At 41.9% G+C, this 72089-nt stretch overlaps 2 protein-coding genes and 1 long non-coding RNA gene across 4 annotated transcripts; 1 reads left to right on the forward strand and 2 right to left on the reverse strand.

Moving 5' to 3' along the window:
• Positions 1–10584: 10584 nt before the first annotated feature.
• Positions 10585–14711, reverse strand: gdf5 (growth differentiation factor 5). Its single transcript, XM_088937516.1, has 2 exons — positions 14579–14711; positions 10585–11447 (listed from the first exon to the last, which is right to left on the reverse strand). Exons 1-2 carry the CDS (start codon positions 14682–14684, stop codon positions 10585–10587), a joined length of 969 nt encoding a protein of 322 aa, XP_088793642.1. The 5' UTR covers positions 14685–14711.
• Positions 14712–37432: 22721 nt separating this feature from the next.
• On the forward strand, positions 37433–51257 carry sdc4 (syndecan 4). 2 transcript variants are annotated; one of them, XM_088937610.1, is made up of 5 exons: positions 37433–37665; positions 46989–47169; positions 47285–47319; positions 47584–47776; positions 48524–51257. In XM_088937610.1, exons 1-5 carry the CDS (start codon positions 37609–37611, stop codon positions 48673–48675), a joined length of 618 nt encoding a protein of 205 aa, XP_088793736.1. In that variant the 5' UTR covers positions 37433–37608; the 3' UTR covers positions 48676–51257. The 2 variants fall into 2 exon arrangements, with proteins under 2 accessions (XP_088793736.1, XP_088793737.1); XM_088937611.1 differs by having other exon boundaries at positions 37454–37665; positions 46992–47169.
• Positions 51258–59557: 8300 nt separating this feature from the next.
• Positions 59558–65849, reverse strand: LOC148817760 (uncharacterized). The gene is made up of 3 exons (XR_016094502.1): positions 65833–65849; positions 61856–62004; positions 59558–59605 (listed from the first exon to the last, which is right to left on the reverse strand). It is a non-coding gene; the product is annotated as an uncharacterized LOC148817760 (long non-coding RNA).
• Between the last annotated feature and the right edge of the window lie 6240 nt (positions 65850–72089).

Here is a 72089-nt window from a genome sequence, read left to right on the forward strand (position 1 = left end):
AGGTAACCTGATTAAAATGTAAAAAAATAAATAAGATATTTTTGGATTAATAACAAAATCATCCAACACTTGGGCAGCATGGTGGAGCAGTGGTTAGCATTACTGCCTTGTGGTGCTGGGGCCCTGGGTTCAATTCCTGGCCTGGGGTGCTGTCTGTGTGGACTTTGTATATATTCTCCCTGAGTGCACATGTGTTCCAGGTGCTCCAGTTTCCTGGTAGGTTAGTGGGCTTCTGGGAAAATGGGTCCTGGTGTGAGACTGTGCATGTCTGTATTGTGTGTGCCCTGCTATGGACTGGTGTCCCACCCAGGGTGTACCCTGCCTAGTGCCTCTTGCTTGCTGAAATAGGCTCTGGCTCCCCCATGACCCTGAATTGGAAGAAGTGGTTAAAAAATGGATTGCTCTCTATTTGATACAACACTAAACATCCTTGCATGAGTAAGTCTGTGAACCATTCAAAAAATGGAGGCACCACCTTGAGCACCAATGACTTCAGCAAACATATTTTCTGTAACTGTTAATCCTTCTCTTTGGATCAGTGTTTAAGAATTTTGGGCCCATTTTTCCTTACAGACCTGTTTCAAGTCAGTAACTTTTGCAGATTTCCTAGCATGAACAGTTTGCTTCGGGTCCTACCATAACATTTCAAGTCAGACTTACCTGATCAATCCAAGCCTTTCTGCTGTAGATCTGCTTACGATCATTGTCTTGCTGCAGAACCCACTTTCAGTCAGCCCCCCCGATGATCTTGGCAGGATGACAAGTCCAGGGTAGAGTCTCAAGATCTTGAATATTTTCCATTTGCAGACTGTATGTCCTACAGTGGATGGATAGAGACTTAAATCTTTAGAAATCATTATGTTACCCTCTCTAGACTGAAGAGCATCTGCCATATTTACACCACTTTGTAGGGTTCCTTAAATACAGTATATAGGTTGTATGTCCTATATAATGGCCAGAAACAAACCTTCCCTGCCCAAACTAATTCCTGGTTCACTTGTAATCAAATTATTTAACCACCTGATTACAATTAGCATCTTAACTGAGTCTATGTCAACTAAGGGCTCACTTATTATTTCACAAAAACTGGTTCTTAATGATTTGATTTCTACTACTCCACACACAATTGAATCTCGAAAAACATTGAATAGATAAACATAAGCCCTTTACGTTATTTAAAAAAAAATCCAGTTTTAAAAAGACAAGGATATCATGGTAAAGACTTTTAATTCCCATAATTATATTGGGGGTTTCCAAACTAGGAACTGGCCAGGAGCTGGAGTATGGCTCTTATGTCCCAACACGGGTGTAAAGCCCAGCACCTCCGATCAGCACAAAGGATTAATAAACTTAACTCCCTGCCCTGTCATTAGCCTGATAATGAATGCATTCAGTAAAGTGTGGAAAAGCAGCCTGCTGTTCGTCAGCTCAGAGGGTGGCAGTCATCACCTTACGGCAGGCCAGCTCCACTGTTCCCTGAAAGAAGGCCCTCTTTCACCCTCTCTTCATTGGCCACCTTCATTAAATACCTACTATCATCATGAGTCCCACTTCTCCAAAAGTGAAACAATAGTATCAATTATGTTGCCAAGACCTGAAGTCTTTTGTATTTCTGTCCCTTTCCCCTCTCCGCTCCCTCTCTCTGTTCTCTGCTCTCTCGGAGTACATTTTTATTGTGCTGGTGCCCCATCTGTCTTCTATTTGCAGAGCTGAGAAGCCCAGCATGGAGTGCTGGCCTTTGCCCACACAAGTCCTGTGTGGAAAGTCACAGCAGCCCTTAGCTGAGAGATGGGGACCATGGAGCTGTGACAAAGAAATAAGGGGGGGGACAAGTCCGAGACAGACTCGTCTCTCTAACTGCAGATATAGAGCAGAGGGTTGTCCATACCTCTGCATGGCCTATAAACATGAGCTTCTAGTTAACAGAATCCTTCTGAATATGTAAAACTTCAACATGTTTTGGAAACAACAACAAAAAATAATTTTACTTTAGTGACTGCTTTCCTGGATTTTTTAAAGGTCCATGCAATTTATATAACTGAGTACTAGAAGTCATGATTAAGCTACAGTAGGTGAAGCCCTACTTTTTCTTCAATGCCGCACAATTACATTTCCGTCTTTGCTGCAGTGCCTTGCTGATGTTTTATAAATTAATAATAATGAATACTTGAGGGAAAGGCTCCAATTCCCAAATTTACCTCAGCACTATCTAGCCAAGAGGATAGAGCCAAAGATATGAAACTGCTGGTATCTGAAATCCTTCCTTCTTCTTTTTGTTTACTGTTGTTAAATAATGTTGCTTCCATAGCGTGCTCTAATCCTTCAACTGCTTTGCACCACTGGCAGATGATGAATGATCACGGAAACAGACAAAGTGCTATCAGGCAGAATGCAGGGCCTGACAGAGTTTGGAGGGGTGCCACCACACCTGCAGTGGTGGGTAAATCATTTACTGGAAAGTGGGCAAATTAGTGAGCTTTTAAAATGCCATTATAAAAGTAGATAGATGAACAGAGCAGGAATGAAGAGGGTGTGTATTTTTAACGGTTTAACTTCTTAAACTCTACAACAGATATTTGTAAGGGCAGGTATGCAATAACACTGTTACGGTCAGTAAGCACTGTAGCCAGGATACGCATTTAAAGAAAGTGAAGAATTGTATGCCAGTTTGAGAATGATGTTATAGTGAGACTCAGGTGCTGGTTCAAGCTTGAGGTACTTACCTGGAAACGTAACTCGGAGTTTCTATACATAGCATTATTGCTTTAATTAACCACCACAACAACCAACAAGACATCCTTTATTCCTTATATACAGTACCTGTATATATCCTGTTTCTAAGTTCCAGGAACAGACAGAGACAATTTGAAAGCCTTTAGTAATGCAATGCAATTTATAAATACAAGGCAACGATGATATGCAAGGAGCCCTCTATATTATATTATTTTAATAATCACTTGCTGCATTACAAAAGTAACTTCCAGCACTTCTTAATGCTATCAGTAATGATGCTAACAGATTTACCATATCACTGCTTTATGAAAATATTTTCTTTTTTTAATTCTTCGATTCATAAAGGCCACCTCTGACTGAAGCCGTGCAAAAGGAAATGGTTTCAGAAAGAGCACATATTTTCTTACTTCACAAAGCTGTATTTGCCTAGCACCTTGCAGAGAGAAAAACTGTGTTTTCTTAATGACTAGTAATGGGTGAGAATGTCAGTGTGATCATGTGACCTGAGGCCCCTCGATGTGCAAAGTTTACTCTAAATGCCAGATGCAGCAGCTCTTAGAAAGTAATACAACTGAATTTGAGAGAGTAGGAACTGGGAACAAAGACTGCTTCTTGTCTGGGAGCCCTCGGGACCACAGTTCAAACTCAGACCCAGATTGCCAGATAAAAACACTTACATTGGGATACTTACCCTCTTCTTTTTAATATCCCTTTTAAAGCTCTCTTTCAATGTTGACATTCCCACTCGGTGGGCTCAAGGGTGGATGGCAATCTATTCATTTGTTTTGTCCCTCTGTGAACCACTGGGCAGTCTTACTGAGCTGGTGCTCATGCTAACAGGTCACATAATTTATATAATTTATCAAGCAGTATAAAACTACTCCATCAAGATGAACACCACACACACCAAAGAACACCCAGTCAGGACCTCTCAAGTGCCTTACTGCCTGAAGAGATCATGGTAATTGTATGTACTTGCATGATTGTCGCCGAGATCTATCACAATTCAGGACAGACACTTAAATGCTTGCTTTTCGAGTGTTTTGATCAGTTAGAAAAAAGAATTAATAAACACTTTGCGCTAACATGTTCCTCTTCTGAGTAGGGCTCCAGCTCAGGTATCAAACTAAATGACCAGAATGGCCTCTTTTCTTCTGTTCTTTCAATCTTCTCAGCACATTCAGGCTCGACAGAAGCCATGAGACATCAATAACACGGTAGCCTGTCATGAAAGACGCAATTTATTTTGGTTGCTACAAAGTATCCTCAACATATATGAAGAACATCCGGCAGCATATCTTTCCCTGGAATAGCACAGACGCAGAGACCATGTAGCACAACACGGAAGACACAAGACAGATTGCTTTAATATTGCTGCACTAATATTTATGCACTGTTTCCTGTTGGAAGGACAGTGGAAAAACAGCTACTGCACCTGCTCCTGATTTGTTAGTCTTTCTCATATTCATTGCATTCTTGAGATACATTGAGCCAGTGGGCCAGCAAGGTCAGGGAGTATTTACTCATGAGATGCTGCTTGCCCACCTCTGTGCTCTGAGCAGCCTGAGGTAGTGTCAAATGCTCAGCTCAGCTGCCGAAGTGCTACTGGAATGAATAAAGACAAAATACTGTATGTATACAGTTTGTACCTGGATATTTATTTAAAAATCATGTCCTGCGATCTAGATTATTGGTTATTTTATACTTGTTATTGATAGTAAAAATGTGATGGTACAGACTCAGAAGTTTCAGAACTGGGATAAAAATTATATTGACATTTCATGTTTTCATAGTTCATATGTGGCCAAGGGTTGAAAGAGCGTACTGATAAAGTGATCGGATTATAGTGCTTCTCTGTCTATCAGTCACTCACTTTCAATGAAAGTCTTCATATTCTTCTTCAGAGTCTTCTTATTTCCAAACAAGAGCATGATTACACTACCACTGCTGTTTGCATGGACCTCAATGCCACCCAATGGTACGTGAACATTCTGAGTACCACTGTTATTTTATTACGGCTAAAAAAGCAGCTGATGAAGTTTTAAAATTCTCTGTAAACCACCAACTATGGGCTCCTCCCTGCCGCTGCCTCCTCAGACTAAACAAAATCACATTGTCCGGACAACGTGCACAATGGCTTTTTCAGCTCCAACCTTCAGTGCAACAGCAAGGAGTGCAGAAATGCAGAAGTGCCTGTAGAAAAACACAAGCTTGGAATCTTATTTATCCAGGCACAGGACACATATCCCCCTCCTTTGTGCAGAGGACTGCGGAGAAAGAGAGGAACTGTTAACATCTGAACTAATGGACTGGAGTGTTTAGATTTCTAAACCTTTCACTTTTTAATAACACTCCTAAATCCCCAGTCACACTTCAACCTGTACACCAATCTTCTAGCTTGCACAAATTTACAAAGATCACATCGTTTGAAGTAACATTTGCTACAGGTTTAAACGTGCCTTAAATCCTCTGTTGGTACTTTGCTCGACCTCAAAGCAAGATCTTATAATTGGCTGTGAGCACACAATTAGCTGAGTGTATGTCCCAGAGACATACTGATGTTTTCTTTTTTCTTCAATAAATATTGCTGATTTCTTTTTCTTCTCTTTGGTTACTTTGGTCTGGCCAGCATTCAAGTGCAGATTTCCCAAGGTGAAAAGACCAATTCATTAGGGCACAGCATAAATCCATACAGCAAATTCATCCCCAGGCATTACAGTTGTTCTAGGCCTCCGTTGAAAACAATGTTGAATTTGTTGGGATTTATCGATCATGTTTTTTCTTAAGCCTTCCCATCTTCCCACATGGCAGCTGAAGGAAGGGAGAGGTCTTTGAAGACTCAAACCAATGTTGTGATTTTAATCAGGAGACGAATGGTCAACTCAAGTTCACAGAGGACACCGAACTTTTATTCCAGTGCAAAATGTGTTTCCCCTTTTCTAACTCTAAATGGATCCTGATATTTTTCCAGTAGAATATCAGGCAACCTGTCCATGATTAGACAGATCCTGGTGAGGATCGCAATGTGGTGAATAAAGTGGACCTGCAGCCTGGACAGGATTAGAAGAAACAAGGACACCCAGCAAAAGCACCAGGAACCAGAAAAGAATATGCAGATTTCACACTACAGATGACCCAGCATGGAATCACACCCAGTGATTCCAGTTAACCCCCAATGCCAAACCATTGATAAATAAATGAATAAAGTACAATTGCTGAGTAAATTACATTTACAAAGTCTCTTGGCCATATTTTGTAGCAGAAAAAAGTAAAATATTTCAGTTTTATTCCATGCCACCTCTTGCTGTTTTTTATATGTATAGTACAGGTAAAGTCTGCATTGGATTTATTGTGGTTATGTTAGAGGTGCCGGGGGAATATTACAGTTGAGATTGTAATTCTCTGCAGAAACACAAATGTTGTAATAGAACTCTCGTAATGAAAAGTATTGAAATTTTATACTTCCCTGAAATAAAATGCAAAGGGGGACACTATTTCAAACCAATGTGCAAGAAGGAGCAGATGCAGCTCTCCTTTCTGAGCAGTGCTGGTTGGTTATTGCTGGTGATACCATGTGTTTTTGCAAAGCCAGCTAGGTTTATGCTCAGGCAAGTACTTGTCAAAATACCACTGTAATTGCTGAACTATAGGTTACACAGCACACATGCGTATTTTATGCAGGAAATGACATAATTGTGTACATGGAGTTTAGGCAGCCGTTCAACTACTAACGGGCAAGCATTGTTTAAAATGGCATAAAGCTCTGTTTACCCACTCGGCTTAAGTTTCATACTTCAGCCAAATGCAATAAAATGTAACAAAACATACCTGTATTCTATTTAAACCCCAATGCAAGCTCCAGTACAGTTCATTTGAGAGTTGAAGCAGCGCCAGTAAGTCCCAAAGGATGCGGTCCTGCCTGCAGAAAACAAATATCAACAGCTGTTTCACTGCAACAACTACAGAGAGCATGACTGTGCACGAGGAAGCCAAATAGACACTAGAGCTACACAGAACATACTGTCCACACTAGGACTCTACTGCAACATCAGCAACATCCATCTCTGGTCTGTGCTCTGTGACAGTGAGCATGCTGTAGCATGATGATGCCCATAAATCTTTCTTAGCAGATCTTACTATCTTCAATATTTATATATTTCAAATAAAAGAAAAAAAGTATTGCATGAAATAGTCTGTTTTCAGCCTATTACACATAGTAGCACTTTAGGCCGTGATCTGAGTCCTGGGCAGGAGCTGAACCCTGAAGAGCTGTTCTGCTCAGCAGAGCTGCAGACACAAACAGCATCTCTTGCCACATCGGACCAGGCCACTGACATACAGCAATACCGTAAGCAATGCACAAGCAGAAGAATGTGCAACTAAATACCGCTCCAGGGAGGACCACACAGCTTAAACTGAAATGTGAGTCCATTCATAGAGAAATGGTCACGATTGAATAGAGGTGAGGACAAGACTGATGCTCTGCGTTTCGGCAAATGAGACTTATAGAAGATAAGAGGATACGAAACAAGAAAAGGGAGAATACTGTATTTGAAGAAGAAAAGTTTCAAAGTTTCCAAAATGTTTGTTATAAAATCTGCAGCACCTACATGGTTATGATATGATGAACTCTGTGATAAATCTGTTGTTCTGTGAGGATGCTTAACAGAAAGAGGCAGTGAAATTATGAAATTAGCCGTCCTGGAAAGGATGCTCTTCAATAAGGAAACATCAGTCTAACATGTGAAGCCAGAGTGAGCGCTAACTCAGAGAAAAGCTAGTGTGTTTTTCTGGATACCAAATCTTTATCTTACATCCCACAGCTGTTTATGTTTACAGTTTGGAAGCACAATACTTTCAAGCATATGGTATTCTGTGAAGTGTCTGAATCTTAATTTTAAAGATTTCTAAACAATTCTAAACAATTAAAAAAATCGTCTTGAAAAAATATGAATCTCTTCTTTGCCAGAAAGAACAAAGGCAGTTCATAAAAATAAATGTGTTGAATTAATTGTCAAAAACTTGTGTGCGGGGGGTGTGTGATAGTCTTTATACTATCAGTGCTGATTATGTAGGTGTCATGCTCACTGCCAGATAGCGATTATATTTAATAGATTTTTTCCAAGCTTTGGCCTGTCCAATGATAAAATTCCTACATCTGTCAAGGAAATTCTAGCCTGAATTTACAGAATGTTAAACATCGGTCATGGAAATAAAGCCAGATCTGATAATAAACCCGACAAGGAGGCTAAACTGCAGGAACCACAGCACAGACTGCAGGCAGGAGGTGTGCTTTCAGGACAGTGGCTGCACATCACTGTGCCCCAGAGAGAAGGCAGCTCTCCCTCCAACAGCCATGCCGTCCAGCAGCACTGTGACATTGTCAAGCTGCAATTAGCAGTAAATTAGGTTACTCTTAAAGGCTCTTTGAATGGGATCATGCATATGTTTCTGATTACATCTGGAAATACAAGACTTTACTTTCATACCACTTGATCCTGTAGCATTTGATTTGCTCTGACACTCTGCCACAATCCAGGGCAGCTAACAGTGACACTGGAACATAATCCTGTAAACAATTCATGTTTCTGCTTAAGCTGCAGACCTTTCTGTGATCACGAAAACAACCTTATACAGTCCAGAGAGTATAATCCGATTAAACTTTTTTTTTTCCATCGGGAATGCACAAATTCAATTCCAATTCTTAAATCGGTTCAAACTGCAAAGTACACAGAAAATTAAATATTTTAGATAGTCTCACTGTCCAGTGCTCTAGGTTTGGGTTTGGAGTTTTACTACAACTTATTAATAAAGTAACCTTGAGGTATCGTAACATAAATTAACACTTAATACATGTATTTTTATGCCCTCCATCGAATTTACTCCCCCTGAATTCTTTACACTTTTTTTTCAAAATGTTCTCAGATTTGATACTAAGACATCATCAATCAGATTCCTTAAATAGTTAACCCTTGCCTATTAACCTATTACCATATCACATATATTAAGCCTAAGACATTACATTATTTCCTAGCCCTAATTCTAATTCAACTCTGGGTTAAAATGATTAGATTTGCCATTATAATAAATAATTGACTTATCTTTTCATTTTATATGGCTATTATCTTTCTTTAAAAGTTCCCAGGATCCACTGAAGAGCAGTTCCCTATTCTGATTAATTAGTTTGTATTAATTATCTGAGCAGGGAAACTGGATCGCTAACTTGCTCATAGTCTTCTTGAACTAGGTTCAGTCTCCCGGCTGCAAAAGAGCTGGATGAGCCAGGCTAAAGTTTATTATGTTCTTATAGCTTTCTGTTTCCCAGGGAATCCAATGTCCTAAGTCTTCACAACCTCTGGGACCAGCACGCACCCAGTGTCCATAGGGCACTGAACAGGGAAGGCAATACAAGCACTTTAGCAGAATAAAGCACATCTCACCCAACAGGCACAGATGTCAAATGTGGATGTCTTGTCCTTCTCAACCACAAAGCTGTGAGAGAAATGTTCTCCATATCAATATACTGTTAAAAATATCTGTTAGGCTGGTGGTGAGAATTTCTGGTATGGAGAAAGAGATGGGGAAGGCACATTCACAACTCAGGCATCTTTTGCACTATGACTAAAGACATTCTTATACTAAACTCAGTATTATTCTCATACGTAAGTGGGTTTCATGCAATTTACTAGAGTAACTGTAAAGTAAAGAAGATGTAAAAATGCAATAACTTATCAACACTTGCATTTGTTGTATTTAGAATTTACTGGAAAACATGTCTTTTAGTGAATCAACCTGTGTCGTTGTAAATTTAAAAAAAAACACAAACTCTTCCAAAATGCAGCCAACAGCTTAAATAATATGCTTATTGAACTGTCAAAAAAAACACTTGGATTTAGGGCATACTAGTACACAATTATTAAACTCACATAAGGGAAATTCATTAACAACTACTGCAATATTTTTATTCTTTCCTTGTTGTGTAACATTGTAAAAAAGAAAAAAGAAACCAGCTGACAATTTTGAGAAAGGGAGACAATATTTAACAGCAGCTCAGAGAAAACAAACAAGACAGATTGGTGATGACCTACAAGACAGCAGGAGGCTACACACTGTGTGAGAAGACCAGGAGATCTTCCATAGGAACAGTTTCATCCATATTTGCATTGCAAGCATGTCACCGGTGAGCTGATCACATTGTAAATTTTACAAGGACAACACTTTTTATTAAAATGATGGTCTGTAATCTGTATTAAAATATCACTTCATTTAATTCAAACAAGTATAAATATATAAACATTGAATTCTGAAGTTTACATCTTCAAATATATATTGTATTAACAATGTTCTACAATACTGTTATCTACTGTTTTCAACATAAGGACTGAGGGCAGATTTGCAGGATTGTAACTGCAAAAGCATGTGTGGTTGCAACAGCCAATGGTTATTCCTGTTAGGGTATTAAGATTCTTAATTTGATCAGTTCAAAAGAGTATCAGAAAGTCCTTGTCTGCACAGGAATAGGAGGAGGCTAACACGGCTGATTCAGAAAAGAATACAAAGTTACTCAGCCACTTCTTGGTCTGGGAAATATGAAACATTCCAGTTACTTTGCTTATCCTGATGGGCCAGAGAAACACATTCAAAAGGAAACATTCTGAAACACTTTGGGTTACATTTTGACTTTGGTATGCCCTCATTTTTATGGAATTATTTAACTTCCTGAAAGCTATCCAAGGCGCTCAAGGCACATGGTGTGGTGCCCTGACGACAGCAACAAGCCAGCAATCGCTTCTCTCAGTCTGTCTGAGTCCTGGGTGAAAGGGAGCATGTTCCCTGACAGGGCTGGCGTTGCTACCTGCAGCCACACGTCTCCACAACCATGTCCTCGTACTGTTTGTAGACCACGTTGTTGGCAGAGTCAATGTAGAGGATGCTGATGGGACTTAGTCGGGTGGGCACACAGCAGGTAGGGGGAGTGGAGTCGGGGTCCATTGAGTTCATGAGTGTCTGGATGATGGCGTGGTTGGTGGGCTCCAGGTGGGAGCGAATGGGGAAGTCACACACCCCGTCACAGTGATAGGCCTCATACTCCAGCGGGGCAATAATCCAGTCATCCCAGCCCATCTCCTTGAAGTTGACATGAAGGGGCTTCCTGTTGCAGCGCGGCTTGGGGTTCTTCGTCGGCTTCTTGGCGCGTGAGGTGGGGGCTCTTCTCATCCTCCTCTGGGTGACCAGGTACTCGTACACTGTCTTGTTGTCATGGCCGGACCTAGCTTTGATCTCATTGTAAAACAGGTCTCGTCTCTTGGTCCTGCTGAAGACCAGGAAGAAAGCTTTCTCCTTGGCCTGCCTGCCAAGCCGGCTGAACCCCAGGCTCCTCAAGTCCACCGGCCGACCCCTGTCAGAGGCCTCCAGCTCGAAGCAGAGCTGGACCACGTTCTTGAAGTTCCGGAACAGTTTCCAGATATCAAACACCTCCCACTTGGGCACATCACGGTCCTCAATGCTGCGAGAGTGGAGAAGAGATGCCTTCTGTTTGCCAGTCTGACAGGTGAAGATCTTGAGAGTGAACAGCCCCCCTGTTGATCGAGCCTTCCTTGGGTCAGACGGCCTCTTCCGAAGAATGCGCAGCTCAGCTCCCAGCACGCCCTCCTTCTCCAGGGAGCTGATGTTAAAGTAGTACTTTTGTCTCCTCAACAGAGGGAGGCGGTCATCTGCAAGAGGCAAAGAGATTAACGTGTAAGAAACGTAGGACATTTAATCAATGGGGATACACTAAAACTCAGTACTAGTAGTCATTTGCTTCTATGGCTCTTTTTCCTCTTTATGACCAGCAAAGAGGAAAGTCTGCCAGACTGCAATCTTGACAAGGAAAAGCACAACTACTTTTTTAACTTAAACTCAAAGAGATAAAAAAATGAAGTTAAGAAATTACTTTTCAAACTGGTCAAACAATTAAAACCGATGACATCATGATAAAGCAATGGCCAGTAATACATTGAAGTATTTGGATTTTTGAGGATCAGACTGGACATTCACCATCTCCTTGTTTTCTCTAGGTTTAAACATTTTGGGTAATCAGCAACATACTGAAATGATAGACTTTTTATGAGCATGTAGCCATGGAGAGTGTACGGAGGAAACTAGGTGAAGTCTGTGTGACTGATAGGCTTACCAGGCAGAGCTAGAAATCATTATAGAATAAGAGAGCATTACAATAAAAACATTATTTTTGACACAAATTGATTGTTTTATGTGTCTGAACTCATACAGCAGAATGGATCTATGTGTACATATTCAGCTCCCTTACGCTCTGTATTTGCTGTTCATCAGTGTTTCTCCAGAATACATTTGGACTTACAGTCTATAACTTGGACAATGCACAGTGATGCAAACATACAGTAAAGCTTAACTTAAGCTGAAGTGAGGAAATAATGTATAGTATTTCAAGGAGTCATATCTCATCATTCATACCACCCAGCAAACAACTGTGAGTTTATTACAAGATTAAATACAACACACTTTATATTTGTTATTGTTTCCAAAAGCACAAGCAAAAAATTACAAATATCATGCCAAAAATCTACCACAAAACATATGCATACATACAAAATACAATACAAATTGATAAATGACTTCATACGTATGCTATCAACACAGAACAAACTTTTTCTTCGTGACATTTAGAACATTTGAGTAGTTTGTCTTTTTCTCAGTTTGAGATTTATGGTCTAACACAATGCAAGATTTAGTCAAAGACTGAAAGGTCAGGCCTAAAATGTACAAAAGACAACTTGTATAAATAAAGCTCAAATTAAAACTACATTAACCGCTAGAAATGTAAACATTTAACGGCTATGAATATTAAACAAACATTGTTTAACATTCTTTTAAATTGTTTTACTTGGTAAAGAAAACAATACATTAAGGAGGCCACCTACCCCAATGCGATATGTTTGTTTAGTTTTCAAAGGCCAGACACTGAGCCAGAAAGGGCCACAGGAGTGACATTGTGTCACCTGGAAGCAGCACCTGGGGGCAGGGGGCTGCTCCAGTGCTGGAGGAGCATTTCTGCCTCAAATAATGAAGAACAAGCACTCGGGATCTCTGGAGGGCTGCGGTGTGTTTGGCAGCTCCAGAATAAAAACGATCACATATATTATATACATATGTGTGCGAGAGAGTGGGGTGCGTGCCAGAAGAGCGGCGATGCTTTGGGGACGGTAAGAAACAACTGTGGAAATCTGAAACAAGTTTCTGTCCGAACCCAACAGTGAATAAGAACCTGAGGTTCACTCATTTTTAATGAAAAGCCATTCGTTGACAAGCATTTCTGTTTTCATTGATACACGGACGTTTGTTTTCCACAAGACACCACCAAAGGTTTGGCAAACTACGTAGCTTTTCATCGCTTGTCAGAGGCTGGGAAAATGTGAGCGCTGTGCAGTTTATTTAATGTATGCTACTGACGGTCGAACATTAAATGGTTCTATCAGAGGGATTAGGTACAAAATGCGGGTTTAACACTGCGATTGAGGGTCTCTAGAGAAGCGTGCTTTCTCAGTTTTGGCCCAAGTTCCCTTCATACCATTCTATACGAAGGGAATTGTAGCGGAACCTTCCTGAGTTGTTTAAATTAAATTGCATGTGGAGGCAATAAATTGACAGTTCTTTGACTTCAGCCAGTTACAGTAAGCAGCACCAATTTACTGTAATACAATTACGAAAAAGAAGGAAAAACATTAGCTCAGGTCCAACAAGATGTTGGCTTGCGTACTGGTTAACCATGCTAGCTGTGTAATTATGCATAATACTGAAACAGGGACGTATAAGGGTGAAGCAATCGCAGTCCAAGAAGCTTCAGTGGCGCTCGACTCCGTGACTCAAAGCTTTTCAGCAGAACCGCTACGAACAGACTTATCACAAGACTACAAACTTTCACATCCGCGGCCAAATTAATGAACGAACAACGTCTTTATCAAAGGCAGAATCTATAATATAAACTAAACGTACTTTCGAATTTTCCGGTGTGCTGTATTTATTGCGGAAATAATGCTGTATTTAATTGAAAAATTGGTCAGCGATACCAATTTTTCAATTAAACACTCGTTCACCCTGTTGAGTCGGTAGTGCGGTGCAGATTTGAACAAGCCGCAGGATCCGACCTGAGAGCCTTCGTCTGTTTCTAGAAAGTAAATGCAATTCAAATCACCTCTGCGAACGGAACCCCAATACAGTCTCTGTCCTGTGGTGGACAATCTCAAGTCAGTGTAAACGGTAAGCCTCCACAGAATAATGAATGTTTTCGTCAAGACTGTTTAATTATTAGTTAAGGACCATCATGTATATTTATATTTCATTGCCCCAAAATTCGTTACCTTTAACTTGTATATTAAAAATCTACAATAAATAACATCATTGATAATGCTGACATTATTGGTATATGGCAATGTGTCTCAATATCAGTCTCCCAGTGTATTAACAGAAGGGACACACATTGATGTAGGGATGATGAAGCTTATTTATAAGCATGAAGGGTTGTCGCAATAATTAAACTGATACTGGATGATGATGCAGATTTCATCGGACAGTTGTTCTTGTGGAATCAAGAAATAGCAAGTCAATATTAAATGTCTTACGTTAGAATTAAAATAAGTCTTAGAAAATACCTGTAAATTCTGTTATACAAAAAAATCCGTTGTTCAAGTTCAACTACAGTATGTTTTTAAAACTGAATGTATCTTAATGTCGTTATATAAGCACAAATACCTGCACAGTTTATTATTAATAGCAGCAGTAGCAGCAGCAGCTGCAGTCACAGTAGTACATGTATACATTGTTTTACCTTGGCCCTTGTCCACGAAGCTGGTGATGGTGTTGGCTATCCCTGCCTCCTGGAGCGCGCTGCTGTTCACCTCGCCCGTGGACAATGTCCAGTACAGGGACAGCATGTAGTCGTGGGGCGTCACCAGGGGGTGCGTGGAGAAGTCCCTGGGGCTCGCAGACTGGCCAGGCAGCGCTTTGGAGCTCCTCTGCGCTAGCGGGGAGCCTTGCTTTCGACTACCGGCTTTGTGCTGTTGCCCAGTTTTCGCAGGAACCGTGACAGTTTTGGGGACTGCCCGTGTTTTGCTCCCCAGCGGTGAGCTGGTGCCAGTGAGCGCGGTTTGCGTCCTTGGAGCCGCAGCTCCAGCCCCGGCCACAGCCGCGGGCACCCAGGAGCGAGCCGCTTCTTTTCTGCCTAAATGAATTGCCCCTCCTGGTACGCCGTGTGCTGTCCCTGCAGTCGCGGCTTTCGCCTTGGACGTGTCGCCCTTTATCAGTGGCTGTCCAGATCTGATGCGAGTGATCCGAGCTCCGTTCGAGGGTGCTCGCGTCCCTGAACCATGACTCCCCACCATCAAATTAGCGGGACCCCTAGACAGAGGGGCTCCTTCCTTCCCACCAGTCCTGCGACCTTCTAGCCTGCTCACAGATGCACTGTGTGCGGTCCCAGTCGGGCTCAAGGCCGCTGGGACGAAATCCAGGTATAGCACAGTCCAGCACCCCAATAAAAGAGGGAGACGTTTCAGTATTTTCATCCTCTGAACTTCCTTTGAATCTCAGCGAGAAAGAAATCTCCGCAGGTTCTTCCAGTCTTAAATAAGAAAACATGAACGAGCTTGCAAAAGCGCAACAGCAGACCCGAATTAAGTTTTCTTTGGACAATCAAGCTTAGCAAACCGTTTTCTCCAGCTCTGCTATTCAGAACCATAGTGATACGAATCGCTTGCTCCTTGTTCTGTTTTCCAAAGAGAGAGCAATCCGGGGAAACGGTTTGCATTGAAAGGAGAAGCTCGACTTCCCTTAAACTCTGTAATTCTGCCCGATATCTTGTAGGAGACTTGTTTAAATCCCAGTTTTTCCAAGAGGGGAGAATGGCGTAATGCTGCCGCTGAAAAAAAAAGTCTTTTTTTTTCTCCAAAGTTTTGAACGTCGTCCAGTGAAAATATTTCACACACAGAAACCTGCAGGTGCTCAGAAATCTTTACAAACCTGAACTCAGGAATTGGAAACGGAATTCCAACAAAAACCAATTTAATTACTCTCTGATGTCATGCTGTCCAAACTAATTTAAGTGCAATATATTTCTTTTAAAATCTTCTTTGCTCTTTCCACAGCTATGAGTCATGCTCTACATGAAAAAAGCCACTAAGACCAATTCTTTGCATTATGTCATTTAAAGAAGCCGTTTACTTAAGTCCATAATATTTCTTTAAACAAAAGGGTTAAGAGGCTAAGACAGAAATGTGCGTTTTAAATTTCTAAACTGTAAATCTTTAGGTTATAAATGGAAAGTGCAGGTACAATAATATATTGCCCTATATGCTGTAACTATGTCCCACTTAGACTATTTAATTTGAAACATTGGGATGAAATACAATTTTAAGATTAGACTTTGTAGCTGCAAATTTTTACATTTTTTATGAGAAGTGAACAGGAAAAAATGCATCTTTTCAGGAAGCCTGATTGCCATCATGTGTTTAAAACACCTTTTTCTCTCAACCTAATTCGCTGGATATTCAGCTTCTATTTGCTCACATTACTGGAAAACAGGGCCCTCAGGATTTTGTGCTCATCTGTCAAAGCAAAAAAAAAACTCAGTCAGCTTGCCAATGCTGTACCTCAGCTGATGCAAGTCAGGGGAAAGTGTGTCAATACCAAATACACTCTGAGCAGTCAAACAATCATCCGGGTGACCTGACTTGACATGGGAGACACCTCCATGTAAAAAGTAGTATGCTTATTATTTTACATGAAAGAGAAAATAATCGAAAGAAAAACCGAGACCAGAAATCCATTCCCTACACACATTAGGACAGACATATGAGGCACGGGGATATCTGATTGGTGCTGGAATACTCTGGTCTGCCTGACATGTCAGGCTCTGAGCTCCGTGATGCCATTTGTACGTTCAGCAGCCCAGGTTCAGAGTCCTGACATTGTCTCTCAATCACTCATTACCCTGCTTAGGTTCTCTCCCAGGGGCAACCACTGCTGCATTGATTTACAGCACTATAAAGTCTCCAGTTTTAAGTCATGTCATAAATATAACAGACTGTGCAGTAGAAAGAATTAATTGACAGAAATCACTGTTGAAAATTGGAGGGTTGTCGTGTTTCCTGTGGTTTGTGTAAAACAACTTATGTTGGCTTTTTGGGGGGGGGGGGGATTTTTTCTGCTTTTATTTAAATGTTCATTGACTTAACTCTGCAGAACTGAAATTAAAATACCTCAAAACAATAAGCTCACTTAGCGCTCAAGAGCTGCTGTAATAGAATTACTAAGCTTGTTGGGAGACGTCAAGCTTGTTTTTCCCAGTAAGGTGACCCCTCTTCTTCCCCAGTTCCTTCCAGTGAAGATCCAGCACTCTTGCTTGTCACCAGTCAGTGCGGCTCATGGCCATGATCTACTGTAGCTATGGTGCAGATTTTTCTTTTAAGAATTTTTTGTTTGTGTGGTTTATCCTACTGAGATTTTTATAGTCTGTCAATTGACTCCTATTCTCTCATCCACATATTTTAACAATTAGAGAACCCTCTTGCCAGCTCTCTAAACTGACTGCAGCCCATTGAACAGGCCAAGCCTTCAGAATTCTCTGTGTGAGAATCAGTCACAAGTGATTATATACCTACAAATTACAGGCAATCAGAAAGCTGTTTCCACTGTAGAAATTTACTAATTAATTGCAGATTGAATGTTTCAGTAGCACTGTGCATAACGATTACGGGGCAAATGCAGGATAAGATTTACAGTTGAAGTGATCACACTTTTTCTTCTATCAAAAAGCCTCTTACCTCAGAGATTCAGAATGCCTGGGGTGACCCCTATTTTATCTCTTGATTTATCCCAGCAGAACAAGATAGTGACAGTCTTTTGAATCAGATTTCAATCAGATTAATAATATATTTTTTTAATCTCATCCCCACTAATGACTGCTTAAAAAATGTAACCAGATACTACAAAAAAAGTGTTTCCTCAAAAAAAGTTAACTTTAAATGTTTTTTTTTATTTTTTAGAATGAAAATGCCAATATGTATGATAAATCACTATCACAAGGTTTCTCTGGATTTTTCAAAAATCTGAATATTACTAATACATTTGGCATTGTCCAGATTTTATGTTTTAATCAGTCATATTCCAGTATTAAGCGTTTTGAGTAATTTCCCCATTAACACATATGAAGTGTTTTGGATCTCCCCCATGTTTCAGTGCAGAACACACCAGGACATCTTGCAATGAGATGGCAGACTACTGGAGTGGGTCTCCTTAATGCCGAATAAAGTGTCACTAGATTAGCCATATTCCATTTAGATACATTGACAAGAAGAATCAAATCACTGATGATCACAGCTGTGCTGGTCTGACTTTGGATGGCTCTTGATATGATCTGATACTTATCTAGGAGCAAATATTTACAGTTCTTTCTCCAGTGTTTGCCTACCATCAACATTGCTACATTGCAGCTTTCGAGAGAATACTTCTGTGACAAATATAAATGTTCTAAATGCTGTGAACATTATAGAAATACTGAGAAAAGTAAATTAATTAATAACCTATAGATGTCAGGAGTGTTCTGTTTCTGGCCACCTCCTATTGCTTGTTTGAAACTGACATAAGATTGCAACACTAGATCCATTCATTCTCTCTCTTCCTTGAAACCTATTCCAGCATTGCATTCTGCATTACTCAATTAACATCATTACAGAAGGTCAGATCTTCCTTCTTTCATTTTTTATTATAAGCATTATTAATAGCAGCAGCATTGTTCATTGCTTTGTTCTAATGCATGGCCCCTATTCCAAGACTATTGTAGCCGTGCACCTCTCTGCTCACTCTCAATTCATGCTCTTTCACTCTTTTCATTGTGCAATTCACTGTGTTTCTAAAACATAGTCTTCAATTTGCAATAGACCATCATACTTTTCACTTTCTCATGGTCCCCTGTACATTCATAATGGTCTAGTTTCACTGAAAACAGTTGGACTGCTACTGTCACTGTAAGTCTGTTTGTAAATCTTAAATAATAGCTCACTCATTAAAGACTTCCTTTGCTTCGAAAAGGCTGCTTTCCTCCCTTTCTCTGACAAACTCCTGCTCTGCAGCTCTGAGACACAAGCTCTCACCTCTACTCCCGACCTCCCTGTGCTAGCGAACATCTCCAGAGGTAATGGGGTCACTGTTCCCATTTTCCAACCATTTCTCACCATCTCCTCTATCATTCTGTGTGAGGTGCACCTTAAAAGTAGATTTTTATGTCATGCGGCCAAGATAGGTTGAATTTTCTCCTCCTGTCTGCTACATGTCTTATATTCCGCTCTTGAAAAGCGTCCCTATTGCAAATTTCAAGTGAATTTAATGTTATACCCACCCTGTAAGCAGTGTAGTATTCTGGTCATCCACCAGGTGTGGAATCTTTGTGAGGCGCAGCCGTTCTCTGTGATGCTGGAGTTCAAGAGTTCCCCTGCGATGGGAGTTCTTCTCTGCTGAAGCAAAGGCCAGAGGGATTGTTGCCCACAGAGCCTGTGACATGCGTTTGGTGCAGGGCAAGATCACATACTTGTGGAACAGCCCAGGTTTTGTCATCTAAGCAGTGAAATTCTTAGTATTGAGGGTCTATAATTAGCTATGTATGGTAGTTAGCTCTTTAGAAAAAATTGCATATTATACACTGTGTCCTGTTCCACAGCTAGCAAGAACATAAGAAAGGACACATTCAAGAGCTGGCCACTGCACCCATCTTACCTATTTGGTTCTGATTTGATAACTAATCTGTCCCAGTACCCCCATCCAAATAATTCTTGAAATACCTTAACAGTTAATTTCAACAAAAAAATTTGATTAGATTGATCTAGACACCCACTACTCTTTGTATAAAGAGAACTTTGGAAATAAATCACATGAGCTTTCATTCTGTTGGCAGAAGAAAGAACCCCCCATCTAGATTTTCATTTATGTTTGATTCACACGGAATGTTTTGTTGAACCCTTGCTTAAGAGTATCAGGAAATTTCATTGCAATGTGCTGAATTTGCTTTGTTTGTTACATTTAACTAGAGTGACCCTCAGACCTGCCAGAACATCAGCTGGGATGGTTCTGATTTCAAGTACTAGAAGATTCCAGTCATTCTTGTATTTTACATCCAAAGGAAACAAAGTAGTGCTGGTAACTGTACTGCTGTGAATTGGGCTCTACAGAAAACACATGAACAATACCTTTAGGTCAGCTATAATCTTCTGAAATTGATTTAAACATGAGCACCAGTAAGTATAGTAGCATTGTGGAGCAGTGGTTAGCTTTGCTACCTTGCAGTGCTGGGGTCTGTGGTTCAATTCCAGACCTGGGTGCTATCTGTGTGGAGTTTCTCCAGGAGCCCCAGTTTCTTTCTGCTATCCAAAGACATACTGGCAGGCTAATTGACTTCTGGGAAAATTAGCCCGAGTGTGTGTGTGTCTGTGTCTGTGTGTGGCCTGTGATGGACTAGCATCCTGTCCAGGGTGTATCCTGCCTTCCACCCATTGCTTGCTGGGGTAGGCTCTGAATTTGATGAAGTAGTTAGGAAATGAATGGATGGATCAGCACTAATGCCTCTTTAGGACAGTTTCTAGAATTTCTCGTCCTATAGCTATCCAATGTATTACACATAGAGAACTACAGTATAGTCTTTCATCTCATATTTACAGTGCAACATTTTGTTTATTTTGAAGTAGGCAACAAGACGATGTTCTGTAGCAGATACTCTTCTGAGCAGTAACATAACAGTAACTTCAGTTCATTTTTGAACTGAAACTAGTCTGCATTCCATTTTTTATGATTAATTATAGTTATTAGAAATAGCATCTAAAAATAAATAATATCTAAATAGCAAAAGTAATATATCTGCGTGCAACAATGGACCTTTTGTTAGTAACATGTAAATGATCATTTACATGTTACTACATATCCAGGTCAATTAGCTGCTACCAAAAGTACTAGATGGCTCAAATGGCCTCCTCGCATTTGAAACCTTTCTTGCGTTTTTACAACATCTTAACTTAAAGCGTTTTCTTATATTTTTCTGTTTATTACTAGGATAGAGGAAACCAACTTCACCATTTAAAATAATGAAAACCTTGGCATGATCAGGCAGAAGAGAATAGTGTTAGCTATTAGGCAGATAGTGTTAACTATCTGCAAATGACAGAGTCCCCTTTGGTTTTTAGAGAAATTATTGGAGTAGCTTCAGCTCTGCAGCTAGCAGACATTAGGCAGCATTAGTAAACTGTGCTCTCATGAGCAGTCCAACCTGGCAGGTGCTCAGGACACAGGTTAGAAAAAACTTTAGTCTGTTCTTTTGCTCTGACATGTTTTTTTAAGTCCTGGTCCCTGGAAACTCTTAGCCTCTTAGTTTCATCAGATTTTATTTGGAAATGTTTTGCAAGACCATGTATCAAGGATTTGAACTTGTATCATGTTGTTTGAGGTGGTTTCTATGAGAAAAGACAGAATTAAATATGAAATTCATCATTCATCAACATTGAAATTAGAAGCTGTAGGTTTCCAGGAGTCCTGAAGAGGACACAGATCTGTCATGGAACTTGTAATCTGCACACTAAGAGGTGGGTCTAATTTTCGGTTTCACCTGGGTCCTTGTTATCTCTGCCTGCTGAAGAAGAAGAAGCTACAAGCAGCCTGCTATAGCTCTGCTGCTCTGGCTCTGGCTTCAGAGGGAGTCTGGAGAAGAAAGAAGTCTCTATATCTGAGCCATGTTGTTCCACCTGAACTGCAGGTGTTTGCTTTGCGTGCCTGTGGCTTTGAGTGGTTAGGCTCCATTCATCTTAAATTCGGGATGGAAATGTTTGTGTTTTTTTTTCAGCAGCTGTGAAAGTCTTAGCATCTTGTCAGAGTTCCTTAGCATTTTCCATCATTTGCTTTTCCTCATTTTTAGGGCCCTTTCTCAGTTATAATAAACTAATGTTTCAAGTCGGCGTGCAATTGCATTAATCCTTCTGAAAAGAATGGAAAAGAGTGAAAAGGCCCACGGTTGCAGTAATTCCAGGAGCAAACATTGAAAGCAGGGTTTAGAGAATGGCACTCTGCATCAGAAGTAGTGAGGAGAAAATCAAAAGTATTTTATAAACTTTACACTCTAATACTCTGTTGGATGGATGATACATATTGGTATTAAACATTACCCCCTAGTCTTCAAAGGGTTTAAGGCAAAGTAAACATGCATCTGACAGCACTAAAAAATCTTGCAATGTGTCTGAAGTTGACAAAATGAACAAACTGTATGTGTGCTATTTAAAAGAACTTGCTAGCCAGTTATGACTCATTTCTTTATTTTACCAGATAAGTCACTTGAGAACAGATTTTCATTTCCTCTGCCAGTCTGGAGATGCTTTTAGGTTACAGTTAGAGTTCGGGTCAGGAAAAGAAAGCCGAAGGACCAAAGAATCAAAGCAGATCCCATCTTGCACTTTTATGTTGTCCGTTCAGATGATCCTATTTATCACAAGGATGTGTCTTTACACCTTCTATAGGGTAAAGGGTAACCTGAGAGAGGGATTTCTGGGCCTTTTCTCTTAGATTCACGTCATTGTGGTTTTCAGGCCTTGGCCTCGTCTGGCAGAGCCGCCCAGACGCCATAACCTCCGAGATGGCAGAGCTGGTCCGCCATCTCCTTCCCACAGCGCCTCCCCGAAGCTGTTTGCAATTCTGCAGTGCCGTTTTCTCTCCTGACGCCATTACTGCTCTCTGCGCATAGGCCCTAAATTACTGAGTGTGGGGACTGTATTTAGTTTATTTTTGTGAGGATACATTTCCTAGCAATCAGTGCCAGGCACAATATTATTCTGGAAATATACAGGTATTAACCGATAGATTTAAGATGATAAAATAAACCAATGTGCTGGCGATTGGCATGGAAGAACAGAAATGGGATTGTGAATGGTCTCTTTAATGAAGTCTATGAATGAAACTCAACCAGTAATAATTACCACCACACCCAATAACTCCAGGTTATTCACACCCATTCATTTGTATTTGTTGTTTTGTTTTGGGTAACCTTTCAAGCAATTTTCTGCATGTCTGTCCAGCAGGAGCTGTGACTTGTGACTTTATACACTGCACACACAGAAACAAAGTTAAAGACAGCAGCTGTTGGTTTAAAATTATCCGTTTTTGTTCAGAAAGGCAATAATTCCTGGAACAGAGAACAGTAAGATATGCAGTGTTTTAGAACAAGAACAGAGGTCTGCTTTTAGCCAAGAAACAGCATTAGCCTTGGCAATTACTCATATAGAATTCCTTAGACAGACAGACAGATAGAAAAAAGGTGGCAGTATTCATTCCTACCTTTCGATGTAATGTGATAGCTCAAAGCTAGTGAGTAATACTGTCTGAAATTCAAATATTCAAAGCATGCAAAATACAAATACACTGACCAGTTCAATCTCTAATTAGTGTAGCATGACCTGGCAGGCAAAAACAGAGTTATGGCATATTAAATTACTAATGATAATTATGCACATGTAGCATTTCCCTGCTTGTGAAAAGATGATGTCATTGTTATTTCCATTCATTTGTGGGGCTTTCATTCTATTCAAATAATCTCGATTATCTCTCACACTCCAGAAAAGACTCCTGCAGAGAATCCTGCAGTAAATAGACATTACACTCTTCATTTTTAAAGTAATAGCAGATTAACCCAACCCTGTCATTACGGCACAGCTTATACCCTTGGCTGTCAATCTTGACAAAACACAGAAGCCGAGATATGACAATGTTAACTGCCTGCAGAGCTGCCTCACAGCTGAACAAATACCAGTGCAATTATCGAATAATTTGGTTTCTTTTTTATCACTATGAGATTAATATATCCCAGGGTCAGCCCTTATTTTTCGGATAAGGTTTCTATGCTTTAAAGTGACAGCAGTGGCTGAAAAAGAGAGTTATGAAAGTGTGAAAGATTCCGCAAATCACCAATGCCGTAACATGAACCTGTCAGTATCGCATCCTACAGGACTGCTTGATTACTCTCAACCTGCGGGATGACCTGCATTCGTCTGGGATATGCTTTTTTTCCTCTCCAGTGTTTGTTTCATTCCCTGCTTTTCTCGCCCTGCTTTACTCTGCCAATTCTGTCTGCATTTTTTTTCAAACACAGGTCTGGATTGAAGAGGCACCTTTGGCTGAGCCCACCGTGTCACCTGAGCAAGTCCCAGCCCTGCCGAAATCCTGAGAGTCTGGTGACAGTAAGTGTTCAAACCATTTAACTGTAGGACTAGAGACTGCAAACTGTTATTTCTTTCAAGTAAAAAACCTGCTCTAGTGGGAGAGACTGTCTATACCATTTAAAGACTGTCACCAAGCTCCCTTATTCTTGTCATCCTGGAAATATGCTTCCACCAACAGATAGACTGTAGACCTTGAAAAGCCTGTAACTTACTGGGTTAAACAAAAAATTCCTACAAATTACCTTCTGTGCTTCATTTACAAGGCAACTCACAGAATGAGTACATGGGATGATTCATGACAATGGAAAAACATTACAAACATTCTTAAACATCTGTCCATATTGTTCTAAATACTTCACATACCTTGTTGATATGACAGGAAAAGACCTTAAATAACTGGGATGAGCTCCTTAAAACTGAAAAATCAGTACCGCATCTCAAGAAAAACAACAAACTTCACAGCCCAGCAATGACATATAGATTTTGAAAAGGAAAACAAAATGGTCTGTTCTGGGTAGTCGAAATTATTTTAAGAAAATCTGGCTGCATATTGAAGACCATCTCAGAAGACAAGGAAATGTAGAAATATGTCGCCATCTAGTGTTAATGTGGGATAAAAAGAGTTGAACTGAACAGCCTTTTCTTGAACTAAAGCAAAAGGGGTCTGGAAGATGCTTTTTAACGCAAGAAACTGTGATATGTCATTTATAAAGGATGTGCTGTTTTTGTCAGTTACCTTTAGAGAGGTGTGGGACTAGGATTTAATTAAAATGAGACTTTGAGAAAAATGGTCCTTTAGTTTACCATATCAGTCAGGTGAGAATATCAGTGTCAGTGAAAAAAAGAAAAGAACAATCAATAAAGTGTAAATAATGGCATCTCACTCCTCACCTCGATCTGCTGGTGCAGAACAGCTGCCGTGTGTCTCCCAGCTGGGGCTGATGAAGTTGCAAAAGACCTTAGATCCCTCCTTTGTGTGAATATCTTTTGATTCATTTTGGATTAAAAAGCACTAAATATATGTAAGGAATGAACATGTATTATAAAGATCACAATGATGATAAATGATAAATCTTGTGGAAAACAGACATCAAGTTCCAAAAACTTCTTTAGAGGCCATTCTATAAAAAACATTTCTAATGTAAAATTGTACAACAGACATTTCAACTAATGGATACACAGAAGGGTTTCATCAGAGTACAGTTACAGCAATCTTGTTTTTGTCAAAACTGAGGTGCAAATCTCACATTACTGATAATAAAGTGAGTTCAATTTAGTATAAGATGGTATCATTGGCATAGTGTTGGTGGATCTGAACAGCTTTGTTAATATAGATGGAGAGAACAGCAGGAACCGGGAACCAACTTTGTGCAAATGTCAGATTGGTTACGTAATTCTGAAACCGTGTGAGGGAGTTCATTTCAAGTACCAATCCAATTGTTTCTGAACAACCCAGTGATCCATCAAATAGATTTATCTATAAAGATAACTGCACAAGTATGATTTTTATCAAGAGTCACAATTATAGCATTTTGAACTTTTAAAAACATCTCAGATGATGTCTAAAAAAAAGTTTTATTGTCAAAGATTCTTTTCCTTGCTCTTAGAAAGGGAAGGATATGAATGTAAAGCACCAAAAGGCTGACATATCACCCCTTTGAAATGAGACAGAACAAGGGCACACTTCTAGCCTACAGGGAATTTAGCCGTTTTAGCTCAGAGGTTGCATACTGTAGGTGGGTCAGTGGAGAGGAAAATGAATGAGCATGTTCAATTCCTTCGTAACCAGTGGACTTATTACTGGATAGAAGCAAGAAGCCTCTGCTATAAAGTACTGGGTTTATAAATGCCTTCAGGCTCAAGTTTTCAGTTTAATCCACTCTTGTTCCTTTTCCGAAACAACATCTGAAGTTCTGCCATGTTCCATCTCCGGGCTGGCAGAGTTCTTTCGGGCTCTGTGTGGAAACAGTGTTGTAAGTCACAAGCATGAAGAGACAGGAGAGCCCACCTGAGGAGTCACCGCCCTCAGCCTGCATTGGGATGAGAGCCTGGGTGGGAGATAGGGGCCAGAGGCTGTTTTTGTTATGTTTCACTTTGCCAGTAAAAGCTCAGGAGATATTTACTTGGATTTACAGGCACCTTGATCCCTGTTATCATTGATCCTGGAAGCAGGTGGTCTAGAAAAGTAAATAAGAAAGTAGGTCATAAAAACAACAGAAAGAGAAAAGCAAGTAATTTCTGTAAAGACAGATTTTCGTTTGTGTTCTCATTAAAAGACGTGTCTAAATACGTGCTGGTTTAGCAGTTCCATATAGGCCCGAGGTCTGAAAATGACAATTATCAAAGCCTGGCTCCTAAACGAGGCTTTGAGTGTCAATTCTCAGAAAGAAGGCTTGGCAGACAAAGCTGTTGACTGTGCTACAGCAACCAATCAGGGAAATGGAGGCTGAGTGATACTTGTAACAACATAGGAGTTAGACAATCCTGCAAAACGTTTGCTGTGTCGGTGAGGGCACAGGGGAATTCTGCACAGATCAGTAAAACTCCTATGAAAACAGAAGAATCCCTCTATTTCTGCATGTTCATAGAAAAATAAAGTAAACACATTTTGGCATAATTTTGATGAATTGATCGTTCTTGACTGACATGATTTGACTTGTGAGTACAAGTGTTTTGACTGTTGAAAGGGCACCAAATTACTTCAGTAGTGAAAGAGCTGATTGGGCACAGGTGAAGAGATGTTTTTGTCTGTTGCATGTCAAGCCATACCTATCCAAAGAATAGCCCCCTTTGTGCCACCAATATGTTGGAAACTGCATAAAGACAGTGCACATGTCCCTCACCTTCTGAGATACTGACAGCCTACAGTGATTTAACTGGCAAGACAATACAACCAGACACAGTCCATCAGCGACATAGCGGTGTTGTCTAAGTGCAGTAGTGTGACCAGGAGTGTCCAGTCCTCTTTCAGTGACTGATGGTAACCCGGCTGCGCAGTTTTACACTGGTCATGTCAGAGGACCTCACTTGTTGTCCTTTTTGCAGGATCAACCTAACAGATGAAATTCCAGCAGGACAATACGTGTCCAGCTTTCTGCTGAGACAAGAATGGGACAGCTATGTTGTGGATACCCTACACACCAGACCTGAGCCCCGTTGAATATTACTGGGATGAGATGGAATGAATTGTGTCATCTAGGACTCAGAGACTAGTAAACATTTACAGGCTCTACAAGAGAAACAGGGCTGAATCTCACAAGACTATGCCTGCAACCTGCTACCATAAAACGTGTACACGGGAGACTCATGCTCAGATGTACAGTAGACATAAGCAAGACTGACCTGTGACTAGCACAGCAGATGCCTTGAACAGCTGCACTGATAACAAATGTTAATCAGCACAATTGCTTTCCATCATGTCTGTTCACTAAAATCAGGTCACCTGCTGCAGAAAAGATTTTCATCTTCCTGATAATAGCTTTTTTGCATTTATAAGAGATATGCTTCGTTTTATGTTTTGCATACAATAACGACTGAACAGCAGAAACAATGATGGCATAACTACTCTACATCACTAGAGGGAGCTCTATCACAAGGGGTAAGCTTTTTGAACAGGAAATCAATTCTCCATGTCTTGAAAATTTAAATTACAAAAATGTTATTACAAACTTCTATAGAACACCAGATAAATACAATTATTTGTGGATATAAATTTTGATTAGGTCTTCATTTAATCACAGCACTATAGGAGACATCTCAATTACTGCCCTAAAGTCCCAGACTAAGCTGGAAGCTAAATCTTTAAGACAGTAAACAGTAATTTCTGTAGCACTTTTCATCCCAAAGGATTCCAAAGGGTTTGCTTTACAGGAGGGGATCAGCTTCATCTACCACTGAATTGCAGAGTGATACACAGAGGCCATTCTGCACCAGCAGCACTGCTGCACAGCAGATCAAAGAGAGACATTAAATCAGTTGTTTCACCAATTTAGTTAAGAGAAAAGTTTAAGAAGGTAACACTGTGCAAGCCAAGAGAATAGTTCATCCAGGGCATTGTGGTTAACACCCCTAGGATCTTCAAATAAGTAGTCCAGACCACGGCTTAACATCTCATCCAAACATATTTCATACAGCACAGTGTTCCCTGTCACCACAGTGTGGCATTGGTTATGGACATTCATGTCAAGATATAAGAAAGACACCTACTGATCCATAGACAGAAATATTTAAACACTATATTACTATCTCATGTAATTATATATTACTGTAGCATGTTTCTACAGTTCTACTTAATTAAACAATATTAAGGGTTTTATTCCATTAGTAAAACATGTAGGTGCATTTAAAACTGAGAACTTGGCAACTGGAGGGGCATCTGTACAGAGGGCTGTTGGGGTGTGGAACAAGCTACCCAGCCATGCTGTTGAAGTCGATACCCTGGCTGCTTTCAAAAATGAAAGAGACTGGAAGAGATTCTGGGTTCAATTAGCTCCTTGTATCACCTGCTAGTGTAACTGGTTTGCTAAGAATATCAGAATCTTAATCACGTCCTGATGATGTTAACAGACTATGGCCCCTGAGCAGTGAGGAAGGCAGAGTTATCCACCCAGCACAGCTAGTAAAGGACAACAGGCCCAGACGAGTCATCTAGCACATAATGGTGTCTATTCTTTGGTGGGAGGCGTGTTGCACACTCCCCCGCACTGAATGGCTCCCTTGTACAGGTCTCTTTGAAGATACAGCACAGCAGCCGTCCTGAACAAAGACCTCTCCTCGCACGGTGGGATGCCTGAGGAAAGGCTACACTGATCACATCTGCATGAATCTCTCACTACTATACAATCAGTAGATTTGCGTTGTGAAAGCCTCAGTCTGGCCTGCAAAATGCTTCATGTAGTTGAGCCGAAGCTTAATTACTGAAAACTCCCAGCTCATCCACAGTAGGATCAATGCTGACATAAAGCTTTTGGTTCCTCTTGATTATAAGAACACAAGAACATTACAAACAGAAGGAGGCCATTTTGCCCATCTAGCCCCTGAAGTAGTTAATAGCTAATCCATCCAAGGGTTCATAACCCACGGTTCGCAGATATAATAATAATAATTGCTTACACTATATACACTGAACACTCCACTCAAAGCGCTTTACAGGTAATGGGGATCCCCTCCACCACCACCAATGTGTAGCATCCACCTGGATGATGTGACAGCAGCCATAGTGCACCAGAATGCTCACCACACATCAGCTATCAGTGGGGAGGAGAGCAGAGTAATGAAGCCAGTTCAGAGATGGGGATTATTAGGAGGCCATGATTGGTAAGGGCCAATGGGAAATTTGGCCAGAATGCCAGGGTTACACCCCTACTCTTTTTGAGAAACGCCCTTGGATTTTTAATGACCACAGAGAGTCAGGATCTCAGTTTTACGTCTCATCCGAAGGATGGCGCCTGTTTACAGTATAGTGTCCCCGTCACTATACTGGGGCATTAGGACACACATGAACCACAATGTGAGCGCCCCCTGTTGGCCCCACTAACACCTCTTCCAGCAGCAACCTTAGTTTTTCCCAGGAGGCCTCCAGGCCATCCAGGTACTGACCAGGCTCACACCTACTTAGCTTCAGTGGGTTGCCAGTTGTGAGTTGCAGAGTGATATGTCTGCTGGCTATATATCATGCTGCACAGTGAAAGAACCCACTAAAAATCTAGAAGCTGTAAGATTGATTTTGCTGAATAGTGAATTCTGCATTCCAGGACTGATTTATTTGCAATAGATGATATAGCAAAACTTTTACCCTTGTTAATTAAATCTCTATAATAATAATAGAGATATATAATCTGCAACAGAAAGACCATTTCTTTATTTTGTGCCAGAAAATCATGAAAGAACTGTATGATCAGGGAAGCTGTGCCCTAACAGAACAGTGATATGCCATGAGATCTGGCCTTTAGTAGAATTTCAGCAGTATCTGGAAATATTTAAAGGATTCTGGATTTTGAACAAACTCCTGAGAACGGTCATCAATGAAGGCTTGCAAGTGGTTCAATGCTCTGATTAGTTTGTAGATAAGCTTTAGATAAACTGTGTTGTTACAAATGTTTTCCACATGGTCCCTCCCAGTATACCACAAAAGGAGAGTGCACTCATTACAGTGCAACATATATGGCACAGGACTCCAATGGTTGACTAAATTACACCATTTCACATAGACAATAGTTCAAAGGTGGACATAGTTGTACATTTGTTCAGAGTCATTAAGATAGCAAGGGAGCTCTTTGCCCTAACATTTCCAAAAGAAGTGCAGACAACAATCAACAGTGATCAAATGATGCAATGCATCAACAAGTAGATTGTCACTTTAGGTTTACTCAGCACCTTTTCAAATGCAGTAAGATATCTTATGATATTAATATCAGCACATCAACAGAATGAGGGGTCAAAGAGAGGTTTCATTTTAAAAGCCTGTCTATTTCTTGGAAAAGCAGCCCTAAACCTCTGTCATTTTTAATTATTTGAAATTGGCATTGCATGATCTTGTTGTAACATTAAAAATAGAAATTCCTGTTGTTCTTTTCATAACCCCCTCCAATTTATTATTGAACACAGATTTGCTTCTGCAGCCCTTGTCCCAGTTTGAAGGGCTTGTGGGACTTGCAAGCTTTTATATCACTGCTTGACAGCCATTGACCATTGGCTAGGCTGCCAATCCAGCCTGCAGGAGAGGCCGCACAGCTGACATGTCTCTGTCTGAGAAATACCACTCAGAAGCTCCAAGCAGCTTGACAATCACAGGAGTGGCTGCAGAGCAGTAGGCCAGGACAGCCTGGCCCAGCCAAGCCCACCAGCCCTGGAGGTACTTATCCAGTTGTGCACAGCTGCTTGGAGAGCCAGCAGAAGACACAGCCAAGACCACATGTACTGTAATTGTGTCATTGTTGTTTTCTCTCAAAAGTAAAGAACGTCTTAACTCGTTAGAATTTCTGCCTCTGTGTTGGCGCCACAGCAGCATTCTGGGTGGAGAAGAGAGCTTTGCGCAACTTGTGCTGGTCAGAGGACTGGGAATTGTGATGTCCCTCTTCATAAGAAATGGAAAGCCGACTTCAGTCCTGACATCCCGGGACCGGGATGCAGGTGCTGCCGGAGGCTGAGGGCCTTGGTCAGTTTGAGTTTTTGTCCCATCGTGTTCACAATGTTCTATATAATTAGCAGAGCATATGACTCATTCTTTAAAGTGGGGTAAAACAACTGTTTTCAGAAAGGAAAAAAAATGACAAACTCTGCATCCTTTGGCACAGGAGAAAAGCGTGTTGGAGTGGATAGTGTGCATTTCAGTCACTGAATTGAAGTAAAAGCTCTTCTTTTTAGTTTACTGCGCCTGCAGAGAAGGTCACTATGGTCAGTGTGCTGTGCAGTTGGTGTTATTAGTTCAATCACACTTAATGATATCTATGTTGCCTCACACCTCATTCTCAAATGATTTCTGGGCAAGTATCAAACTGTTCTAATTATAGGGATATGAATAAACGTAGCTGATTAAAGAGCTTTTTTACTTGCAATCTGTTAAGGTCTTAAGAATCCGATCTTAAAGAGGAGTTCTGGAGGTTTTGAAGAGCTAATGGGCTGGTCAGTTCCATTGCTCACAAACTGCTGCACAGAGGCCGAATGAGCATCTCTGGGCCTAACAAAAAATTTAAACTCTTTTCAAAACCTGACATACGTTACTAGAAAAGAAACAGAAGTGATTTTCAAGGCTTATAGCACAAAATGTGTCTTTGAATTTCTTCAAGTAACTACTTAAGCCTAAAAGTGAAAATCCAGTAAAAATAACATAAAAGAAGAAAGGAGAAAATACTTTTTTACAAAGAAGGTGTTCACTTTTAATGGAAACTGATACAGGAAGTCTTTCTGTATGCTGGACCAGGCAGGCATTCCTGTTGAGCTGCTGTATATTTTGTCCCAGTTGCGGTGGTAATATATTCGGTGACTCAGGTTTCAGAGAGTACTGCAGTGCCGAATGAGAATTGAGGTGTGGGGGAGTGAGGCTGTTTATTTCACTTGTCATCTTCTATTAAACAGCAGTGGTGATCCAAATGGAAAAGACAGGTGTCATTCCCACAGCAAGGGGAAAAACGCCACACTGTCATGCCTTCATGCACAATAGCGGATAAAAATAGGTTATTTATTTCTGCTTCTAAAATGGGAATGCACCCCCTTTCCATGACTCTCCGGATTTCACTGACATTGGAATTGTGTTTTCACCTTTAAACCAGGCCAGTAAGAGGATCAGAGCTCTTCAGCTGTAAAGGTCACCGAGACACAAACACTGTACCTTTTTGCAAAGCTCTGCAGCTGTGATCTGATATTACTTTCTTAGAATGTATCTGTCATATATTCATACATGTCTTAATCCATCTATCATCAGGAAACAGGGATCTCATCCTGGGAAGCACAGGCTGCATGGCGGGACAGCAAGCTGGAGGGGACTCCATGCTGTCTCAGGGCACACAGGGAAAATATACCGACACCACTTCTCTCAGCCAGCAGGCCTCTGTGAGGAGGGAAGAAACCGTCCAGAGAAAACCTGGAATAATGTGCAGCCCAGTAGCCAAGAGCTGGGAAGCAGCCACTCCACACTATCAGGCAACTCTATTTGACTGCGGCGGCTGCTGTTAGTATCATTATGATTGAAGTAAATAGATAAGATCACTTTATTGGCCATATACAATTTCTTGCATTAGGAATTCGTCATTTCGCATACCCCAGCTTGCTCTCCATGAGACACACAGACAAGGAGGGAAGCTTGGGGTCAGAGCGTAGGGTCAGCCATTATACAGCACCCCTGGAGCAGCTGGGGTTTAGGGCCTTGCTCAGGAGCCCAACAGAATAGGATTTCTTTGTTGGCCAGGGGATTTGAACCAGCAACCTTCCAGCCACAAGCACAGATCCTTAGCCATTTTATCAGAAAATCAATTCAATTATTCTTTTCAAAGACCTCAAAAGTCTTATTGTTAGTTTGCCCAGACTTGTTGAGATTATATTATAAAAGAAAAGGACAGAAAGAAACATCTTGAGGAAACTCCACCTTCATAAATGTGTATTGTTTTACAAGACTTTCTGAAAAATGTATTTTTCTCGGCCATGTTTCACGCGCTTATAGTGATTTGAAATACCACCCTATGCTTTCCACGCATTTACAGCTATTATCATTGTCCTACTCTTCCCATTGGGCACCATGACAAACTTTTATAAAGGAAATGTGAAATAAAGCAAAATTCCAACTTTGGTTGTAAAATTAAAAAATGCGTTAAATCAATCTTGTGTTCATTGATCTGGCCGCCTTTGGATTGTGATGACAGGTTAACTGGTGTAAGTATCAGTCTGAGTCATAAAGAAGCAGAGAGAAGGCAGTGTGAGATGTTTTCTCAAAAAAGAGATTGGGGAGATTTTCCTCACCATCTGCAGGGAAGCAAGTCATGAATAAAGTCCATCAGTCCAGATCTGAGATCGCTTTTCCAAGTACAAATCTGCTCTGCTCTAGTGTAGTAGATGCTGTATAGACTCGAATGGTTTAGTACATTTGTTTCCCAAGCTGCTTCATGTGTCCAGCAGGCTCTGATTTAGCAGGCTGTCAGAAAGAGAAGAGGGCAACTGCAGCGCCTGTTCTCAGCACTCCTCACACATCACACTGGGGTTTCACACCACACAACAGGCAGGGGGATGTGAAATACCTCATGCTTTGATCTTCAAGGCTCAGCTTGATTAGAAGGTGCTAATTAGATTCCTCTCGATAGACTTAAGTCTAGATGAAATCAAAGTCACAGCTTTTTTCCAGGTACCATTTGTAACACGGCTTGGCGATGTGTAACAAGACACCGACACTGAAGTTGCTCCCCTGAGCATCCTGACACCACACAGACTCCTGGGACCATACAGACTCTTGGCACTGTACATACTCCTGACATCATACAGACTCCTCAGACTGTACACACTCTCGACACCATACAGACTCCTGGGACCATACAGACTCCTGAGACTATACAGACTCTTGGGACTGTACAGACTCCTGAGACCATAAAGACTCCTGACACCATACACACTCCTGATACCTTACAGACTCCTGAGACTGTACACACTCCTGGGGACAGTGCAGGATTCTGCGGCAATATACACTCCTGGTACCATACAGACTCCTGGTGTTGTACAGACTCCAGAAATCATAAACTGATCCTAGAAGCTTCACTTATTTTCACATGCAGCTTTGAAATTTACCTTCTTAAGCAAGAAGGCACATGCCTCTCTGTGTTTGAGACACCTTTGTCTTTTTTAACAAATGAACTGTTCCTGGTCAGCATGAAATGATGAGTCTGCTGTAGCCTTCTGTAGCATTAAACTTGTTAATTCCATTATCTTTGGAGTTACTCTTTCACAACGTTCAGAGTAATGATTTCTGATGCTGACTGCCATTACATGGGTATCCTGGAAGTTTGAGAAAGAGTGATCTTGAAAAAGCCTGCACTGTTTTCAATTAGCATGTCAAGCCAGCTCTTTTAATGAAAATACAGATTTTCTTATATAGAAGAACATAGGAAAAGTTACAAACAAGTAGCCTTTTGGCCAGCTGTTTGCTAGTAGCTTATAGTCAGTGCCTTTGAGGATTCAATCACCCCCTGTAGTAGTCCTCATAGCAAAAAGTACCCTTGCTGAATAAATGTCTATGTGTTACCATACACTGACAATTTTAATATTGTATTAGTATTAGTATTAGTATTAGTATTAGTATTGGTGTCTGTGTGTGTCCCGTGATGGACTGGTGTCCTGTCCAGGGTGTGTGAGTGTGTCTGTCCAGTGATGGACTGATGTCCTGTTCAGGGTGTGTGAGTGTGTGTGTCCGTGTGGACCCTGTGATGGACTGGTGTCTTGCCCAGGGTGTGTGCGTGTGTGTGTCCTGTGATGGACACACAGGGTGTGTGCGTGTGTGTGTCCATGTGGACTGGTGTCCTGTTCAGGGTGTGTGTGTGTGTGTGTCCTGTGATGGACACACAGGGTGTGTGCATGTGTGTGTCCATGTGGACTGGTCTCCTGTTCAGGGTGTGTGAGTGTGTGTGTCTCATGATGGACTGGTGTCCTGTCCAGGGTGTGTGAGTGTGCGTGTCTGTGTGTGTCCCCTGATGGACTGGTGTTCTGTTCAGGGGGTGTGAGTGTGTGTGTCCGTGTGGACCCTGTGATGGACCCTGTGATGGACTGGTGTCCTGTTCAGGGTGTGTGAGTGTCTGTGTCCTGTGATGGACTGGTGTCCTGTTCAGGGTGTGTCCGTGTGGACCCTGTGATGGACTGGTGTCCTGTCCAGGGTGTGAGCGTGTGTGTGCGTGTGTGTGTCTGTGTGTGTCGTGTGATGGACTGGTGTCCTGTCCAGGGTGTGTGCGTGTGTGTCGTGTGATGGACTGGTGTCCTGTTCAGGGTGTGTGAGTGCGTGTCTGTGTGTGTCCTGTGATGGACTGGTGTCCTGTCCAGGGTGTGTGAGTGTGCGTGTCTGTGTGTGTCCCGTGTTGGACTGGTGTCCTGTTCAGGGTGTGTGAGTGTGTGTCTGTGTGTGTCCCGTGATGGACTGGTGTCCTGTCCATGGTGTGTGAGTGTGTGTGTCCGTGTGGACCCTGTGATGTACTGGTGTCCTGTCCTGGATGTACCCTGCCTTGCTGGGATAGACTCCCACTCCCCTCTAACACTGAACTGGATAAAGTGTTAGAAAACGGACGGGTAGTATCAGCACTCTAGCTGTTTGTGAGAGTCTGATGTCAGTTTCATCTTGTGGGCCCTGTTGAAGTTTTTAAACTGGATTTTGAAGCAGGCATGGGGACCCAGGAAGGGCGGCATGTGAGCCCCAGATCTTCAGACGCTGTGTTATTGCAGTCGAGTGTCCTGTTCAACTCCAGGCTCCGGATCTCAGTAATAATTACACAGCACAGAGGCCAGTGCAGTGCGCCTGGAGTTTCCCACCACAGAACCCCACTTGACAGTGACTAATGCACTGCATACCACAGCACGCAGATAAGTGTACTGTATTTGCAATTTCTTTCACACAGCAAATAATACCTACTGACAAATTCACACCACAATGGCCAAGGGGAGAGAGAGGGACTGTCCCTCTTTTTGCAATTCGTACAATAACATTTCCCATTAATACAGTAACTAAATATAAATGACATTTAAGTTCCAGATTACAATCATAATACAGTGCTCCTACAAGGAATCTTATGTAATAATAATGATAATAAGGTTCGCAGTGGCATGATGTTACGGTTCCAATATCGCATGACTCTTCTAGCTTTTCGTCTAATTGTGAACCAGGGCCACGGCGTCAATAATGATCAATTCCCATATTGAAGGTGGAGATACTACCGCGGCCTAAACAAGGCGACCGGCAAAAACAACGTGTGTGCATCACCTTCGACAGCAATGAAACCGTAATTGGCAGAGCGGCCGTCTCTGTGACCGCGGACACGTACTCCAGCCTGCAGCCGGACCCAGACCCGCAGCCGCGGTCCCAGTCACAGCTCGGTGCTTCCCCTGCCCCTTACCGGAAAGCGCCGTGACGTCCCGGCGTTCCAGAAACCATGAGGCGCTGACGTGATCGGGTTTTCTCAGCAGGGCAGAGAAAAGCGAAACGGAAATCAGGAAGGGGGTCTTTCCAACCTACTTTTTCCTACTCTTTCGAACGGGTCTGTTGCGACGTTACAGGATAATTGCTAAAAACCAGACAAACCTCAGGCGGGTGTTTGAATTGTGCCGCAGAATAACAGTCGCAGGTTTTAAATATTAACGAAATCCATTGGTATTTTAGTGACATTTTTGGAACTATTATTTTTTGTTGCCTTTGCTAATATATACATAATTTAATAATTATTAAAAGAACAGGCGTACTGATACTGTATCAAAGTACATTAAAATCTTGTTTCACATAATTTAGGGATTGTTTAAATAAAGCCATGGGTAACTCTGTAAGAATAACTTAATTTTTCAGCATTTGTTTAAGATCCTGTTTGATTAATCTCACATATTTATGAGCCTTGTTTTTTTTCCACACTTCAGGAACTGAAAGCGCTTTTACGTAAATAACAATGACGCAAGGAAACCAAACAAACCGATTATGTTTGGAAAGTACGGCCATGTCGTTTTCATTTTCGGTATATCTATTTACCAAACACTGTTCATTATATGGCAAATTTCACCTGGAGTGGCCTGAGAATTCATAGTTAATAGTTAATGTTCGAAACTTTTGCTGACAGGTTTAAGAACTGATTTTTATCATTCACAAATACAGAGCTCTTCTACAGCCTGACCGGTGTTGATGCGCATTTGCTCTGCACAGTACGGTAAAACTCACTTCGGACTGCCGCTGATTGGCTGTGCTGGGGGGCGGGGCGGGGCGCCCCGCGGTGGCTCTTTAAGACGGAAGCGCGTGTTGCGCCGCCCGTGAGTACACTGCAGAGCTGAGCAGGTCCTGTTGCAGGAGCACTACCGGGAGTCCGCAGCGCTAGGGATACACTCACGGACCTGAACACACGCGTTCTGCTCGCACCACACGTTTCGAGTTCCCGTTTCTGTGTCGATCAACCCGGGGAAGATGCGTTGCTTTTGTCTGGCCCTGCTGTTCCTGGCCGCTTCGGTGCGCGCCGAGTCGGTAAGTACAGTGCGTGTGTGCTCGCAGGTGACCCGGAGCTCTCCGCCGGCTCGTGTTTGAGTTGATGTGGTGGGAGGCTTGATATTTTCGTCTTCGAGCGGGTTTCACTTGTTTCTCCCAGCGGTTTCTTAGCGAGCGAATATATGTACATATGTGTTTTGGTATTGTGTCCTGATTGGAATTTCGATTTCCAAAGTCCCAGTTTACACAGTCCTTGAAAAGCTTCGGTATTGGCGTGCGGCTGTTGCGAAACTGTTGGTTAAAGAGCGGCAGTCTTGTGACCGCAGGCAGGTCCGGTATGTGACTAGAGCCCTAGGTGACGGTAAACAGTAGAGAAAATTAAAGTAATGGGGAAGCCCTCAGCTGGTTCTTAGAAGTGTGAAGTAGAATGAAGACAAATGGAGAGCTTTAGATGTGTTGATCATAAACGCTTTTAATGCCTTAGCGGTTATGTGTGGAAATCCGAAACCTCAGGGCATCTGTAATGTCCCATACCGCTCCGCTGCGGTACCAGGAACCACAAGTTTCGTCTCGGCGCCTGCTGGAAGTTCCCCGACACCTCCTTCCAGCTGATGCGGCAGAAACGCCATTGCCCCCCCGCCTTGTTCTTGCTGTGAGATTGAGAGATCTTGTATTGCTGTGTCTTTAATTGCTGGCGTGTTGTATTTGATTAGGCAGCTGCGAGCTGGCCGTCATGCGTGATCAGTTTGGCTACAAACTGGTCCCGTTCTGTCCGCGGGGTTGGGAAGGGTGCATTAGCGTCACCTCCTGGTTGAGTGTTGACCACCGCATCGGAGGTGCCGGACAGCTCTCTGTTTAAGTTAAAGCACGCAGTGTTTTGAAATGACAAGTATGCCCATTTAAAAAAAATTCCAATCCTTGTAACTGTTGTGAAACTTGATGCCAAATCCTTAAAAGGGAGAGTTTCCTGATTTATGGATCCCAGGAGGGATGCTTTCATACTCATAAGAGGGCAATCTGTGAGACTAGTTAGGCAAGAATAACTGTGTGTATATACTACATATAAAATGCATAAGATATTCAGAGTTCTGATGGGATGCTGAACATCCTAGTTCTTCACCTCAGGTTTACTTTGCTAACCTAGCCTGGGGTAGTTTTGGTGATCCCACCTGTGTTTTCCTATCCCCCTCAATCCATGGATCGTATTTATAACAGCACCACTCTTTGGAGGCTGTCTTCATGTGGCCCATGCACACACCTGGGAGCTCAGCCCTTCTGCAGTACGTCTCTGGGGACAGTGGCTCCTTACACCTGGTGCTCTGTGGGTCAGACCGTGTGTGCTCAGGATGGCGGGGTGGGTTCTGGTGGACTTAATGACCTGTGTGGTCACTAAGGAAATGTCCTGAAATGCATTGGCCATAGACTGATATGCAGCTGCCTGCCAGGGTGTGCAGCACCTTGGAATGTCGTTTGTATGGCGGGCTGGAAGGGATCTGCTCTGTGGGATCATGAGGATTGTGTGGTGTGATGGGAGAACCTGCAGGCCAGCTGGAGAGTGTGACTGGGAATGCCTGCCCAAGGACAAAAGCAGGGCAGGGTGGCAAACATTGTACACCTTGCCCTTGTATAGAGGCACTTTGCAGATGGGGTCTAGTAATCTGCTACTCAATACAAAGGGCTTATCTGGCTAGTGACCTTGCTTTCAGCTCTGGGTTTAACTCTCTTCACTTCCGGCTGCTATGCAGTGCTCAATCCCCTGGCTTTTTGTGCTGCAGGCAATAAGTCACTGGTTATAGTTCTGAGGAAACTGGATAACATGTTGCATGATGTGCGCTATGTTAAGCAGATGGTTACTGCGGGTCCAGTAGCTGTGTAATCCCTGAGCTGTACAGAAGGTAGATCTTATTTAAATAAGTCTGATTGTAGTCTGGAAAGGCCTTGGGGGGGGGGGGGGGGATATTTTTGTTTGAACATCAAAAGCACTGTGGTGGTTTGGATTCACTGAGTTTTCCAGGACCACCGAGCCAAGAATAGTCTGTAACATTCCTCAGCACCATGCAGAAGCTGCTCCCTTTCCTTCCTTTCTGTGTTTTTATGTGCTCCTGTGGAATTTGACCTCTCCTGACCTTGACCGGACCTCTTTTGGGATTTCGCACACTTGGACGGATTTAAATGGTCATAGCCTTTTCATTAGCCTCTTTCTCAGCTAACGGATTGGAGTTGGGCTTGGATACAAATGTTTTTTTTCTTTCTTTTTGGCTTAAGAATTTGAAGCTTTTCTGGAACAGTTTGATTGTGGCATAAGCTACCAGATTCTGGATTACTTCTTAAAGTTGTCCTGTAGATTTCGGAAACTCCCAAGCCCACATGTTCACTTCCAGTGCCCTTACCCCCTACGTTGCAGACGGGACGGAAGGCCGGGCTGGTTCTGGACGTGTATAATTTCAGATTCTTCCCAGAAGCACAACTTCCCCCTCCTTTCTCTTCTTGCTCGAGTTTTCTCATGTGAAACCCAAAAGATGTTTCTGCAGATTAATAGTTGTGAGCAACGTCTATTTGTTGTGGCTGTTTCTGCTGACATCCAAACCCTACGGGATGCCTCCTGTCCTTTCTCCTGCTCCGACTGCTCAGCTGTTGACTGTTGCTATCGGTAGGCTCTGCGCTATTTGCCAGATGCCTGGTGGAATGCAGTTCCTTTTGGAATAAAGCGCAGATCATCATTTGCACTAGAATGAGGCTGTCTTTTTGCTTGCTGGGCTTAATTCAATGCCAGTGAAAGGCTGTGAAGGGAACATGATAAATACTTTCACCAGGATGTAATAATGGTTAGAGCATTGCTGTCCACTGGGCTATAAAATCCCTTTGGAGACTGGAATGCTGGCAGTGGGAGAGTGTTTTGTTCAAAGGGCAGTCTAATAAAGCAGAGAATTTATGTATTTTTGGTTTGCCAAGACGACATTGCCGACACCCGATTTTGATTATACAAATGCAGTGGTCTTTGTGCCATTAGTATAGGTTGCAGGCAGCCTTTTAAATGTGAGTGTGTAGCTATGTTAACATTTGTGTATGTGGCTTTTGGTGCTCGGTCACTCTAGAAATGACAGACTTAGATGAGATTGCACCCTCTTCATGTTTTAGAGCATTAATCACTGGTTTGAGTGCTTGTCTACGGTTTGATTTGAAGATTCATGCACGTAGGAAGTTAAATTATCACAATGTGCTTAGTCTAGATTGGGTTGTGCAGCAGTGACATTTACCCTGTTCCTAACCTCTTCTCACAAGTCTGCTGTGAGCTGCTCATGGTTTGCTGGCTATGATATTTTTCGGCATCGACTTTGACCCCCCCCCCCCCCCTCCCCCGGCAGTTCAGGAGAGGTGTGAACTACACTATACTGTGAAAATGTCAAAGACAGAAAGGCAAACCGTGGGAGGCTACAGAGAATTTTTTCCCAAGTTGCCCATTGATGAGTTACTCACAGAGGGGAAGTGAGTTTCCAGTTCTTACTAGTAAGAACGGGAGCAAAGCATGTTCTTTGTAAAGATTTAAGGCATATTATTCAACATTATTTTGAAAGGGTTTAAAGGGAAAATAAACATCCCCCTTAACCATAATCACTAAATAAGTCAGATTCCAGTGAACTTTAGGTTTTAGCCTGTTTGTTGACTCTTTTTATAAATCTGATCCAAACTAAAGATAACTTGCCAACGCATCGCTCCCCAGCCCTCTCTGTTTAGGGCTCCATTAAACACTGCACCTGCATCAAGGTCTGTAAAACTGGAGGCTTTACCCTGCCTTTGTAGCCACACAAGTACTGCCAAATAGTTCATTATACAAACTGCTTTCAACATGGTTTAAAACAAATATAAGGCAATAAGACTGACGGGTTTTGCTTTTCTCCTGTGGTCCTGGCTTCTGGGCAGCACAGTGCAGTGGTTAGCATTGCTGTCTCTCGGCACTGGTCCCTGGGTTCAATTCTGTGTGGAGATCGAATGACGATGGAGAATATGTGGGTTTCATCTGGGTATTTCAATTTACTCACACTGCCTAAATATATACCGGTAGGTTATTTGGCCCTGGCATGGTTGCATGCCTGTGAGGGACTGGTGCTGGGGGTCCGAGGTGTATCCCACCTTGCGATTGCTGCTTACTGGTATAATCTTCGACTCCCCCGCAACCCTGATTGGAAGAAGCTCTTAGAAAATGGATAGTCTAGGTTGTTGGGATTATTGAAGAATCTTGGAGGTGTTGGATGGTTGTGGCTAGATCTGGAATTTTCAACCTGCTGCTTCTGTCATAAAGGATGTCAGTAAGAAATGCAGGTGTTTTCAAAGAATTTAGAGAGCTTAAGGCTAGAAGACCAAGTTAATCATTTTAGTACAGTGCTTTTCAGGGGAGGCCAAACCTCAGATTTAAAACCTTGCAACCCCACTGGACATTAGCACCTACAGCGCCAGGACCTGCTACGTTTAGAGCAGTCTTGTGTAAGGAACTGGCCTTTTATGTGGTATTTTCTCTCCCTGTCTTAATCTCTGGAGTTATTAGATCTTTTTCCAAAATACATGTATACATTCGTACTTGGGAGTGACAAAGGTTCTGTGAAGTGCTGCAACAAGCAACACAAAGGATCCATTCACATTAAGACACTGAAACATGATGCTATAAATAGCGGAGCACAGACTGGGAGAATCTTGGCCCTCTGGCTTATACTGCAGAAGAAGATTGAAAGGCTGAGCTGAAAGCTCCATCCTGTGGGGAGAGCCAGGGTGATGAAGTGCGTGATAAATCTGATTGGTTCTAGTGACAGCAGGGGGGAGAGGTGCATGCAGTTGTAACGTAGTAAGACCTGGAAAACCCAGTGATCATAGGTTACGGGTCTGGCTCATTCCTAGGCAATGTACCCTAGATGGGTGTTAAAATCTGGCAGATCAGCATGATGTTTTGGGGTTTGTGGTTTTCATCTTGTAAGGATTCCGAGTGATACCACTAGGGGTGTACAAAAATGGGAGCGAAGGGTAATTATCCCAAGGAAACAGATGCTCTGGATTTTGCTGACAGATGGGAGGGATTTGTTTTGTCCCTGTGGTGTTAAACCCCAGAAGTGGACCAGGCAGGGCTGAGCTTATGGTAATTTGTTTGCAGTTAAGATGCACATGGTTTTTCAGTACCAAGGATAAAGACTACAGAGTTGATTGTTGCATTAACTCTGACCATTGCCAACAATGTGTGTATAAGCCTCCCATCAGGCTTTTAACCTTGGAGGCACTTGAGGCTAAATACCTCTACAAGGATTTCTGTAATGTGTGGCAAGTCTTTGGGCAGGGGGTTTCTGTGTTTTTTTTTATCATGAGGAAAGTCCTTTACAGCTGGTACTCTTTTAATCAAGAAGTTTAAAGAGGAAATTACACCAAGAAAAGCGCTTTTGGTATAAATAAGCGCTATTGCATGTTTGTTGCGTAAATATGTAGACCAGACTTTCGCTGGACTTGTAAGGGATTGTAATGCTGTGCATTATCCCCACAGGGGCTGCATGAAAGCCACCTCAAGCTTTTCCTAAACTCCATTTGTTTAACTTATTCAGTCTCCTGCCCACCTTTCGCTCACTCTAAAATGATGGTTAGTACTGGAATAATTTAAAAGCACCACTAAGCAGTACCAATGCATGCAAGCTGTGTGAGGAGAGAGTGGCTTGGTGTGGCACCTCGACCATTCGAAACTGTGAGCCCTTGCTTGGCAAACTTTTCCTCTGTTTACATTGCAGGTGGCTTTCGGTGGAGTCCAAAGTATCTGTTTCACCAGAAGGGTACCTTGTCCTTGATTTAAAGGAGCCCACAGACATTAAGAGTCATTGAAATTCCCAGATTTCCAACTTACTGGATTTTCTATAAAAAGGAACATGGATTCAATTTAAAAATGTTTAAAGGGACATTACTTGTCCTGCTTTTTTAGATGCAACAGTGGTGTTGTAGACATTTGTCAAAGGAATTGTACTAGTTTGAACTTTAATCTCTGTGTTGATGTTTCCTCAATTTCCCTTCGGGATTAATACTTATTTTACTTACGTGAGGAAAATCTTTCTGCTGCTGTCATTGTCGAACCTGGTGAAGCACTAGGGTTGTTCTTAGGTGTTGCCCTCTGGAAATTCCTGCTGCTTGCTCTCATTGCTTTATCTAAATAAAATCCTGTTCATGTGAAATGTTGAGTGAAGATACATGAGCATTGAGCAGGGTGGTGTGTTGGTGTAGAGTTTCACTGCACTGGCGGGACAAGACTTGAAGTCAGATGTGGAACGCGGAGGAGGGGGAAGTCTGCTGTGGGCGAGTTGTGCGATGTGGAGTTTCTAAAGGAAAACCACAGACTCATTAAACGGAAATGAAAGGTCCTTATTAAATGACTGTAAACAATGTCATTGTGAGCAGTTTTAAACTATGAAAGGTTAAAACTCTTAAATTAATGCAAAACACTTGTTGAAGGATTTTCTTCACCTCTTGCTCAGTTTAATGTACTGCCTTGGCCATCTTCTGCCTTCTGCAAATGTTCTGGGTCTGTTTGCTGCTGGCCTTTATCTCCTGAAGTGGGGCTGTGTTAGGGGAGCTATGCGTTTTGGAAGTTGCTTCATGCTTTAATGAAAGTGCAGCTAGAGCTATTTGCATACAGATCTGATAAAAGCTTTTCACTCTTTACCAAAGCGTGATAAAGCCTCTTACCCTCTTAATGAAGAGGGTGTTTTTGTCTGCTGATGTCTCCAGGGAAATCTCATCCCAGATGTTTCTTGTTGCAACTTGATTTAAAAGCTGTACGGGTGAAAAAGCATTGATTTGGAATTGAACTTCCTAAAAGTAGATGAAGTGCCTGTTAAGTTTGTAGTAATGAGTCTGACTGGTCCCAGCCTGCAGAAACAGGATGTCTTCTGTAACAGAAGAAGAATCAAAGCAGGAATGGAGCTCCAGATGTGTGTTCAGCTGCTCTAGCCCTGGGGAGAGCTGTTATTGTATGTACTGATGGAGGGGGAATGTGCTTACACTACAGAAAACCTCCGTGACCCATGTATTGTACATGTATTCTAGACCAAGAAGAGGAGGAAGAATTGGAGTAAAAGTCTTACAGCAGTGCCAGCTAGAGAGCTGCAGGAAGCAAGCCCATCCAAGGCTCGTTTAACAATTAAGTGAAACTGGTTTTGAATTCTAGTTAAGGAAGCTGCTTCTCTGTAAATAAGTTGTGTGATGTAGGATTCATGTTGCATGCTCAAGGCTTTGCAGACTCATTTAAATCAAGGGTGACTTGGGGCTACTTGGACTAGAAGAATTTAAAATTTTAAGTTGTAAGGAATAAATGGAAGCCAGCTCTGTAATAGTTCAGGATGGATGCAATTAAAAAAACTGGTTAAAATGTTCACCATGCTGGAGTTGGACACTGAACCATGCATACCTGCTTGTTTAAGTGGAGATGTGAACATATTTGCACAGCCAGAGCAGCTGCTGTTTAAGGGAAGCTTGTATCTTGCTTTGGTAATCGGTGCTAAAGCACTGTGATCTGACAACTGCGTAAGGAAGCAGCTTAACCCAAACTTGTTCTGGTTTGCTGTACCTTTGGAATGCCAAACTACTGCCTGCCACCCCCCTGTGGCTTTTTTTAAGTTTAGTTTTGAACAATGTAGCTTTGACACGTTTAATCTCATTCACGGTGTTTGCAGATAACATTCTACCAGCTGTAAACCTATTAAGCATTTTAATGTGATTAGTGTGACTAGGGTCTTTAATCAACACTATCCTAGTTTTACACGAAGTGTTTTTCTAGAAGGGATAGGCAAATTATTTAAAAAAAAAACCTTTACAGGGTTCTTTCCACAGGACATTTGGAAAATCCCTGCTGTAGTCTTTGCCTTTAGTCTGAGAGCTACATGACAGGATCTGGTGTAACGGCTCCAGACACGATTGGCTGCACCTCATTCCCTTTTTTTCACTCTTCAAGAGGATGCTAATTTTCTGAGTCGGTCAACATGTTCAAGCAGTGAAGCCCAAAGAGTTCTACCCCCCTTCCTGTCCTGATCACTGCAGAAGGAGCACAGTCTGTTCCTTTTCAACTAATGGAAGCAATCAAAGTAGTATGGAAATGATCAATGGCAAAATCCTTCACTGAAAGACTGAAAATTAAAGGTGATATGACTGCCTGTTTGTCAGTCTTCTCGAACACTGGCTTAACTGTATAACTTTCCCGTTCATTCAGAAGAATAAGGATGCATTGTCTGGGGCTTGATCACAACCTACCCATTTTTTGCCTGTTAAATGGCAACTTGCAGCAGCTGCAATCTTGCTGTAAGAATGAATGTGTCCAGCTGACCAACATGCACCCCAACTGTAAATTAAGAGTCTTAATTGGTTGGCCAAGCTGGTCTGCCTGCATTCCTCAATTTCCTGTCCCATGTGAACAATAACCCACTGAGCAGATCTGCTGATCGCAAAGGTCACTCTGATTAACTTCCTGTCCTTGAGTGACCCCTGTAGACCCCACTCCTCCCTCTAGCCAAAGGGAAGTTGTAAACTTTAGTAAATAGGACTAGGGCTCCTGGTAGGGGAGGCTGGTCTGTAACTACCTGTTGATAGAACTTATTACTATAATAATTCCTTACATTTATAGTGCTTTTCTGGACATCTAATTTAAAGTGCTTTACAGGTAATAGGGACTCTCCTCCACCGCTACCAATTTGCAGCCGCACCTAAATGATGTGACAGCAGCCAGAGTGCACCAGTATTCTCACCACACATCACCTATTAGTGGGCAGGAGAGCAGAATGATGAAGCCAATTCAGTTTCATCTATTCATGGATATTAGGAGGCTATGAGTGGTAAAGGACAATGTAAAACCCCTGCATTTTTTTGAGAAATAGCCTTGGTATTTTTTTTTAATGACCACTGAGCGTCAGGACCTTGGCTTTACATCTAGTCCAAAAGATGGCATTAGGATCCACACAGACTGCAGGGTGAGCACACCCTGCTGGCCCCACTAATGCCTCTGCCAGCTGCAGCCTTAACTTTCTTAGGAGGTCTCCCTTTCAGGTACAGACCAGGCTCACACCTGCTGAGCTTCAGGATGGCTGCAGGGTGATATAGCTGCAGGGTGATATAGCTGCTGGCCAACATTCCCCCTCACATATCCTCAGGATGGTACCAGAATTGCAGTGGGAGATTGACTCTAGCTCTGTAAAGATGATTAAAGATGAGCAGGTACAGATGGAAGCCTGTCTTACAACTATAATGGAATGCATAATTGTTGTGCTCTTGTAGCATTGTGATATTTTTGTTTAATTTTTACAGCTCGTACTCCGTTGTTCCCTGAACTGTAGATTTTGTGTTTTTGTGATCAGCAGGCGAGGGAGACAGAAACCTGGGTGCCCTCTGGCCAACCAACGGAAGAGTCTTTGGAAGACCTGGCTTCTGGAGACTTGCCCAACAGCTCAGACTTTGCCTTTCAGGCTGAGGATGACCTGGAATCCTACGACGACGATGATGATGATGATGAAGATTTCTCAGGATCTGGGGATAAAGGTAAATATCCTTCCCCTTCTCATCTGTGGTCCTACAGTACTACAGCACTGCCTCCTCAAATTGCAGTGGTCTTCTAATGTTTTGTAAGCTAACTGTTTTCTTTTGATCTTGCCAGATTTCCCAGAGCTCCATGGCAGTAGCCCATCCAAGGTAAGAGGACTTGAATGGTATTTTTCTCTTAAATTTCCCACTTGGGAAATGTTCAACAGTCTGTGCTGTGCCTAATGTTTACTAAACACAGTATTGGATTTTTTTGTGAAACCGTTGGGTTACAGGTTAAATTTTTATGGAATTTTTTAATCTGCAGTCGGAACAATGTTTTGTTATAATGAAAGGGAAGAAGAGCTGTTGCACTAAGGCAAAGTAATCTGGTCCGCCTAGTGATATAGTTGACTCTCTTCTCCCTTTCCTCAGCCTGACATCACTGACAACGGGATTCCTGACCAGAGCAAACCCGACCAGCCTAAGGACACTGTTAATGAGAATGACATTGTGGCACAGAATGAGGTTGGACATGGAAGGATGAGACCAGAAGATGTCAACACCAATGTGCTGATGTCCCATGCTGCAGAAGAGAGCATTTTCAACAAAACTGAAGTCCTTGCAGGTAAGGTCACACCTGATTGTTTGTAGCACTTTCAACGCAAGTGATGCTCTGAAGATGGAATGGTTTAGGGCAGGGGTTCCCAAACCTAGACCTCAGGGTCTGGTATCCAACAGGTTTTCTACATCTCCCAATGGGCAACCAATGACTTTGTGGGTAGAAAAGATAAGTTGGTCCATCTAAACTTTAATCAGGTGACGTCTTCACCTGGGTGAAGAGAAGGGATTATGACTTGGATACTGAAGACCTGTTATGTTCTGTGGAATTCTTCTAAAGCAGTGGTTCCACTGTGACAGCTTGCAGGTTCGAAAGTATGTAGGGAGTATCGTATAAATTCTGCATTGCATCCAATTTAGGGTCACGGGGAAGCCAGAGCCTATCCTGGCAAGCACAGGTGCAAGGCAGGGAACAAACTACAGGGCAGAAAGGCATACACAATCACACCAGGGCTAATTTCCCCAAAAGCATATTAACTTACACTAGTATGTCTTTGGATTGTGAGAGGAAACCCATGTGAATGCAGGAAGAACATTTCAAGCTCTTTGCAGATAACCCTCTAGATCTGGAGTTAACCCCAGGGTCTCAGTGTTGCGCTGCACCACCGTGCCCCCCCCCCCCCTTGCAGAACAATACAGAGATAATGTACAGGTTTTTTTTCTGCATTTCCTTCCAAGAAGCATATTTTAGTCCAATTCAACTTTTTGATAAAACTTGAACGAACTGTCGTCCTAAAACTCCTTTGTCTTTCAGCTCTGATCGCTGGAGGAGCAGTGGGGCTGCTCTTTGCCATCCTCCTCATCCTCCTGCTCATCTACCGTATGAAGAAGAAGGACGAGGGGAGCTACGACTTGGGCAAGAAGCCCATCTACAAGAAGGCTCCCACTGCTGAGATTTACGCATAAATGCCTTTAAACTCTCACAATGGTGCCTCTGAAACAAAGACCTTCTGCTACTTACATGCCTAAGCAACATTGGTCAGAGCTGACTGCTCTTTTTATCCAGGAAAAAGACTGTGTGACAAAACACTTTTGACTTTTTTTTTAATCTTCAAACTAAAGTGACCGAAAAAAATGTTCTCCACTGGAAATATTTGCCAAATCCAGTGCACTATTAAAATGCTTTTATAGACCGTTACTCCACTTGCCCTAAAATGTGCTATGTGGTTGGGGGTGCAGACACTTGGTCTGTGTGTCTCAGCCCAGCCCTCTCCCCTCCCCCGCCTGTTTATCGACACTACATGATGCAGTAAGATCTTCAGAGATTGTGGAGTACTATGGTACGAATTTATAGACCAAAACGCTGGCACTCGCTAACTTCACAGTTTTTCCATCATAGACTGCAGTCCATCCTGGTGCTATAGAAGGTGACGAATATGTTAATCAGAAATAAAATCTTAAAACATCCAGGGTTGAGTAAACTGCTGTTTTTCAGTTAACCCTCGATTTCTCTACTTGGCTGTCATCTCAACCTTTTACCAAATGCTCAGATGCCAAAATATGCAAAATTAATAGCTTGATTTTTTTTAAACCCCTGTGAAATGGAGAACATCTCCGAGTTTGAGCTCTGAGGAGACATTCTAGGAGTACTCTAGTGTATTTTACTACAAGTGCTAGTTGCCAGTAAATTGTTTTGCTAGGTTTGTAGAAATTTCTGAAATAATTTTGTATTAATTTAACTATCAGATATTTTATTGCCTTTTTCAGGTTGGGACTTTTCCCTCTTTAAGCTGTTGTATATGTGTTAAATTTTTATATAATGTAGTTGAAGATTTTTAATTCAGAAGCATAGTTTTATAACAAGTTTTATATTGTAAGAGTTTCTATTTCTTTTAGCCATTGTAAGCAGTATATATTTATGTTTTGTAGAAGGAATAAAACTATCTTCAGGGCTACTTCTGAAAATAGCCATGCGTCACCTGTATGGCAAATCTGCTGCTTCTCTTCAGACAAAATGATGTGAATCACTTTTCATTGGATGATGAGGTCAATGAAGCATTGATTTCAAATTGCAGGTTCTGATTGCTCTGGGATTTGAGGTGCAAAAGTGGACCTGATTTTGCAAGCCTTTTCTACTTAACTTAACCCTATCCAGGTAGATTGCTGCCGTTTACATTCTAGAAGTCCCTCAGAAAGCTGTATAACCTGGATTATTGTTCAGCACCTTTTTGGAAAAAAAACCTCATGTCTCAACGGCAGCACATGCAGTTGATAAGCTAAGAAGTTCTGTAAGAAGTCTTCCGTTCTCTTGGTGTCACTTTTTGTATCGGCAACATTCCTCCTCGGTAATGCAATTTATTTTCATGCAGATCGTTATACAATAGTTAACTTGGTACCTTCAGTCTGGAAATCTGATTGTATTTTCTGGGAAAGGATGGATCTTTCATCTTCCATTCACAAGTCTTCAATAAACTAACTTGAGTCTTGCAATCAACTGATATGGTTTAAAAACCTAATTCAGCACGTTCTCCTCACCTCTCTATAAGGGTACTTATGACTATATGCACTAGCCTCTGTATAGTCTTGCTTGCAGGATACTACAGCCATTTCAAAGCCTGCTGGTGGTGCTGACATTAGTTAACAGTACTGCATGTTACCATGAGCTCATGCCCCCAGAGGTGTGTGGGTGCTGTGGTGCTCTATGGCTACACCCTGTGGAGGGTCTATAGAGCTGTGCAGATGTGGGCAATCCTGCCCGTTGAGGACCAGTGGATATGGGCTTTTCTTGATCTCTTCAAAGAGGCAGCACCTGAAGAGCCTGCGAAAGCTGTGCAATTAGTCCCATTAAGGCAGTAATTAACTGACTGAGCTTAAGAGCTAAAGTGGACTGAAAGCCCATGGAAACCAGGCCTCCAGGAGCAGGATTGTCAGCTAATGATGTGCACCAGCTTGGACTCTTCTTTAGACAGTGCCACATGGATGTCTCTCCTCTCCCCTCATAGCTCTTTGACACTGCTGCTTCTCATGTCTCTTTCGTTTTCCCAGTGCAGAAGTCTGTGATACTGATTTGTGTGGGCAGGGTCTGAGGTTAAGCCTCTTAATGGGGGTAGATGACAATCCCCCCATCATTTAACCTGTCCAGCCCAGCTGAACTTTTGCAGGAAGTTTGCCCACAGAGCTTGGAAAGCAGTCTTTCTGGGGTTCAAGTGCTTTAAAGGTGGAGTGCTGGGGTAAGTGAGATGTGAGAGACAAGGACTCTTGATGCAAACTTTGTTTTAATGCAGTTTCCAGGTAGGGCATAATATACTAAAATCAGAAAAGGGATGATCTGTTCAGTTCAAACTGAATGTTGTCATCTTCAAAAGCCCATTTGTTGCTGTAAATCATGTTATGTTTGTTTCTGCAGTGTTGATGTGAAGGTAGTCTTATTACCTTCTTGGTAAGCTTGAGTGTTTTGAGACAAGATTGGTCTGGCTTCTGTTCTGTACATATTGAATTTATATTGTTCTGTTTTCTGTTACTGAATTCATTAAAAAGTGTTTACTGAACTCCTAAAGTGTCCAATGAAGTTGCTTAATGAGTCTTCCAATACCAGGCTTGTTCTGGTCAAGCTAATGTTATAACATTACATTTATTTAAATTAATAAATGGTTTTCTCATTATTAACATTCCAGGTATATAGTTGAAAACACAAAATTATGTATTAGACACACTGTAGCCAAGTGCCTAACGAAGGTGTGTTCAGCTGCCTTTGCGGCACTGTTTGAGTGAGGAGAGCAGTTCAAGGAAAACTCGGACTCCTGCCACAACTCGGATTTCATACTGTACGCGTTTACTGCCGCTTCATCGGAGTTGTGAAATTTGATAAAACGCACAAATGCAAAGGACCAACCAGCCTGTGTCAGAAGCACAGACCTACTGAATGATCCTGATCGAAAGTGGCATCAAAATAATGGAATTTAGAGTGCTGGGAAGATGAGTGGAATGGGGTGGCTTTGCGTTCTACCTTATTGCTGCATGAACTACCGTGAGCTGTGTCTTGGTGTTCTGCAGAAACCCCCAGCTAGGACTAGAGTGAGGGAATTTTGTGCTGATATCCAGTTGTTCTGATCTAAACAAACATGCTGATTCAGGTCTTGGCTCTAATTTAAATTTCTTTGAAGCCAATAAAAAGATAAGAACTGACAAGATAATGAAGACAAAAATTCTGGCTGCAGGCACAAAGTTTTACTTCTACAAGTGGCAGTGTGGTGGAGTGGTTAGGGCTCTGAACTCCTTACTGGACATTTGCAAGTTCACATCCTTTGTGGGTATGGTATTGTTCCCTTGGGTAAGGTACTTTGCTCACAGATTGAGCCTGTAAAATGCTCCGCTGTAATAACAGATATTCAAGATGTTGCTTTAGATAGATAAGACTTTATTGGTCCCGAAGGGAAATTGAGGTGTTACAGCAGCCCAGCAGATAAACCATTAAAATTCAAAGGACAAAGAGTTTCTGATTCTGTGACACTTGTCAAGTCTTTAAAGTAGTTCCTTCTTGTCAGTTTCTGAATTGTGAAATATGATTTCCAGTAACTATTAATCCAACTTTTATACGCTGTAGAGAAAGGAAACCACAGAAATCCCCTTTGCAACTGTAGGGCTGTGAAGTAACTTCTTGTAAGAGTGCACAGTTTCCATGACAGACACACAACGCATTTCCTTCAATCTCAGGATTGGAGAAGCAGTTCATGCACTAAACGATACGTGCAGTTTTCCAAGAGCGGTGCTTATACGTGGCTGAAAAGAGCTTTAATGGAGTTTGTGTAAAAAAGTTGGCTGTCTTCCAGGACTCGGGGAACAGCAAGATTTGCGTGTCTTCACTGGCCTGACCAGGTCAGGCTCACCTGCTGCCAGAGGGCTAATCAGAGCTGCTGTGTACTGAACCCCAGATTAGCAACCTTGTGAAATTTGAGTTGTTGTTGTCATCTCGGAGTAAGGCCCAGTGTACTGCCCTGACTATGTAGGCTGTCAGAGAATGTCCCCAAGTGTGAAAACTCATAGCGCTCCCCCTTAGAGAAGCACCTGTCCATAATAATAAAATCTTTATGCAAATTTTTATGATTAAATTGGATGACAACATTCTCAAGTTCCTCACAAACGTTTAAATAGGAACATATCTCAATAAGGGACCAGAATATTTTCGTTGTGTTGAGACAGTCATTCAGAAGCTTTCCAAAAGTTAAAGACTGTGTTCTCATTTAAACACAAACAGCACTAATTCAGCAAATGTTCTCTCTCTTCTCTGATTTGTATCATTTACTGTTGTTATGTTTGGCTCAGTTTACCAAGTAACTGGTCAAAAAACTGATTTTCTTAAGGGCAGCCCAAAAGTAAGCCTACTGGACATGAGTGACTTCCTGTCCACTACATTGTGATATTATGATGCAACTGGTTTAATCTGTACCTTAATGATTCTAGCTTCTGTATGCATTCAACATGAAGGTGCTAACTGCAATAACAGAGTGGTAGGGTGACAAGGTAAGCGGCTGTATTCCTTGTACCATACAAAAACTCTTTGTATTGTCAAGAAGAACACTGTGATTAAGCAAATAATAAACCTTAACATACACATATTTGAGACCCTGGACATTTACCTCATTCTTGGTATTAAACTTTTTTTTATGTCACAGAACAATCAAGTTGGCAAATCATGTTGTTGGTCTTTTGTTTATCAAAAAATTTTGTTGCTAGCTTTGTGCTAGCAATGTGGATTTAATAAAAAGATTCTGGGCACTTCCAGCAGGTTGATGAAACTGGTAAATGATTAGGCATTATTAGGAACTACCAGCCAGTTGCAGCCACTACAAAAAAGATAAGAGCACAGCGGGAATTTCACTGGTAGGGTGAGTAAGAGGGCAGAGCAGCACCTCTAACACCAGTTACTCCATGAGTACTAGTCATGAACTCTCTCTGGAGCACTGAGTTCAAGACTTGGGTCTTTATCTTGGCCGCCGTATCCCTTGGTCCATGACTGTCATTTTTGCTGACTTATTCATGGTTCCCAGAAACATTAGCACATACCTTCCTTTGAGATTTTACCCCTCGTTAGCCACTGGCACCAAGATGAGCGGGTTACAATCTGGAACCTATCCTGGAAGGCCTGTCGCACAAGACAGGAAGGTCATGAATGTTCTTGCCCTGGAAAGGACGCAAGTCTGTTGCAAGGGCATGGAGAAAGGAACAATCAAACCTAAACAGCATGTCTTTGAGACGTGGGAAAAATCCTGAGTACCTGGAAAAACTCCATAGGAACACAAGGAGAGCATGTGGCCCCCAGAGACAGAATTCCAGGGTCAGAACTGAACTCTAGACCTGGAGCTGCAGGGTAGCAGCATGTGTCCCTGGGCCACACTGTGTTCTGACATTCGGGAAAAGGAGAGGAGGCAGAATCTTTTACTCAGTTAAGAGATGAGAAGCTGTTTCTTATTTTTAAGGTGATCTAATGTCTTTGGAATGACACTGAAATTAAAAGTCATCCTACTTCCATGTTTATGATATCTTTCTCTTCACTTTGCCAACTGAAGTACAGATGTCAGGTAAAGGTAACATACCTTCTAGGCTGGATTCTGACAGAGTCTTTTAGCCAGAATCTGACAGACTTTAGCTCTCTGCCAAAATCTTAGAAACCAAATGTCTGAACCTGCAATTCCTTGTATCTTGAGCAGGATAACTATTATAACAACATTTTGCAACAAGACAGCTGCCTGTCATGAAAGGGGAAGCACTACTGGACAAACTGCAGTTGTTTTCCTAAGGAGATCCTTAAAGCATGTTTAGTGGGTGTCAATGGGTGAGAGTTTCCTTTCCAGATAACATTTTGCTGATAAGAAGGCTTGCCCCATGAATACAGAAGAAAAAGCAGTTTGGCTGAACTCAGTGGAAGAGCTGTAGGAGCCACAAAGCTCTGCTTCTGTGTAGCACAGTACCTCTATTGTATCTGTCTGACAGATAGGGGTTCTTTGGTTCTTCGAAGGCAGGTAAAGGCAGCTAAAGGCAGCATTGTCTTTTCTGTTTTGAAAACGTATGAATAAATTATGGGTCACAAAAAATATCATTTTAATATCCTGTAATTTTTTTTCTCTATGACATTATGGAGGAGAAGCAATAAACAGGCACAGTGGTTAATATTTTTCCTTGCTGGCTGAGGAAAGCAAACAACACACAGACACAGAACTGACAGTACAGAAGATTCGCCTGAAGAACAATAATATGTCTGAGAGCAGGCAGCAGTCTTGAAGATGCCACTCCTAATTCAGTTTATTACTGTAAACGATAACTTTAATCTGGGCCACTAGATAACAACCATGAGCTGTCTGTAATAAAGGGCACAGCTCCCTGTAACCCCTCCTCTCTTTCAGTTAAAATAGTTCTATGGCCCCCAGCCTACTGTGCTAGTGGTGACTCAGAGCTCCTTTCTTTCTTCTGGAGACAATGGGACTGCAGTTACTGATCAGCAGTTGTGTAACAAAGCTTCAACTGCCCTTGTGCTCTGAACACAAGCACAAAGTTCAGAGATCTTTTTATTCTCTCATTAAATACAAAGGGCTTGGAAAGGACAACTCTTGCTCGTAAAAAAAACCTTCAAAAGAAGCCTGACTGAGTTATATGCAACTCTTGTTTCAAGAGAACTACTTCCTCTGCACTATATGTCTTTAAATAGAATTACTGGTACAGGTTGCTTCCTGTACACCGCTCCACTCAGACACACATCTAGTTGATTTCCTTGTTGTGCACACCATACCATTGCAGAAGTAGCACAGTTAAACATGAACAGCAACATGCAATGGGACATACAGTACAGGAGTGATTTCATGGGTAGACTTTTAAGAAAGTTATTAAAAATAACGAGTATAAGCATGAGCACTAATAAAGAACAGTGTCATCAGCTGCAAAACAGCCAGATAAGGTCCAAGAGTGCAGAAAGCTCAAAACCTATTCACTCAAACTGTCACTAGCACAGAGCTCCCACAGGTTACCAGAGGAAAACGCTGTACTTTACCTATAGTTTTGTGTTCCTTGTGACTATAGTGTGTCCTGTGCTGACACTGTGACCATACTCCTCTGTGCAGGCCAGTGAGTGAAGACAGACACTGGCCTGTCCACATTTCCCCTGAGCTCCTGCTGAGGAAGGGAGGTGGATGTAGGAGGTCCTTGTTCCCATGTCAGCAGTCTGGTGGGAAAGTTCTGTCCTAAGGACTCCAGGTCCCAGGGGAGAGGGGGGGGGATTTTGTGCACTATGGATATTACATTCCTTACACTGGCATTCACTGTGCAGGGAGCCCTGAAGGGGAGGAAATACCCATGCATATTCTCACAGGCTCACAGGACTTGTTGACACTGGCAGCAAGAACAATTTAAGAGCATTATTTGTTTACTCAGAACTGTCAAGCAGGAAACCACTGCTGGAGAAGATCAGTGAAAGTCTTCATTTATAGACACTGAGAGGCAGGATGCAGGGTAGTGTTACAGCACCCAGCTAATGGAAATTAAACCTTCTAATTGAATCCACATGGATGAAATTAGCAGGGCTCAGCGCTCTCTTTGGGGATGTTCCTCAGTTCCTGGCTGAGATCTGACCTTGCACATTGTCTCAGTACACCAAATGAATTCCACAGGAGTTTTTGTGTGTTCAGAAAAGCATTCCTGTGCAACAATGAAAGGCTTTGTATTCTTTCTTGGGGCAGACAATCGGTTTTTTTAAAGTGTGATTTTGTATTTTCTCTTTCTATTCTTCTCATCGCGGAAGATCCAAATGAAATATGATATTTTCCCTCTGACACGTGAGAAAGGAGGATTTACGTTAAACAAGTAACCTCTGCTTCTGTTTAGCCTGGTCCTCTGATGCCTGCATCAGATCAGGTCCCAAAGATTAAGAGCTACCAAGCTCAGGTCATGAAATGGAGTCAGGATTCCTGACTGCAATTTGGAGAACCTTGTTTAGGCCCCTGAAAGTGCCAGGCAGCCTGTGTCCTAACCCATTAGATTTCAATTGTACAGAGTGAATTGGCTTCTGAATAGCTATGTCTGGCCCTTGGCCTGGAGATCACGATTGTCTCCTTTGGCATCCAGACATTGACTTGACATGGGGCATAGCTTACAGACATCCCAGACTGAGTGGGATAGAGGATTTGGAAACAGCAAGAAGCAGGATGAAGATTCAGTGACAGACAGACTGACCGAAATGAGGGGGAGAATGTTGAGAACAGCTTGCGGTTCTTCACCTGCCAGCAAACCTCCCACATTCACAACGCGCTTTGATCACAGGACGTACTGTGGAGCCTGGGTTGGAATTAATTTTACATTCCAGTTTCTACTCCTTACGAAGAATAGCTTGCCTAAATTCGGATAGATCACTTCACCAGTCCCAGTATAGGATTGTGCATTTATTCTGACAATGGATGGCCTGTCCTTTTGGAGGTGGACCAGGTCAGAGCTGCTGTATTATTCCTGTGTGTTAGTTTGAAATTGGTTCGGCCATATCTTTCCCTTTGACTGGCTATAGTAGAGGTTGGTGTTTTAGACACCAATGTAGAGACCAGAATAATAAATTGATGATTCATTCCTTAATAAATAATTCCATTAGAATTGTTGACATTTTAATTTGCTGTTGGTGGCTAATGGTTAGAACACCAAATAAAATTAGAATATGACCCACAAGTAATGTTTGCAGTGTCCTCCATAAAATATAATAATAGTGGTCACATTAGGCAATGGGAAAACTGTACAATTTTTTTTTTCTCAGAAATTCTCTTCTTAGAAAGCAGCGCATGAAACTGAAGCCAGAACAGACTGCTTATTGACCAGGCTGGCCTTTTTTTTATGGTTTACTCCTGCATATTTTGGTAAAAGCCGCTATAGCTATATCATGAACATGTACTCAGACCCCCTGATGGTGGCATTCGGGAAAAGAAGGAGCAAGGTACAATGTAATTTTTGAATAAAAAAATAAAGTGAATTAGTAAACTTCTGCACAGGGTTAGAGATCAGAATCTTTCTCTTGAATATGGACTAGAATGCATGAAATTCCCCTGCTGCCTTTTTTCCCCACTTTCCTTTTTTCCCTTAACTGAAATGGAATTTGGCTTGAAGAATCATTATTAGTGCAGCCAGTGGCAAGTCAAGCTGTTGACATACATACACTGAGCCCTGTGGAAACAGCGCTTAGAAAGCACGTGTCACAGCAGGAGTGGTGTTAACATGCTCAGTAATACTGTCATCTGGGAGTTTTAAGACCATATTTATTAACTAAAACCTTGTGTAATGGTTACTTCCAATTGCATTTAGAATCTCCTTTATTACAGGTTAGTACAACAGCAGGTGTTACTCATACATACCATCTATTTTAAGCAAAAGTCAGCCTTTGTATTTTAATAGACAATAATAAAATCATTGTTGAAATAAAATACTGTCAACTGTCTCACCTTGTACAGAAAATGAAATTTAATTACTTTAGCTCTAAAAAATCTTGCAGACTCAAACCTAATTAAGAATAAAATTGTTTCAACAGAAACCCATAATCTGGAATACATATTAACTTCATTAAATTTTCTGCTCAATTGAATTCTGGTGGCAGAAACTATACATTGGCAGCTGCTAAATGGATTTGTAGCAATTATTCACTTCACCACAGCCTAATGAGCAGCAGAGAGGAGCAGACTCAAACACAGTGGGCTGTAATAGGCTCAGCTCTAATCTGGCCTCTTTTCAATTTGCAACAGATACCATTTTCATTTAACTGAAGCTAGCAAAATGACAGACAACAAAGAGAAGACTTGATTATCAATGACTACTACCAATAAGAAATTACTAACATTATTGACTGACATAATAAATTTGTTCAAAAGTGGGAGTGACTTTATTTAGGCAGCCAGTATCTGGCTCACCACTCAGCAGATTCTGCAGTTTCATGAACAATTGCTTCACAAGCTGATGGTTATCAGGCAGAAACACAGTAAAATATTTGCCTCAAGGCTTAAAGAAAGACAGCTTGAAAAATACAATCAGATAATATAAAGCAGTATTTTCAAAGTTGTTAATTAATTCCATCAATAACATCATGTATAGTGGAAACCTGAGTGGACTAAAATTAAACATCAAGCTGCTTTTTTTCTCATATTAAATTGTTGCAGATAGGGAACGAGATGTCATGGGTGCTTACAATGTTCAGTAAGAACAGACTGGCAGCAACCAAAGTAACGTTGTTCTCCTTGTGAAGAGGCAGAAGAGACTCCTGCCATCACTGAAGACCTGAACTCTCAGTTCAATTTATTCTGATGTCCAAACAAAGCTTCTGTGCTACCTGGGTATAAAAAAGACAGGCTGACTGAGTAATGTTGGTAGGCCATGGAGTCAGTCACTATATTGTCAGCACACAGACACTGTTTGCTCTGAAAGTTAAGAAAACAAGCAGAACAACCACACCTGAAGACACCAACACAATTGCTAATCAGCAGACTGTAGCGTTGAGCCTGTGTGCGGTGCATCTTACAAAACACAGGGCCTTTGTGCCCTCAGTAGGCCATGCTGTGTCACAGAAAAATTCCCTTCCGCTGGCATGACACCCAGAAACGTTTTCCATCCCTCTTCTCTAAAATGCCTTACGAATTCCCCCACCACAAGCAGAGAACAAGAAAAAAAACACATGCAAGTTTCATTTTAGTCAAAATTTGGACATTTTCTCAGGTGACCAGGAATTGTTATACCCCAATTTTAAAAGATTTTCTCTTTAAAAAGTCTGAGTTATGTATCATTAGTAAAATGATTAGTCTTCTGGAGCATTTGAGAGAAAGCACACTGCTGTGAGACTTACCCAAAATGAGGAAGGTCTGACAGTGCAGCGTAGTAATACGGGTGTCTAAGATAATAAAATCTAGTGAGAACAGATGCACTGAAAGGGCTACAAAACAAGAATTGAGGAAGTTCAGGTAGGATTTAGTAAGATTTGAGGAAGTACTGCTCTTGACTGACTGTGAAATTCAGGTTATTATTGTGCAGGTAAAAAACAATAATAATGTTGTAGCTAATTAATTCCACCTGATCAACATGTGTTCTCAATTACTTTTATCAACTTCCTCATTCAGTATAAAAATGAAGAGACAGACACGTGTTTTTCAACTTAAATAAAATTCTTCCTTAACCATCACCCTCAAAAAACATGTTCAGAGATGTATTTCTTTCTCTTTCCCTTGATTAAAATGTTCATGATCTGTATTCAAATTCTTTTAGCCACATTGTGGTGGTGATCTCAATTTCTGCCTCAGACAGCTCTTCTCACCTGCTGGCGTTTAACCATCAGGAGAGTAATGACAGAGCTGTGGGATTGTGGCATCTCCAAGGCACAGCCAGCACAGTCTAACTACATTTATTCCACAGGAACTGGCTTTTTAACATTAAATCTAAAATGGAAAATATATTTTTCCAGCTTTTAAGTTAAAATATTTAATTACATTTCTTCTTAAATTTAACAAAAACTATTTTGTTAAACAATTGCCAAGTAGTGACACTGATGCAATGAACAGCTAATTAAGAAGAGCTGAGAGGAATTAGAACATAGTGAGGCCTATGTCTGTGGCAACAGGGAGCAAAGGCTGGTGCAATGGGCCAGATTAAGATCAACAGAGGTTCTCAAAATTATTATATTATTAATAAGCCTTGATATGTTCTTTATTAATAATCACTGCTGGTACTAAACATCTGACAGTTAAACATCAATAAAAGTCTGACCTGGATGCTTGAGGCACAAGGTGGAACTATGAGTCCGCCCCAGGACACACACACCCTGGACAGGCCACCAGTCCACCCCAGGACACACACGTCCTGGACAGGCTACTGGTCCGCCCCAGGACACACACACCCTGGACAGGACACCGGTCTGCCCCAGGACACACACACCCTGGACAGGCCACCAGTCCGCCCCAGGACACACACACACACACACACCCTGGATGAAATAAAAGGGGTATTTCTTTGTATATAACTCAGTTTCAGAAAGGTCATTGTATGTTAATCTTTTCAGAGATGAAAAAAGTACATGTAGTTCAATCACTATTTTTCCAAGTTTGAGTTGGTTTTTACATCTTGTTACTAAAGCCAGCAAAGAGCTGTTTCTTCCTGGAGTATTAGTTAAGAACTTGTCTAGTTGTCTTGACTTCTACTACAGGGCTAGTTTTCTCTTCTGCATTTCTTTGACCTGTGTTTCTTGTTTTGTTATGTCTCCGGTATGCACATTTAAGCATGAGGATATTTCCACAGAAATTGTAAAGCTGTTTCAGTGTATGGCATTTACATAGTTTGAGTATTGCAACACTGTATCATGAATATCTTAATGTTCTTAAATGCACTAAAGTGTGTATTTTTACTGGAGTTCTCTGTCTTGCAGTCCTGGGAATGCTGCCCTTAAAAGCAAGCCACTAACAAATAACAAAGTGGGTGTGTGCTGCTTTAGTCTTGGAGTTTCTTTGCCACATTTCCACAGCTTCAGCCAAAACAAGTCCTCCTGTGCTTCCTTGAGAATGCATAGTGATTATTTGCTACCCGAAGGCCCTGACTGTGAGCAAAACATTTTTGTTCAGAATTAATAAACAAAACAGCTTCTGACCATTCTTTGAAGAAATATATTTTCACTAGCAGGAAATGTATCAGGCATGTAGCCTGTTGCATAAAGTGTATTTATACATTTCTTACTTTAGAATTAAATATATTGACAGACACCTGAGAGCTTGTAGACCAGCTAGTTTATAATTCCATTTGGTTCTAAGCGCTGGACCACTGTGATGCTATACAGGTGAGTATAAGAAGGAATAATATTTACTGATTACTGCAGCAGAGCTCCCTCTCAGAGAAGAAGGCCCAGCCAGCATCTCTTATTTGATTGTCTCTCATCTAAAGAGCAGCTTATTTGAGTGAAATCACCTCACAAGCATCCTAGCCACACTTGACTTTGGAAAAACCCCAGGAAGAATGTGGTCTCTTTCAATGTGTTACAGTATGTCATCAATGTATTCATTCACTCAGTCAACAATGGACTATAGGGTACTTTCATATAATTTGCAAAGAATAGGTTCTGTGTCAGTGGGAGTATTTTTAAAAGTAAAAGAATATTTACTTCAATAGTGTGCAGCCCTGCTGCTCCATGTTGCTTGGTGCAGCCTGCCAGAGCCCTAATAGTGCTGACACTCTCACACTGCCAGAGCCCAAAAGTGTCTGCGCCGTTCAGGGCCATTTCTCCTCAGCTGGTGATTATGGCAGCAGGCCCTGGAGAGAGATAAAGCACTTTCTGGAGCTCATCACATCCAGCAATGTGCAGCGCTTCAGCACAGTGCATCGCAACATGTGACACAGGCAGCTCTGACACAGACCCTGGTGCCTGCTCCATCATTGAACATATTCATGTTGCCTGGCTTAAACTTCTCCTTGGAAACTACCCCTCAGACATGGAAGAAAGGAGCAGGACCAGCTGATGTTGTTAGCAAATTATGATGTTTTAGTTCTTTATTTTCACTATTAGCACCTAATAATGCACAAGGCATTCTGTGAAGTAACTTCTTGGCCATGGAGAGCACTCCTGCAGCAGCCTCTGATACCTAACCCTTCGCTCTGCATTTCCCTTTGTTTCCAGTCTCCTGTGCCATGAGACACCCTGCCTGGGTGGAGCATCTGTCCTGAATGACGTTCCTGACTTCGGCCCGAGAGGTGAGTTTTCTAGAAGTGAAGTCAGCATGGCTGCCGCACACCTCCTCTGCTCCCTTCCCTCCAGCCTGAGAGACACACCTGTTCCCCAGCCCACATGGCAGCAGGCGATACTCACGTCCGGACCAGGAATTGTTAGGTGAACAGATCTGTTGTGGTTCAGACTGAAAAACATTAAATATTCCTCACACCCACTGTACAAACTGAGACCAGGACAACTAATGTACTTAGAATACTGGAGGTGCAAGATAAGACAGCAAGTCCAACCCTCCTGCATGGTCAACAGCAAGCTGACCACACAGCAACACTGGGGCTTGTTTCCTCATGAACAGGTCACATTCCACCTGTCTGCGTGGCTGTGTAAATAATTACACATTAGTATGTAATTATTACTGCTTCTTATCTTTTCACAACAGTTTTGAAATATTTGTTTAATGAGTCCCATTCAGTTAGAGCTAGTGCGATCAAAAATAATAACATGCCACTTGGACACAGTCAAAGCTGCTTGTAAAAACCACCTGTGAGATCGATTTTCTTGTGTTTGTCATGCAACTGTTTTGCTATACACAAAACAAAGCAACAGCGTTCATTGTAACATTTATAAGGGTTATAACTTCTAGGTAAAAATACCATGCATGGTCAGGGGACGCTGCACCATGCTGTCAATGGATTCCTGACTTTTGCTAGACTGTATTTTGTCCATAAGGTGTTTTATTCAAGCAATGGCTTGAACCAGGTGCTTCAGTGGGGCTTTTTATAAAACAGGCAGTTCCTTTGTGAGACTTTGACAATGAAAGTCTATCGTGAGTTGGCTTGTCTGGTTAAACAAAGCACTGATTGATCAGTGAAGACCTTCCTCTCTGTACAAGCCAAGCGGAAGTTATTCTACAGGAACTTGTTACCTCTTTCAGGTTGTTTTCATACTGATGATGACAATCATTTGAAGAACTTGCAGCAATGAACACTAAAGGAATCATAAAGCTTTTCTGTGTTTCAAGACAAAACAGTTGAATAGGAAGATTGTGTGATGTGTCACATTTTTTCCAAAGCTCTGCAGGTAACGCTTTTGTTAAAAAAGGAAGTCATTATAGATCAGTTTACGAGCTCTGGAGTCTCGCTATCAGGTCACCATCATGGATAATTTATCGTGAAGAGTCTGCAGAAACAATGCAGTTGTATTACACCTCCCACTGCATTGATATCAGGCCCTGCCTGCAGGGGCTCTGTGCATCAATGAGGTGTAACATTTCAAAATATAATGGATTTCGCTTCTGATTTACAGGACATCTTTTAAACAGTTAAAACAGTTGTTCTTCAAATGGGAAATTCAAGTTTTGTTTTTTTTTCATATGAATTTTCTTAAGAAAGTAAAGGTCAATCAAGATGCAGAGCACCCAAGAAAAGATCTTTATTTGATTTTGGTGTTAAACAAACGTCCTGTTCTGAAATGCTGTAGTAAGTGAGGACTTGGTGAGTTCTAGGCAGGGGGTGTGCGGGAAATGGTCGTGATCGAGCACTGATGTGAGTCACTTTCTGAGTTGAGATGATATCAGCCCATTGCACTTTCACACACACACACACACACACACACACACACACCGGTGTCAGAGACAGTGAGTGGGTGCCCACACAGTGAATGAGACAGGGAGAGAGGATTTTGCTCATCAGAACTTAGTTGAAACACTTGATTATCTGTCTGAAGCAGTGGAGCTCTAGAGCTCAAGTTTGAGTGGACTCAGTTCTGATTATAACCTGCGCTACAGCCAGCTGCTGGCCTTAGTGTTGAAGACTTCTGCGCCAGAGCAGAGCAGCTGGCTGTCAGAGGTCTTGTGGACTCGGGAGCCTGTGACTCTAGTCTGGTCTGGGAGAGGAGCTCAGCGGAGCAAAGGAGACACACCCTGCTGTTCCTTGGCCTCAGCAAGCTGAGCCATCTCATGTCCACCACAACATGGCCACAACATCAAAGCTATGATTTTGCCCACTCAAAAACAACTTAAATACGTACTTGTTTTTGTTATTGTTTCTTGTTAGAGTAGTTTGATCTAAATGTCTGCATTTCTGCCTTGTGGGGTCAATGCAAGAATACAAACTTTTAAACCAAATTTCTGTCTTTCATGGAAATAAATTCTATTGTATCTGTGATTTTTGCATTTTTGTAAAAACATGACCCCCTCAAAGGAAGCACTGACCAGAAAAGCTGTTTCATTCAGTGTCCTGTTCTGTCTGTGACATCATCAGCACCTCCCCCAGTTTTGTCCAGTAGGACTCATGATGAGCTTTAGAGCCAGAACTGAGCCTGATGGCTGCTGAGTTCATAGTGCTGAGAGAGATGAACTTGTGACTCCAGCTCCTGTAATGCCGTTAAAGCTGATGCTGAACTCTCGCTCCATGAACAAGGAAATAAAGAGGGAAGTGAGAGAGACTGGGGCTGATTCCTGGGTTACAGCCTCTGTGGAACAAGCGTCAATGTTGTCTCACTTCCTTTATTGTCTTTCAATGACGGAGTTTCCTGACCTTTTCACTTCTGCTTCTTCATTAACATGGTGGCAGCTAAATATAGCGAGTGGAAGAGTTGGTTTTGTAAATGCAAATCTGTCTCCCTACGTACGAATCGCTTTTCCATTACTGTGTCAGGCAATCAGTGAAATGGCAATGGAATCTGTCAAAGCTGATGACATAAATTATTACCTTGTAACACTGTTTCTCTATTTCTTTCATGTAAAAGCCACATGAGAGTCTCAGCTAAACCACTGAAAACCTGGAAGCATCTCAGCTTCTTCTGCAGGTGTTTCAGAAGACAACCCAGCCAGTCAGTCATCCTCCTGCCACTGTCCGCAGCAAACAATGTGAACACCTGTGGCTGACTGTGCGCCTTCTGAGAGAATCCTCCTGCTCCAGAATCCAGCAACACCTTCCACTGCACCAGGATATGTGGGGGAACCCAGCCAGAAGAGCCTTTCACTCAGGCGTTTTGTACCCACCTACCCTGGGCCTGGTGTCTACTCCCAACCTCACTCCCTAGCTGAGTGTGAGCTACTGACTTTATTTTACTTTAAAGACAGACAATGTGGCATGAACAACATACACTCCAAATAAATGTCCCCTTCTGGTTATTTAGTCCAGATTATTTGATTATTTGGGACAGGTGAAGTGAGTTGTCCTGCAATTTATTTTCAGCAGGTTGTGTGTCTCCGAGGGGGTCACTGGCCAGGTGAGACTGGAAACTGGGGGAGGAAATGCAGTCTGAGTGGATTATTGCCTGCAGCCCAACAGCATGCTTTTATTGCTGCCTAATGTTCTCCACTGTCGTGACCCTGATGGGTGGAAAGACTGTGCTCCATGGTGTTCTTTGGCTGCAGAGAATCTCGTCAGTGACAGCGATTGTCCCTTTACCCTCCAGTGCTGCTCCCGGAGCCCCTGAATGCCTTCCGCTCCTGACTTCCTGCCTCACATGTTCTTGATACGGCTCTTGATTACGATCTCACAGACAGAAACAGCTGAGTAAATGGAAAAAAAATATTTAGGATATAAATATATATTTTTCCTTCCCTCACAATTTCCCAAGGTAAATGTTTATCTTGCTGTACTGTACATAACAATTCTAACATTTGAACTAAAGATGAAAAGCAAACAGCACTGGGAGCTGGAGATATATGATAGGTTTCCTGAGAGAACCAGAGACCTTTTTCAGCTCCTCTCTGGCTGTTTTTCTTTCTGCTCCAGAAAACAGCAAGTGGGAGAGCTATCACTTCACTCTCGTAATGTATCACAGTTGGTGACTTTTATGTTGTTGGCCTCCAAGTATCACATTCATATTGTCTTGAGTCACGACAGCACAAACTGTCGTCAAATTATGAAACTTGTGGTTGCTGAGCTACTTGTCAAATAACTGGAAAGTTGTGAAGTTACCCCTGTTATATCACATGAGGAGCAAACATTTTTCTAAGGACAGGATCCTCTCTAGTCTTCTCTAATCTTACCAACCAACCTATTTAGTCTTGGTCTGTGAAGCTCGATGAGACTAAGTGGATATCTTCTCCTGTTACAGGAGATTAACTCAAAGATCTGAAAATCACAGGGAGGAAATTACATGTGTAAAGTACAGTGGTGTCTATTTTTAGTCTGATAAAATCTAAACTAAACCACTATTTTAGATATGCTTGTTACTTATTATTTAATAAAGTCTCCAATTAAGTTGGCTGAGAACCTGTGGGGTGACTTTGAAAGCACCTCTAGTGTAATAGAAAACAGGACCTAGCCGATTCTTGAGCACTGTAATGTAGTAGCAAACCGTGCCTCTGTGTGCTGTGCTCTGGGAATGAAAGCTGTTGAAAATGATTCACAAAAGGCATCACCACTGTTGAGCGTGTCTGTGGTGCTGAAGGTAACAGCACTAATGCCTAATTTATCAGTTCAGACAGCTTCAAGAGTTTATAGAGCAATTAAGTCTGCAGGAGGATTCTTAACTGCTGCCCAAATCTCAGGCAGAGCTGCATCTACTGATGTGGGCTTGGTGTTCTCCATCTCCGCAACACGTAGCTAATCAGTGCCGCCCTGCAGTTCAGCTCTTATCATTACTGGAGGTCAGCTGAGTCACTGTTAGGAGTACTAATTCTCTAACTTTTTGCTAAAGCTATATATTCATGGCTGGGATTGGGGTTTGAATTTGTTGACCCCACAGAAATCCCCAGAAGCAATAAAAACGTATTGATATTGTGAAGAACCCCAGCTGTATCCCTTTAACACCAAAGCTGTAAAAAACAGTTTGTCTTTCCCACTTACTGGACCACAGTAACACAGCCCGCTGTTGTGTAGCTGTGAGCTGTATGGTCTTGTATGCGTCCTGCTGAGCCTGGCAAACAGACCCACTGCATGCGGGTGAAGTGTTTACACTTCTCCTTGCTCGTATGACTGAATCAGCAAAACAATTCTGTTGGAAGGGTTCAGAGGTCACAAATCTGAGGTGTGTGCTGTGGTAGCAATCGTCAGGTATTTTGTACATCATCTCTAAACAGAGAATGGAATGTAACTATCCACAATAATCTAGGGAGGTTCTTGTAAAACCCACAGCAGCAATCCTCAGGGCTGTTTGTATTCCTGCAGGCTCTGGGGAACAGAAAGGTGACAGAGCATGCATATGGAATATGATTAAGTACCATGCAGCTTGCTGAAACTCTTTGTAAACGCTTTTTGTGTGTGTCCTTCATTTTCCAGACTGGAAAGCTGAAAGGTTGAAGAGCTACAGGTGTGGCAGGATTTGTCATACTGTTTTTGCCTTTCACATTCTAGTGAAAAGACATTTGCACATTGTGATTCCTGGCAGTTTTTAGATTAGGTCATTCGAACAACATAAAAAGCACCAATGCAAAAGACAATCTAGAAAAATCTAAAACATGCTGTACAACTTCACAGAAATCAACAGACAAGTATCACGGTCTGTAGCACTGGGCCCAGTCACTCCCATCCAAGATCCTGTGCAAGTCTGCCTACATTACTGTGCCTGCCACTGGAGCTCTCAGAGGCACTAGAACACTCTGTGATAATGTCTCCGGGGGGGGGGCAGGACAATGGGAAGGCTTTCTATAGGTACAGTGAACACAATCTGAGAGGGCAGCAGTCCATCTGATAAAGAGACAAACACATCAGGGGCTGGGGAGACAGCAAGTCCGAACAAGACCCGAGTGATCAAGTTACAGAAACAAGGCTGATCTTCTTCTGAGTGGGAATTCCGACATTTTTATGATTAAATTTATTTGTGTTCTTCATTTCCATGGTTGTGTGTTTGCTCTTCCAATCGTGCTCTGCCCTGTTAAAGAAGAAATGCAAAGATGTTTTGTTCAGTTGTTTTGAATCCACTTTTTAGTTTTTGTTTGTGTGTTTTAGAGGGGGTAGCCTGCCCTCCTGGGATGGCTGACTGAGGAGGTGTAGAAATGGGCAGTGCTGCCACCTGTCAGCCAGAGCATGAACTGCAACCTTTTTGAGAGAGGGGATCAAGTTGTTATGGCGACTGCTAAGTTTTCAAGACCCCAAAGTCAAGCGGTATTGCTCTTAGAGATCACAGTGGGGGGTTGGGGGGGGTGGAGATCTCTCTGTGTAGCTTGCATTCCTCTTTTTCAGTCCATTAAGTCTAATGAAGTTGATTTATTCTGAACTTTCCAGAATATTCAAGACCTACCCTCTCACTCACCACCCCTCCAACTCAAACCCTCATAGCTTTGAGAATCAGCAAAACAGCAGACATCTGTATATGCAGAAGACACTGCACTCCCCTGCATAGCTGCTGAGCTGAAATATAAATGAATTGCTTTACTCATTTTAAAAGGTATTGATGCTGACTTGAGAGGCGCCTGTGAACTATGATACTGCTCACTCCTCTCTGACAGGTTCGACACCCAGGGTTGGTGTTGTGATGGAAATTAGTTCTTCAGCTAAAGCCCCAGTACTTCCCCAGAATTCCTTCCCCGGTTGCCATGACGGCAACCTCAGCCTTAACTGCTCCCGCCTCCCAACTGACAGGCTCTGGTGCTGGCCTTCTGGTGCGCTGAGAAGACGTGGACGAGCAGCCTTTTTTGGGCTTCACTGTTAAACAGGTTAGTGACTAATCCGTAATATCCATGTGACAGGGCAGCACTACTAGAGTTTTGAAAGATGGGGCAAACTTTGTACACTTTAACCAAATTCTAGGGGTTTCTCCCAGCAAAGAAATGCAAATCAGTGCCTTTAGACTTCAAAGGCTGGATGTTCTTGTCTGTAAGTCAGTGATGCACAGTTCTCACCCGCAAAAGCAGCAAGATCATCAGAGATCACTCCACCTGAATTCTTCATGTACCCAGCTGTGCCAATTAACTTAACTAACTAGGTTAACACTCTTCACCTGTTGAGGATTTAAATACATCTTTAAAGCCTTTTACATTCTAGATATTGTGCATCCTTATAAAATCAGTGCCATGAACAACAGATTTTGTGCTTGGCACATGGTAGACAGACACACTGTAGCTAAGACTACTATATGTTTTAGGCCTTTATCCTGCACAGTGTACGCTGGCCTTGGAGTATACTTTGTTACATGGTGTGCTGATAGGTGACTATGAGGCTAAGTTTTACCATGTGATCACGACTTGCTGGTAGTCTTGATATACTACGATGAACACTGGACAAGTGTGTTGCAACTTTGCCACGCAGTCTAGACCTTCTTTCAATGGCGTAACATGTTTGCCTTTGGATTTCAGTTCCTCACCTCAGGCTGTCCACTGCTCCAGCATGACCATGTCTTTCTGCTTCCTCATCAGTGTAATGTGCACAGGAGCCTCATCCTGGGAAACCTGCAATGGAAGGAGTAGCTGTGAAATGTGAGACTGACAGAGCCGAGTCAGGGTTGCCCCCAGAGCGTGCATCTGTATGGCTCAGGATCAGTCACCTGCAGTGCAGTGATGTCTTACACTCATCAGAAGACATGCATGTGCTCAGAGACTGCTACCATGACATGGAAAAAGAAGGATAATCTGTGCTCCCCTGCTGTTTCATGATGAATCAGTGCATTTAATGCACATCGTTCTACTACATTAGAGATTTCAAAGTTTGTGTCAAAGCGGTACACAGGCACACAGTGATACCTCCACAAAAGAATGAATGGTGATTCATTATACAAATAAAGCTTCTGTGTTTGATGTGGAACTTAGCAATTTCAAGCCTGCATTATCACCCTGCATACAGACAGACATTTGGATTTTGCCTTAGCTGTACTTGCTGTCAAACTCAAAAGGAGACCCTTGGACTGTGAAAACACATGAAACGCTGATTGAACTCTCAGTAAATTTACTCGAAATGTTTACTGCTAGAGCACGAGTTTCCCATAATCCATTTATCACTGTGTATGAGTCGCTGTGCTTGTGAATCATGAAGACTTTCCTAAAGGCAGAGACCAGTAAGCAGTCATTTGCAGTTCCACGTCTGTCGTCTGGATATGAAAAAGCCAAAATAGAGCTGTGAGCTGTTTGCCCATGGCTAGATCCATAACACAGGAGTGTATGTTTTGTAAACAATCACCTTGCAAATATTTGACAAAAATGATCTTATTTTCATGAAAAATGATTTCAGAACATATCTAGTCTTGACTAAAACTTAATTGTTTTCTGTTTCAAGTGAAATCTAGTTCATATCAATCTATTTTGACAGGGGTCTGAGTCACAGTTTCAAGCATTCCTGGTTACTCACACCCTGAGCTGCTGATCATGATTAAGAGTTTGGTCAAAATACGTTGCTCTTAACTCAACTGAGGCTGGATCCATCTACAAAACACACAGGCCGATTCCTTGTTTATCAATGAATTTAATAATCTCGGGTTTTATCAATATAGTTCCCTTATGACAAGAAAATACTTGCAAGGTTATTCTCTTTATTTATATAACTTCCATTCACAAGGGTGAAGATTTGTCTTAGGCTTCACAATAAAAAAACAAACAATATCGAACATAAAATAAATATTCATTTTAAATAAATGCTTTTGGAATCCTGGAATTTGATACTTTCACGCAGAACTTGAAACGTAAAATAATTATTTTCTGGTTTTCTGTGATGAGTACAAAGAAAATACTGTCACTTTTTAATATTTATTAATCTCATTTCCTTCTTGCTTTAAGAAGGGGTATCAATGCTGGCTCAGGGTTTGGACGGTATGTTTTTGCAGCAGAGTCCTCAAGACATGCAGCGCCACTGCCTGGATTTACCCAGAGCAGGCAAAGAAGAAAAGATGTTCATACATAATAAGTGCCGGGAAGAACAACCGTTTTCTAGTCTATCCTCACATTACAACCGTGCCAGTGCTGCAGTGCCTTGGCTTTGTCAGGTTTTACAGCTCTTTTCAAATCTGGAAGACACAATAGATAGAAGTCTGACCATAAACTTTCAAATTTTTGACATAATGGAAAATATTTTCATCCCTGGACACGTGGGGATGAAAATTCAGGTAAATGCATGGGCGAACAAACTATTAAATTGACAGATACTCAAATAATAATGAAGGGGTTTATTGTTTAAATGCTCCATACAGAAGGAACTGGTGTTTCTTCATAGTGCAGGAGAAAGCAGGCTTGAAGAACTGATAACGTAGTTAATAAACTGCATGGCAAATGGAAAATTCCTAGGCTGAAAAACTAGCCTCTGAATTCTGAATGGTAAAAAGAACTCCACTGCCTCTAATCCTTTGTTAGAAACCATTTTATTGACAAAGATAATGCTTTAGAAAACCTCCAGAACTGAAAAAAGAAACACATTCAGTGCCTCAACTCCTATTTCATCTTTCTAGCCACAGAAGAGCTCACCTGTCTACACACAATGACAGAAACTCATGAAGTGTGTCAGCTGTTGACCGCAGAGCCTGCCCACAACTGATTTGCCAGGCGTCGGAGTTCGAGACATTTCAGAAAGCGGTTACTGCCAGACATTTTACACCACCCCTGGCAGGCGTACTGGATCCTTGCTACTTTAGGAATATTTTACATGTTACTGCTTTGAAGTCCAGCCTAAGGAATGAGCACAGATGAGAGAGCTGGAGCTGAACAGCTTTCATAACATGACTTTAACCATGATGTCATGGAAAAACACCCGCTCCCAGGCCTCAGTGAGAAAGGTAGTGGATTTGGGATCCATGG

Source organism: Atractosteus spatula, chromosome 19 (assembly GCF_055471065.1).
Source record: "Atractosteus spatula isolate fAtrSpa1 chromosome 19, fAtrSpa1.hap1, whole genome shotgun sequence".
In the NCBI taxonomy this organism is placed as follows: Eukaryota; Metazoa; Chordata; class Actinopteri; order Semionotiformes; family Lepisosteidae; genus Atractosteus; species Atractosteus spatula.

Bases quoted from the DNA above. Each gene is read 5' to 3' on its own strand.
- sdc4 (XM_088937610.1), top strand. From the start codon at position 37,609: ATGCGTTGCTTTTGTCTGGCCCTGCTGTTCCTGGCCGCTTCGGTGCGC. The intron at 47,320-47,583 runs GTAAGAGGACTT...CCCTTTCCTCAG, and splicing joins ATGGCAGTAGCCCATCCAAG to CCTGACATCACTGACAACGG. The intron at 47,777-48,523 runs GTAAGGTCACAC...TTTGTCTTTCAG, and splicing joins CAAAACTGAAGTCCTTGCAG to CTCTGATCGCTGGAGGAGCA.
- gdf5 (XM_088937516.1), bottom strand. From the start codon at position 14,684: ATGCTGTCCCTGTACTGGACATTGTCCACGGGCGAGGTGAACAGCAGC. The intron at 11,448-14,578 runs GTAAAACAATGT...TGCCTCTTGCAG, and splicing joins CTTCGTGGACAAGGGCCAAG to ATGACCGCCTCCCTCTGTTG.